The sequence below is a fragment of the Xyrauchen texanus genome, chromosome 1 (assembly GCF_025860055.1).
Source record: "Xyrauchen texanus isolate HMW12.3.18 chromosome 1, RBS_HiC_50CHRs, whole genome shotgun sequence".
In the NCBI taxonomy this organism is placed as follows: Eukaryota; Metazoa; Chordata; class Actinopteri; order Cypriniformes; family Catostomidae; genus Xyrauchen; species Xyrauchen texanus.
Window position 1 is genome coordinate 12,838,272 of NC_068276.1, and position 72,089 is coordinate 12,910,360.

General features: G+C 39.1%; 3 protein-coding genes and 1 pseudogene across 4 annotated transcripts; 2 read left to right on the top strand and 2 right to left on the bottom strand.

The window, feature by feature from the left end:
• Positions 1-3,424: 3,424 nt before the first annotated feature.
• On the bottom strand, positions 3,425-11,264 carry LOC127646827 (maspardin). Its single transcript, XM_052130738.1, has 9 exons — positions 11,122-11,264; positions 10,625-10,687; positions 9,421-9,582; positions 8,494-8,574; positions 8,254-8,399; positions 8,063-8,171; positions 6,964-7,071; positions 6,712-6,852; positions 3,425-5,462 (listed from the first exon to the last, which is right to left on the bottom strand). Exons 2-9 carry the CDS (start codon positions 10,685-10,687, stop codon positions 5,337-5,339), a joined length of 936 nt encoding a protein of 311 aa, XP_051986698.1. The 5' UTR covers positions 11,122-11,264; the 3' UTR covers positions 3,425-5,336.
• A 4,238-nt stretch (positions 11,265-15,502) lies between these two features.
• LOC127651531 (ATP-dependent Clp protease ATP-binding subunit clpX-like, mitochondrial) lies at positions 15,503-34,704 on the top strand. 2 transcript variants are annotated; one of them, XM_052137412.1, is made up of 14 exons: positions 15,503-15,832; positions 16,429-16,580; positions 16,713-16,830; positions 18,411-18,565; positions 19,416-19,578; positions 21,000-21,041; positions 23,249-23,425; positions 26,143-26,307; positions 26,430-26,518; positions 27,282-27,446; positions 28,309-28,611; positions 28,835-28,927; positions 29,043-29,149; positions 34,188-34,704. In XM_052137412.1, exons 1-14 carry the CDS (start codon positions 15,778-15,780, stop codon positions 34,276-34,278), a joined length of 1,875 nt encoding a protein of 624 aa, XP_051993372.1. In that variant the 5' UTR covers positions 15,503-15,777; the 3' UTR covers positions 34,279-34,704. The 2 variants fall into 2 exon arrangements, with proteins under 2 accessions (XP_051993372.1, XP_051993381.1); XM_052137421.1 differs by lacking the exon at positions 21,000-21,041.
• Positions 34,705-44,560: 9,856 nt separating this feature from the next.
• Positions 44,561-59,477, top strand: LOC127650401 (ubiquitin-associated protein 1-like). The gene is made up of 6 exons (XM_052135822.1): positions 44,561-44,661; positions 46,506-46,661; positions 51,149-51,745; positions 56,071-56,274; positions 58,375-58,476; positions 58,700-59,477. The coding sequence occupies exons 2-6, from the start codon at positions 46,530-46,532 to the stop codon at positions 58,832-58,834; spliced, it is 1,170 nt and encodes a 389-aa protein (XP_051991782.1). The 5' UTR covers positions 44,561-44,661; positions 46,506-46,529; the 3' UTR covers positions 58,835-59,477.
• Positions 59,478-66,096: 6,619 nt separating this feature from the next.
• On the bottom strand, positions 66,097-67,336 carry LOC127644955 (kelch repeat and BTB domain-containing protein 13-like; annotated as a pseudogene).
• Between the last annotated feature and the right edge of the window lie 4,753 nt (positions 67,337-72,089).

Below are 72,089 nucleotides of genomic sequence, written 5' to 3' on the forward strand. Positions count from 1 at the left end.
CGTTAACATTCTGAACGAGCGAATCATTAAAGCTTTGTTCAGATGTCTGAGATCTAGGATGGGGCGGAGGCCACCATCCTTTTTCGGGACGAGAAAGTAGCGGCTGTAAAAACCCGCCTCGCTCATAGAGGGAGGAACAGATTCTATAGCGCCCTTCTCTATCAGTTTGAGCACCTCGGTGCGTAGAACATGTGAAACATCTTTCCTCACTTTCGTCTCGACCACTGCTGAAAAGCGGGGTGGTCTGCGAGCGAATTGAAGCAAGTAACCGTGTTTTATTATGTTCAAAACCCATTTCGGCATGTCAGGGATTTTTTCCCAGGCTTTTGCTCGCACAGATATGGGCTGAATGCTGGCTGGGGGCGTGTCGCAGTGACGTATGGGCCCTGCCAGCGAATTACCTTGTGCTAACACTGAGCTTACAGCTCTCAGAGGCGCGGGAGCGCGCTGAGCAGCTTTGTTGAGTGCCGAGTGCAGGGGTGCGTGTGAGATTACAGGCATGCATGCTATCTCCGTAATGCTCGCAGCATGAGCTGGAGAAATGTTTGAAACTGTATAGACAGTGTTTACGGGTGGGGGTGCATACATTGTAAAAGGCACGCGCGCCACTTTCATAAAGCTTCCCGTTCTTAGCGGGGAGTTTCTTGGCTCGCGCGTCGCATCTGTGATGCTCGCGGCATGAGTCAGAGAACTGTTTGAAACTGTATGGGCAGCTTATGTGTGGGGGTGCATATACTGTAGTAGGCACGCGCCACTCTCATAAAGCCTCCGGCTCGCGGCGGGGGTTTCTGGCCATGCATACAGTGTTTGTGTGTAGGGGTGCATGCGACAGCAGGCACGCAGCTACCTTTATAGTATTTCCGCTTTTACTAGGGAAGTGTTTATAACTGTGGGAACAGTGCTTGTGTGTAGTGGTGCATACATGACAATAGGCACACGATCTACATTTATGGTGCGTCCAGCTGGAGCTGGGGAAGTATTCGGCACTGTTTGGACAGTATTGATATGTGGGAATGCGCACTTTAGTGTGGACATGTGACCCCTTAGTGACACAAGCAGAAAATGACTCTTTTTGTGATTTTTGTGTGTCGCCGTTAAAACGGCGTTTGATTGCAGGTGAGCGAGTTCTGTGACTGGCCCATTGACTGCTGTACAGACATTTCCAGCCACCTGTAAGGGGACTGGGTAATGTTTTACACGTTTTGGAGAGAGTGGTCTGGCTTTTGCGAGACACGCACTGTCTCTTTTTCTTCCTATGGCTAGGAAGACTTACGAGGCTCCGGGTTCAGCACGATCTTGGGCCGAGGTCCCCGTCGCTCAGGCGGCTGCTTTCGGTTAGCGGAATGCGAGCGGCGTCGAGCGTCTGTTTCAGGTCTGTTTTTTGGCTGAGAGACGGGAGGCGCCGCTCTGGCTCGCTGTTGCTGCTGAGGCGGTCTCTGGCGGCTCTGTGACGAGCTGGAGCGCTTGGGCAGGAAGTGACGCATAGCCTGCAAATCTTTCCGAGCTTCAGTGAAGCGTTCCGCAAACTCTCTTACCGCCAGTCCGAACAGGCCGCTTGGAGTGATAGGCGCGTCGAGGAATGGTGCCTTATCCGCGTCCTTCATCTCCGTTAGCGTCAGCCACAGATGGCGCTCAAGGACAGTCAGGTTAGCCATGGCCCGGCCGATGGATTGGGCGGTGGCCTTTGTGGCTCGCAGGGCTACATCAGTGGCGCTGCGCAGGTCCTGAAAGCCTCAGGTTCAGGTCCAGACTCGGTCCATGGTGCGGAGAAGTTTGGCCTGATAAACTTGCAGAACAGCCATGGAATGAAGCGCTGACGCAGCTTGGCGGCGGCGGCGTATGCTTGACCGGCGAGAGCTGAGGTAGATCGGCAGGGCTTCCAGGGATGAGAAGCTTTGGCTTTCCATCCAGCGGTGGAGGGTGGGCACAGATGGTTGGCCACAGCCTCCTCGAGGGGGGGTTCCCTCGTAGCCTCTTTCTCTCGCGCCGTCTACCGAGGAGAGCGAGGAAGAGAAAGAAGGCTTCAGGCGAGCAGAGTGCGGGGCTTTCCACGACTTTGTGAGTTCGTCGTGAACTTCGGGGAAGAAAGGGGAGGGTCTCTGTCGAGGGGCCTGCCGGCGCCCCTGTAGGAACCATTCGTCCAGTCAGCTGCGGGTGGGTTCTTCCGGAGAAGACCAGTCGAGCCCGAGGTCTTCCACGGCTTTAGAAAGGATGCGGACGATCTCCGAGTCCATGCTGGTGCCCGTGCTCGTGTCCGCTAATGTCGACGGCGCGGGGTCGAAGGCCGAGCCCGGCCAGTCGTCGGATGCAGCGTCAATGGAAAAGCTGTCATCTTTTTCACCGTCGTCCCCTGACGCGCCGAACGAGACGAGACCCACCGCTCTGTTGGAGGGGTGCTGGTCCGCCTGCGTGAAATGGACTGGCGGCGGGGAGTTCTTGGGTAGTGGTGAAGTGCTCTGGCGGCCTCTGTGAACGGCGCTTTTTTTAACAGAGGGGACGGCAGCACGGTGGTAGCAGGCTCGTTCGCGGTGAAGGCGGCGAAGCGAGCGCGCAGCTCGGTGAGGCCCAGGGAGTCACATTCGGGGCATCCGCCTCGAGTGAGAGCAGCTTCTGTGTGGTCGGGTCCCAGGCAGCGAGCGCAGATAATGTGACGGTCCCCGTCAGGAAGAAGGCCTCTGCACGAGGTGTAGGTGGAAGGCATTTGGAACAACGCCTGGAAATTGCTCTTTTACTAAAATACAAAAGCGTCGCAGAGGCAAACACTTGCAAAGTAGCTTAGCAAAAAAGGATATCAGGGTGATGCGCGCCGGATGGCGTAGCAGAAGGCTTTGAAGGCGGCTGAATGCGCTGGCGTCCTCGTAGCAGTCCTGCTGTAGGCTTGTCTACGGCGGGCGAAAAGACTCCAATAATCCAGAGGATCCAGCGAAGAGAAGGTCTTCGCTGAAGGAGATTAAATCTAAAGACCTCTCATGACAGGGCGTCTAATATATAGCCTTGGCCATGCACATCTTGGCGGGCTCTGAGCGCTCTCATTGGTTGCGCGTTCAGAGTCGCCCCGTCATTGGTTCGAGCAAGTTGCCGCAACACAGCCAATGACCGAGCTGCCTCGCTCATTGCTGTCTGCTGTGCAGCTGCAATGCGTTTTACATAAAGACTTCAATATTTCTCGAGAAACAGAGTTTTACCATAGCGTAAGCTACTTACGCAATAGGAGAGACCTCTCGAGAGGGAACCCAGTGTGCGAGCATACACTCACAGTACTCACAAACTCACACTCCCACCCACTTATGCTTTACGCTACCATGAAAATTGTACTTAGAATTAATACGATCATGAAAATTAGATAAGGTGTTGTGCACAGTCGTTTTATGAAGGTCTAATTGGGATCTCAAGGACAGATCTGGCAGGTGTATTCATTATTTGGAGTTTATTACAAACAATTCATAAATGTAATACATATAAGTCTGTACCAAAACCTAGTGAGATGCACAAGACAGAATTTTTCGGCATTAGAGGCACGCTCCTGATGCGAAGGCCATTCCAAACGGAGTTCATACTAGAACAATTTAATTGTCTACAACTTCCTTCTACTATAACTTTTTTCTTTCAAACAGAGAGTGTGTGACAGCAGCCCAATGCAGATCCGTCTTCAAGCAAAAAATGCTGTACAATGTAAAGGGAGAATCCAGTGAAAACCGTCTGGCCTTGATCACACACCCATCAGAAGATTGGAAGCTGTTGAACTGGAAAATATAAGGTCATACTGAAACTATATATATATATTTATCTCCCTGTATGCACTTTTTGGAGCTTCAACGGTCTGGTCACCATTCACTTGCATTGAATGGACCTACAGAGCTGAATTATTCTTCTTAAAATCTTAATATGTGTGCAGCATAAGAAAGTCATACACATCTGGGATTGCATGAGGGGATTAAATGATGAGAGAATTTTCATTTTTGGGTGAACTATCCCTTTAACAATCGAAATACAGCAATGAAAGGCTTATTAGCGCTGTTTGCAAGACAAACGTCACTCACTTCTACTATTGCTGAGCTCTTTTGACTCCCTAGTAACCGCATAGCAACATGCTAAAAACTACTCAGAATACCTTAGCAACCACATAGCAATGCCCTGGCAACTATCTACAATGGCCTAGAAAACTGGCTGCAAATTATCTTCAGAACCTCAAAAACCTCAATACAGAATCATTAATAAAAGATAAGTTAGAGGCAGTGTTATTATAGTTCTGGATTTTTTTTTATATCATTTCTATTTTATATATATATTTAGTGTAGTTTTCATTTTCTCAGTGTTTTGTAGTTTCAGTTTAGTTCTCAGTTCTTTAGTTTTTATTTTAGTTTGTGTTATGCTGCTGTGTTTACTGTACTTAATGTCTAACATCATTACATTTCTCAGGGCAGTCTTGTGTTACCTCTATCCAGTGATATTTTCATGTTTAATGTGGATTGTAAATGTTGCAAATGTTATAATATAGGGTAAAGTGACAAAGGCCATTTAAGCTTGATCCACATTGTACCCATATGCATTTCCTGAATTGATTATAAATCATAGCTAAACTAATCTTTGGGGAGTAAACAATTACAGGGGTAGATCACCCAAAAATGAAAAATCTCTTATCATTTACTCACCCTCATACCATCCCAGATGTGTATGACTTTCTTTCTACCGAAGTCAAACAAAGATTTTTAGGAGAATTACTTCAATATACTTAAAAAAAAAAATATGTATCTTTCAAAGATAACTATAAACTGTAGGTCTTTTATTTTTGGAGATTCAAGGTTTTAAACCCTGTTGACTTGGCATTGTATGGACCTATAGAGCTGAGATATTCTTCTAAACATCTTGTTTGAGCAGAAGAAAGTTATACACATCTGGAATGGCATAAGGGTGAGTAAATACTAAATGACACATTTGATCAAGATTGGTTTCTAAACCAGGCTTTCCAACGTCATTTGGAAACAACAGTTTCAGTTTTTATCAGTGCATGATAGTTACATTGACAACATTCAAACAAACAGACCAAAACAGAAAATACAATTGTAGAGTACAGAAGGCAGAAAAAAATCCAAGGAATAAAAAAAGTGACTTATATTAAGGCAACCAGTTTAAAATATGGCATTTTATGAAAACTCTAGCCATGTAATCAATTTCTCTTTATTTACAGCCATAATACTTATGAAAATATTGGTTCTTTTTAATTAGGTAAAAATAGGCTCTTTAAAGTCCATTCACTTTAAGGTCATAGAAAAACAGGATACCAAAAAGTGATCTCTCTGAATGCTCAATATAACTGATCCAGGCTGGGGGCCTCTCTACGATTCACCATCACTCTCGCTGTTGTTGCTCAGTTTTGTCATTTGGACTTCCAGCTCTTCTGCACTCACCATCTCAGGACTGATGGCGGTGTACCGCGTCCCATGGAACTGACGCAGATGTATCTACAGAGTAAAAAACAGAATAGAAGTGCAACTTAAGCACCTGAAATCACAATAGAAAATAAACCTCAAAAATATATTGGTATGATATATTGGCCAGCCTTTTTGAAATCACTGGCACTGGATGATAATCATATATGTTTGGCCGATTGATAGAAGTACTAGATTCAAAATGTTTTTAATTACATTTTTGGCTTTATTAGATAGTTAAGTGGAGAGACCAGAAACGTCAGTTGGGACTTGAACCATATAGTGAATAAATCAATGCTCATTTACTTATTAGAAATTGTATGCCCCTCTTCCCTTTAATTGTTTATATATACTCACCAGCCACTTTATTAGGTGCACATGTACACCTACATATTCATGTGATTATCTAATTAGCCAATCGTGTTGCAGCAGTGCAATGCATAAAATCATTCAGATAATTCTTTCAGTTAATGTTCACACCAACCATCAGAATTGGGGAAAAATGTGATCTCAGTGATTTGGACTGTGGCATGATTGCTGGTGCCAGATGGGCTGGTTTGATTATTTCTGTACCTGCTGATCTCCTGGGATTTTCACATAATATAGCTTGATGTAACCAGCTCACTGAAAGGTCCGACCTTGGCACACAATTCTCTGAACATAGCGCTTGTCATTTGTAAGTGTTTAATCCACAGCTAGTCGATAAAGTAGATCAAGTAAATATATATATATATATATATTTACTGTAACTAGATGGCCCAGACACCGAGACTACAAGATTGCAAATTGAATGAAATCCCAGATGCAGTTTATAGTGCAACTACTCCAATCCAAACAATAATAACCAGGGGGAAAAAAGGTAACTGTACAGTACATAATACAGGACTTTTAATTATAAACAAGTCCGAAATACACATGGAACTTCTATTTTGAAATGTCCGCGCTCCCAGTTGTGAACTCATTGACGGCTGATTCGCTGAGAAAGTGACTCGACTCAAACCACTAACCTGAGCTCCTGAGTTCAAACAAGCTCTTGTCGGGTGACTCATTATAAGTCATTATATATACACATTTCAGAATACACAACATGTCAAACCTTGAGGCGGATGGACTACAACAGCAGAAGACCACACTTTATTAGGACCATAGTGCTCCTAATAAAGAGCTCAGTGAGTGCATTTATATAAGCATTATTTCATCCTGATCTTTAAATATTGAATCAGCCATTGAAAAGCCCATTTCAAGCGAAGACCTCTTAAGCAGTTTGAAACAGTGAACTCACTTGTATGTACAGGTTAACTTCTGCGCTTCTGCAGAGATAGGGGAAGTTTCCACCTGTTTTGAGGTGAGCTCGTCTAGCGTTGGGATACAGCTTATACATTTCTTCTTTTGCTTCATATGACAGGGCACTCTGATCAAAAACCTAGGGCAGAAGAAAGTAAAACCAGCTAAAAGTGGTGAAAATTTAGTAATTTCTTACCATTTACAGAGCCAAATAAACATTTAAAAAAGCCTTCAAAGGCACTAAACCTACATCCATTACGGTGACGGCGACATCTTTTATCTTGTGAGGTTCCACGTAAGAGTTTTGGCAGTTCAGCGTGAGACGTGACGCCAGTTCACTCTGGTTTAGGCTTTCCAACTGAAACACAAATATTCAGACCTCACTTTGTTAGCAAATCAGCAAAGAGTGATACAAGTTTGCCCTTCACATCATTTTAGCTCAAGCACATGGACAAAACTTTTCTTGACTTGGAATCAAAGGAGCACTTTATTTCCCAACAACACTTTAAAATGAAAATTCGACCAAATCTAGACCAGTTCACATTGATGCACACTTTGTTTCCTCTATGCAGGGCAGCAAATGGGCCTATTTGTTCAGTAACCAACAGAAACCTCATTCGCATTGGGCTTTGATCCCGGGATTTTCCCAGAATAATTGCAGAGTAGCCTTCTCTGTGAAGCCAGAGCCGTAATGCCAAAAAATGTGTTCCCGGTACGGCTGAGCGATATGACGATATATATCATGGTGAAAATATAAAGTGTCAATCGAAAGAGATTTTGCTTTATTGTGTATATCGTGATATGTAAATATCTATCAGTGGGCAGGGATTCACGTGAGACTGAAAGAATTTAAGGAACATGAACAGGGTTTTTATGGCATTCAAATTTTTGGTCCCTAAAATAATTTTATTTATTATTAAAGTAATCAAATATAGATCATTTTCACACCAAAAGTGATCGTGTTACCTTAGATGACATTAATTGAACCACTGGTCATTTGGATGACCATCCACTTGCATTTTTAGGACCTGCTGAGCCAAGATAATTTTCTATTTTTTATCAAATGTGTTCTGGTGAAGAAAGAAAGTCATACACATCTGTGATGGCATGAGGGTGAATAAATGAGGAGACAATTTTCATTTTTGGGTGAACTATACCTTTAAGAGACTTCAGCACGTGTACCATGGCACAACGTGCTTGAAGCATGAGTGCTACATGCTAGGCCACAGCTATGACAAGATATCTGTGTCTGTGGCATTTGTCATACTTATTAGGCAGCCAGATGTGCTTTGCTAAATATATCATGACAGTAAAATGAAACCACAGTCAGTATAAGTGAAAGTACTCACTCTATCAACCATAAAGTCAATTGCATCTGCCATTTTTGGGTCCAATGGTCCTTTGGCGAAATTACCAAGAACAATCTTTTTGAGCATGAATGCAGGCATCAACCAGAAACTAGAAAAGAAAAAGTATATGTAAGAATATACGTACAAGGATGAAGACGTTAACACTGACACAATCTTCAGTGCAAGTCTACCTGTTTGCTGTCCATGTTTGGTTAAATATTGATGTGTCACTAAAGGAATTGCACAGGACCAGAGACTGCACTCTGGGAGATTTGTGTGTGACCTCGGCAAACTTTTGAGCCAGAAATCCTCCCAGAGAGGCACCAAACAAGTGCACCTACACAGAGACAAACAAAAACCAAGAGTAAAGAGTTGTGAAGGAGTCTTCTTTCCCATTGGCCATATAAAAAGATCTACTTGATATGCCGTACCTTGTCCAGTTGTAAGTGGTCTAAAAGCTTCCTAAATCCATCACAAAATTCCAGTAGATCCCAGTAGACAGGATACTGGAGCTGGACAAATAGCAATATCAAGTTATATATGATGGAACATAAACCAGAAAAAGGAATAACAAAATATATATTGCTGTTTAACACAGTAAAAATGTGTTTTGTGCTACCGAACTTCTATGTATTTTTTTTATTGTTAAGTAGTGTTATTAAGTTTAAAGGGATAGTTCACCCAAAAATGAAACTTACTTTCTTCAGCAGGCTCCATTCAATGCAAGTGAAACAGAAGTGATATGATGGGTGTGGGTAAGAATCAGACCAATTCTTTCACTTCCACATTCTTGTCCAAGGACAAAATAAAAATAAAAAAAAGGACCATTTCTAACCCACACTTATCATATCACTTCTGAAGACATGGATTACTTTAATGCTGCCTTTATGTCCTTATTGGAGCTTCAAAGTTCTAGTCATTGTTAGTTATTGTATGGACCTACAGAGATCTACAAAATCTTAATTTGTGTTCTGCTGAAGAAAGAAAGTCATACACATCTGGTATGCCATGAGGGTGAATAAATAAAGAGAAATTAAAAATGTTTGGGTAAAGTATTCTTAAAATAGCTGCCAGATCACAGCATGAATCATCACAATAAATTCAAGAAATACATACACACACTGTTGCATTAGTCCCATTTAATTTGCAGTGCTTTGATCCAATAGATCTTCGTCAAGTACTTATTCCAAAATAAATGGGAATATCGTAGCACTATCTTTTCAATAAGCACAAAATTAATATTAGAGTAGTACATTTTACAGTCTCGAACATTAACTTAGTACTTGTGCCGAGCCTTAAGGTACATAATTTTGACATTTTGAGATTGACGTGTGGTGTTGATGTGTGACAAAACATACCGAGATGACACGGTAGCCCCATCCAGAGAGAGCCAGCACCTGCTGAAAGAAAACCTCTGCGGTGCCACTCACAGGTGGGAGGAAGATGATGGGACACCTGATACTTTTAGGCCCAGCATCATACAGGGACCAGACTTTACTGTCGTCATCATCCACGATTATCTAAAGAGGACACATACGAGAATTATCACAAACATGATAGATCATATCGCTTGTTACAACAATAAATATCGTATAACTATTTTGTGAGAGTGAGAGATAGATAGATGTCAAGTCAGATGTTAATAAGACAGACAGACAGATGTCAGGTCAGATGTTAATAAGATAGATAGATGTCAGATAGATAGATGGATGGATGGATGGACGTCAGGTCAGATGTTAATAAGACAGACAGACTGATGGATGTCAAGTCAGATGTTAATAAGACAGACAGACAGATAGATGTCAGATTTTAATAAGACAGACAGACAGACAGAGAGATGTCAGATAGATAGATATCAGGTCAGATGTTAATAAGACAGACAGACAGACAGATGTCAGATAGATAGATGTCAGATTTTAATAAGACAGACAGACAGAGAGATGTCAGATAGATATATGTCAGATGCTAATGAGAGAGACAGACAGACAGATGTCAGAGATAGATGTCAGGTCAGATGTTAATAAGACAGACAGACATATGTATATCAGGTCAGATGTTAATAAGACAGACAGACAGACAGACGTATATCAGGTCAGATGTTAATAAGACAGACAGACAGACGTAAATCAGGTCAGATGTTAATAAGACAGACGTAAATCAGGTCAGATGTTAAAAAGACAGACAGACAGATAGATAGATGTCATGTCAGATGTTAATAAGAAAGACAGACAGACGGATAGATAGATGTCATGTCAGATGTTAATAAGAAAGACAGACAGACAGATGGATAGATAGATGTCATGTCAGATGTTAATAAGAAAGACGGACAGACAGATGGATAGATAGATAGATGTCATGTCAGATGTTAATAAGAAAGACAGCCAGATGGATAGATAGATGTCATGTCAGATGTTAATAAGAAAGACAGACAGACAGATGGATGGATAGATAGATGTCATGTCAGATGTTAATAAGAAAGACAGACAGACAGATGGATAGATAGATGTCAGATGTTAATAAGACAGACAAACAAACAGATAGTTACAGTACAGATGACCTTACTCTTTTCAGTGGTACAGTGCTTCTGAACCAGGTATAATCAGGAGATACTCTTATCTCCTCCATCTTTAAAATAAAAATATATTGTTAGGATGCACAACAGAATAAATGGAGTCAGTGCTTGCAATCTAGATTAAACGAGGTCTCACGTGAAATTACATTTCTGAATTGATTTTACACCATCCTTCATGCATTTCACCAAAGCAAAACGTGACTACAAAACAAAATTATCCTTTGAGTTATTACTATGCGAGAGAGAGAGAGAGAGAGAGAGAGAGAGAGAGAGCAGAGAGACACACAGTTCATTTCGGCGATTATGACACAATATCAAACTTTAATAACATTTGTGAAATAATTAAAAGTGTTTCGATAAAATAAACATAGCATCTGCCCAGGCAAAACTGAAAGTAACCGTTCACAAACCAGCACAGCGATGCAAATCGCGACGCCATTTCTGATCGACAGATGAATCTTAGCGCGTTTATAATTAAATAAATCACCTTTTAATGACTTTCATCCAAAGATTTGGGAAGACACTGTATCCTTCCTTTGGCCGAATCACATGACAACAGCTTCCGCAGCAAACAGACGACTCACTGCACAAGATCACAAGCGCACGAGCCTATCAAATACGCGCGTGCGCAGTTCTTCTTCTTCTTCTGTTGTTTTATGGCGGTTGGCAATCCAAATTAAATGGTGCATTCCCGCTACCTACTGGATTGGAGTGTGGAGCGCTAAATGATTGGAAAGTTGGAGAAAGGGGAGAGGAGCAAAAAAAAAAAAAAAAACCTATCTTATATTCTATTAATCCATATAATCTTGTATCTTGTAAGAAATTAAATAATTCTTGATAAATTCTTGATTGCTTTGGGCCATTTCCTAGCAAAACCTGAAGAGATACGTCATTTACTCCCAAAGATCTTAAAGCTTGAGTTCGATGTAATCTTGCTCTTTCATATGCATCACATTTTATAATTGCATGTTCTACAGATTCTTCTAGACCACATTTATCACATTTAACATTCTCATGTTTCCCTATTCTATACAAACACTTATTTAACGCACAATGTCCAATACGCATTCTAGAAATTAAAACGTCCTCTTTCCTGTTTCCAAATTTTCTTCTTTCTAGACCAACAATTTTTTGAATATGATGCGTCTTCCTTTAATTCCACTATCCCATTCTTTCTGCCATATCTTTCTTATTTAATTTGCTATAATTCCTTTAACTTCTGTTTTACTAAATGATTCAATTTGAAATGATTCAAAGCCTGTTTAGCCAGATGGTCTGCCTCCTCGTTTCTTTTAACACCCACATGTGATGGTACCCACAAAAAATGTACAATAAGCCCAGACTGTTTTATTCTAAATAGACTCTGCATCACTTCATATAACAAATCTTGACATGCCACTTGACAAGCTATTGATAGCTGAAAGTGAATCTGTGCATATAACTGACCTTGTAGGTTGTATTTCCTCAAGCCATTGAAGAGCTAGGAATATTGCTATTAATTCAGAAGTAAATACCGAAATATGGTTAGTGATCCTCTTTGAAATTTTAACTTTAAAATGAGGTATGTAAACTGCTGCTGCAGGAAATCCAGAATCTGGGTCCTTTGATCCATCTATATAAATTTGCTCTGCATTATAATATGTATGATCATTATATTGTTGTACTGTTACACTTTCCAACACATTTCTTTCCTTGTTATGCTTCTCTTCATAAAACTGTATGTCCACTAGAGGCATAGGGAAAAGCCACGGAGGTATTGCTGACATAGCCACAGAAGGGGAAATGTTGATATCACTAACTCCTATGCTTTGTGCCTCCATATTAGCTGTCCATCCAAAACTTGTTGATTTTTTGTATTCGTATTCCCAGCAATTATTCAAGACTTTCTTAACTGGATGACTATCTGAATGACCTTTTATATTAATCCAATATCTCGTCTTTAATTTGAGCCTTCTAATTTCTAGAGGCATTTCGTTCATCTCTACTTGTACTGCTGTTATTGGAGATGATCTTATTGCTCCACAACATATTCTCATTGCTTGTAATTGCAGTGCCTCAACTTTTAAAAGTAATGTTTTAGATGCAGAACTGTACACCATACAGCCATAATCAATGGCATCTCTTATTAGTGCACAATAAATACTTTTAAGAGACTGACGGCATGGCCCCCATTCAATTCCTGGCAAACACCTCATTACATTAATTGCTTTTTTACATTTGTCAATCATTTTCTGAATATGTACTTTAAAATGTAGTTTTGAGTCCATCCACACTCCCAAGAATCTAACTACTGCTGATTGCTCCAGTTGATGTCCATACAGATTAATATTAATAGTTGGGATAATCCTTCTTTTTGTAAAACAGATTACCTGAGTTTTTGGCACTGAAAAACGAAAACACCATTCAAAAGCCCAATTCTCTACCTTTCTTACAGCAGTTTGAATACACCTTTTCAAGTGCTCAACATTGCGTCCTCTCTTCCACAGTGCCCCATCAACTGCATATAAAGACCTCCCTATCCCTGAATCTATCTGAGAAAAAACGTCATTGATCATTATATTGAACAGAATTGGACTGCTAACACTTCCTTGTGGTGTTCCGTTCTCTACTTGATATACCTGAGAAAAATCTGACCCTACCCTCACTTGTATAGTTCTTTTAAACAGAAAATTCATAATCCAGTTATACATTCTACCTTTTATTCCCATTCTATCCAGTTAAATGTCCCTCTTTCAACATCATATCGTAAGCTTTTTCTAAGGCTACTTTATCCCAACTTCTAAGGTAAACTCTTAATCTAAAGTACATCCTGATGATCCTTTTTCCTCCAGAATTTGAGGGTTCTTACTCACGCTCAGATCCCTAAAGCTCCTCATTTCTATTGTTATATTTGAATTACTATGGATATTAGCAAATGTTTCTGCTAACACCTCTGCTTTTTCAATGTCTGATATAACTGATCTGTTGTTGTATACTAGGACAGGAATGTTACTGTTTCCTTGTTTTCCTCCCATCTTTCTTATCATATTCCATACTTCATTAATTTCAATATCTTCTCCAATCGGCACGTGCGCAGTTAACTGAACTGACTGAGATATGATTAATGGAGTATTTAATATCAAACATTCTGGTAAATTATTTATAAATTGACATTTAACAGAAGTTCATACACTTTAAGGCAAATTCACCAACTGAACTCTATAATACTGTAATATGAATTGACACCAGACCATTAGATACCTTTAAAGATGCACTCATCAATTTTTTCATCATCAGAAAGTCATGCTATTTAAGAAAGTAATTGTAATTTTTAAATGTATGTATAAAATCACAAGCACTCGCATTAGACGAAGACTCCAGTCATATCAGTAACCTTATAAAAGCTGTTTTATTCTACATGGAGGGGGTCCCTTCATGAGGGCGGGCGGCCTTGTTAGAATCTTACGACGAGCTGAATGAAACTCACTGAATCTCAATAACCGTGCTGTTATTGGACACTTTCACTCAATTAATTAAATTAATTAACTTTGAATAGCTGACTTTGAATAGTGAATTTCTACAATGGCATCAGTAATCAAAACTACTGCGCTGGAATGATGCTTCATCAATGCTGCTATGTGTCAATTTTAAGTGTGAATCCAAGTTGGCATCTGTAAAAAAAATAAAAAATAAAAAAAAAATACTGAGTGAGCCCTTAAATAAAAAATAAATAAATTGGCAATTAAAAATTATGAATCTTTGCAAGTTCCACGATGTAATTTAATTTCTTTTATTTACTCATTATATGCTCCAGTGTATTTGTGCTCCCAGTGTGTTTGTTCATTTGTTATGTTACTAGATAATTAGCTTTTTTATTGGTGGGTAAAAAAAGTATGCAAGTTAGAAAGTAAACATTTATCAAAAGATTCATAATAGGATTTGTGTGTGTGTGTGTGTGTGGGGGCAATCTGTTTAATAAGCTTATTAAACATACTAAACAATGTTTTTTTGAAAATGTAAAAATGCTCAAATGTTTGTGTGGGGGTAGTGTTAGGGTTAGGGGGTAGAAATTATTGGTAGATCTATATAAAATCCCCAAAATGCATGGAAGTAGGCTATATAGAGAGTTCCCACAATTATATTTAAACAAGTGTGTGTGTGTGTGTGTGTGTGTGTGTGTGTGTGTGTGTGTGTGTATGTGTGAGCGTGTATTTATCACTTTGTGGGGACCAAATGTCCCCATAAGGATAGTAAAACCCGAAATGTTTGACCTTGTGGGGACATTTTGTCGGTCCCCATGAGGAAAACAGCTTAGAAATCATACTAAATTATGTTTTTTGAAAATGTAAAAATGCAGAAAGTTTTCTGTGAGGGTTAGGTTTAGGGGTAGGGTTAGGTTTAGGGGATAGAATATAAAGTTTGTACAGGATAAAAACCATTATGTCTATGGAAAGTCCCCATAAAACATGGAAACACAACATGTGTGTGTGTGTGTGTGTGTGTGTGTGTGTGTGTACGCGCGCGTGCGTGTGTGCGTGTGTGCATCTTTTGTATTTTATTTAAGTGATTTCTCTCTCATTTAACATCATTTCTATATTTCTATCTTTCTTTTTGGTTGTTTACTCGGTAATTGTATTAATCTTTAACAAACAAGCACTGCTATGCAAGTTTATGATTTATTTGTATGATTATTGTGTGTGGTGTCATTTATAAAAGCAGTGTGTATTGGACAGGTGTTGTGGCATGTTTGTATTGTTGGACTTTCAGCTGGTTCACCGACAGAATGACTCAACTGATTCACTGGGATGCATTCGTTTCACTGTAACAAATGAGTCATTGTTAGATCCATTCATTGACTCGAGTGAATCGTTTAAAGCGATTCACTGACTCAAGTGTGTCACGGTCACCAGTTGTTTATTTGCATCTCAATATCTTGTACGGACATTATTGTGTGTAGAGATCAGATGTACATAGCGGCTCCCAAAATAACATATTGAATATATTGATGTGTGATGTCTGATAGATTTTTATTTGATTATCAGATTAAGTTTGTAGGTCATTTATTTATTATTGTCGAGCCTTGAATGGCTTTCAGTGGGTTAGCTAGCAGCTAGCGCTAACAGAGAGCCGATTAACCCGTCAAACAGCACATCAGCACGGAATCATGTCGTGTACATGTGCTTCAGCGGCGAGAAAACTTATAAATTCAGCCCATAAAGGTAAGAATGGGATCATGGAAGATGAATATTAATGTATTTTTGTTATTCAGGCTTGTTAGTTTGACTAGCACTGCTGTTACTAGCTAACAATGTATATACAAAAAACATATTGAAATATAATAATAACAAAACTTCAGACTGCCTTTCATACTAATGGTAGTTTAAAGTGCTTTACAAACAAGTACAAGTGAAGTGATTGATAAGTGTGGTCCAGAAACATTGGGCAGTTTACATGTACAACAATTGAAACTTTGTGTGTATGTAACCTATGTATCAAGTTGTCACACGATTTATTTAGGGAGTGTTATTAACAGTCATTATTAGTTATTTGACTGTTGGTTTTTACTGTTGGCTATTTTCAAAAACCTTTCAAGGCATCATTAATTAACTTGGTCATTGTCTGTCTGTTTAACTCCTCAATTTGCACGCTATTTCTTTATTGTCATTTATGTTGACATGTTGCTAAGGTCCAGTGAAGATGCTTTAGGCCTCATCATTTCATAACTATTAATTGAAACCATCATAACTATCTCATATGACTAATAAAACAAAAACAAAAAAATCATCTTTCAAAACCTTTAATGTTTGTGTGACAGGAATATCAGGTTCCAGAATCCAGTTACTGTCACTAAGCCACCGGGGAACTCATGAGGTTCGTCTGGCACACAGGGTCCCTGTGAGATCATTTTCAGAGACGTCTGTGTATTATGCTTCAAAAGATGGAATGAAGGATGGAGATGGTGGGAAGGTAAGATGATATGGAACTTTTTTTATTCCTTTGTGATGTGCACTTAAGAGATAACACTGCCAAAGCAAGCAATTCACCCTTTACAGGACATGGAAATGAAATAGCCTTTTTATGATTTGTTTGACTATTAAGAAATCTGTTGGTGAAGGAAGTGGAAAAAGAGCCAGCTCCAGTAACTCAGGCAAAGGAGGAAGTCAAATGCGATGCCCTAAATGTGGAGATCCTTGCACACATGTAGAAACATTTGTTTGTGAGTACTTCTTTTTCATGGATGTGACCTGGAATTACGCAAGGTGATCACAGATTTGGTAGTCTTTACTAAGAGTTATGGTTGCATTTGGCCTTGTGCATGTTTATTAAGTAGGTCAGAGTGTTCGCTGGACTAACTGTTCAATGCTAAAAATAAATCTCACGCAACAAGTTGCTGCTTTTTCATCTGATTGATTTCCCTCCATTGGTTACCGATCCAATACAGAATCCAGTACAACGTGTTTCTATATGTATTTGAGGCTCTCCATGGTCTAGCACATCTCTGATTTAATAAGTTTGCATCAACCTTCAAGGTTTCTCCGCTCTGGTGATCAGCTGAGCTGTGTCTGTCAGTCCCTCGATTTCATCTTAAAACTCAAGGTGATAGAGCTTTTGTGGTGGCAGCCCCTAGACTTTGGAATTAGCTTCCGTTGGCCATGAAATCATCTCCGTCTCTAGTGTCTTTCCAGGGGGCCTTAAAAACATATTTATTTTCCCTAGCTTTTAATGAATTGCATTATAAATTGTACTAGGTCAATTTATCCTGTCTTTGTTGGTTTTAAATGCTTGTTGTATTTTTAAGCTGTATTTATGTGATTTTTATTTTTTGTAACTCCATGTACAGCACTTAGGTACCCAGTGCGGTTTTTGAAAGTGCTCTGTAAATAAAATTCAGTTGAGTTGAGTTGGTGGTGCTTCATACTGGTTTAAAGAAATAGTTCACCCAAAATCGACCTCTTGCCATTCCAGATGTGTATGACTTTCATTTTTCTGCTGAACACAAATTAAGATTTTTAGAAGAATCTCAGCTCTCTTGGACCATACAATGCAAGTGAATAGTGACCAGAATTTGAAGCTCCAAAAAGCACACAAATGCAGCATAAAAGTAATCCAAATGACTCCAGTGGTTTAATCCATGTCCTCTGAAGCAATCCAATCTGTTTTGGGTTAGAACAGACAGATTGGATTACTTTTATGCTGCAATCATGTGCTTTTTGGAGCTTCAAAGTCTTGGCCACCATTCATTTGCATTGAATGGACCTACAGAGCTGAGATATTCTTCAAAAAATCTTAATTTTGTGTTCTGCAGAAGGAAGAAAGTCATACACATCTAGGAGGACATGAAGGTGAGTATAAGATAATTTTTAATTTTGGGTGAACTATTCCTTTAAAGTGAGTAGAATTATTCATTTGGATGCATTTTATAGGCATTAGTAATGTATAACTACTTTGTGGTAATTGTTATGGTTTAATTTAATAATAGATCCTTTTCACAGACTGTGGTGATGTATTTCCTGCTTAATTTAACAGGATGAACATAGCATAAACCATAACTTTTTTTATACTCTTTTCAATTTTTTTCTTTTCAAAAGTTAATAATAAATATAATACTAAGTGGACTTTTGCTTTTGCTGTAAGAGTAAATGGAAATGCAACAATAATATTTGCTGTGGTCTTCCATTTATCTCTATAAAAGTTTACCTTTCTTTAGTTTACTTCCACATTCCAAACCCAGCAATGTGAAAAGGATCCATAAAAGTAACTGTTGGCACTGTGTAAGGTATTATTTGTCTTTGGCAGCATCAACTCGCTTTGTGAAATGTGAAAAATGCCACCACTTTTTTGTGGTACTTTCGGAAACTGACACTAAGAAGAGTTTGAGTAAAGATCCAGAGTCTGCAGCGGAAGCTGTTAAGTTTGCTTTCCAGCAGAAACCCCCACCACCACCTAAGAAGGTAAAAAACAACATCATAAAACAATGAGATTTTAAAGGAACAGTTCTCCCACAAATTAAAATTCTCTCATCATTAACTCACCCTCATGCCATCCCAGATGTGTATGACTTTCATCAGAAATGACTTCAGCAGAACACAAATGAAGATTTTTAGAAGAATATCTCAGCTCTTTAGGTCCATACAATACAAGTAAATGATGACCAGAACTTTGAAAATCCAAAAAGCACATAAAAATAATAACGACTCCAGTGGTTTAACTAATCTATCCAATCGATCCAATCGGTTTTGGGTGAGAACAGTCCAAAGTGTAACTCAATTTCACTGTACATCTTGCCATTGCAGTCTCTAGTCTCTATCATGATTTTAAGCTCGATTACACTTCCTAGTGCTTGACGCATGCGCAGAGCGCTAGATTGCGCTTGGAATTGTAATCAAGCTTGAAATCACGATTACCAAAGAGACTGCTGATGTCAAGATTTTCAGTGAAAAAAAAGTTACATTTTGGTCTGTTCTCACCCAAAACCAACTGGATCAATTCAGAAGCCATGGATTTAACCACTGGATTCATTTGGATTAATTTTATGCTTCCTTAATGTGCTTTTTGGAGCTTCAAAGTTCTGGCCACCATTCACTTGCATTGTATGGACCAACAGAGCTGAAATATTCTTCTAAAAATCTTCATTCCATGTTCAGCAGAATACACATCTGGGATGGCATGAGAGTGAGTAAATGATGAGATAATTAAAAATTTTGGATGAATTATTCCTTTAAAGTTCTATAATACCCCAAAGCAAGGTAATCTAGTTGGCAGACCCTAGTCATGGATAAAATGTTTTTGTTTTCTCTGCAGATCTACGCTTATCTCGATAAGTATGTTGTGGGTCAGGATCATGCTAAAAAGGTGCTTTCGGTAGCGGTGTACAACCATTATAAACGTATCTACAACAACATGCCGGCAGGCTCCAGGCAACAGCAGGTGGAGGTGGAGAAACAGGCCTCGCTCACTCCTCGAGGTTTGTACTGGAGAATAGAAGCCACTGACTGACTGTGTGTGCTTGGACAGGAACAGGCGACCTTCGCGGTCAGGTCTTATGCAATAGCATTAGGATTCCATTTCATTATCCTCAGAAAGTCAGTTTCTACTCTATCAATTGAAAACACAAAATAGACGAGTGATTTTATTGGTGCTGCTTGATTCTACAAAACTTGCAGCCATGATGCTAGGTGATGTGGGTGATCGCTAGAATGTTGCTATGTTGTTGCTAAAGTGTTCTGCGTTTTTAGTGGATTGCTGTTTGATTGCAAGAATGTTCTGGGTGGTATCTAGGTGGCTGACCCAAGAAAAAGAGCCAGTTAAAAAGTAATAAGTCTGATCACTTAGCAAAGTAACAGCACACCGCATGATTTGAGGTATCATTCACGGATGTACACTAGAGCATGTGAGTGGAGCGGTGATAATTCCACCTGAGCGGAGAGAGACTTTTTGAAGATTCTGCTCGCTCGGTGCCGCTTGCTCAACCCAGAATGCGCTTTGTGATATGCTGGTTCATGACCGTTTGATGCATATAAAATCCAGATTAACTTTATACTGCTTTAAAAATATGAAGGATATTATGGTATCTATTAATAATTATTATATAATTAACCAGTACTTTTGCATACAATTCATATACAACTTTAGGGAATATTAATCAAGCAACAATACTGAAAAAGAGAAAAAGATTCAATGCTCATTTCTGGATAAATGAATACGCCCTGTACAATTTAACACAAAATTAGGATGATATATTGCTCATTTTAATTTACAGGCCCAAAGTCCTGTTCTGTGGAGACAACTGAAGGACAATTATGAATTTCTCTTTTACCTGTAATATTTTTCCTGATACAGTCCATGTTTTCATTATTGCCATAATGAACACTTAAACAAAAACAATCATGGTTACAGTAAGGCACTTAAAATGGCATTGAATGGGGCCAGTCTATAAATGTTAAACTACACGCTGTTTCAAAAGTATAGCCACAAGACAAACATGATTTGTGTTAGCACGCAGTCAAAATCCTGTCGATTGAGCTTAACTTGTATTGAACCCGAAATATTCCTTTAATGTTGTCTAGTTTACGCATTATAGTTTTGCCAAGTTTGATGTAAAGGGTTAATCCACTGTGATCATTTTCCACTGTACCAGGAAGTAATGTGCCGTTCATTTATTTCTGCAGCTACTACTATAGTCTCTGTTCCTAAATAAACATTTTATTATGAGATATAATTGTAGGTTCTCCTGTCATTTAATGGGATTTGGCATTTGTACAATTAAAAAGCCTGTCTTTTTTTTTTTTGCAGCAAAGTTTACTGAATTGATAATGGCTTGTTTTTAGCACAAGATTTCTTGTACCGTTAGTGATTTCGTCATAATTGTCCTCCTTTTTTCTGTAGAGCTAGAGCTAAGACGACGGGAGGATGAATACAGGTTTACAAGTAAGTGTATGTCAATACCCTATAATTATCTGTTTTATTGTTTGTGTCATTTAGACCATTTTATTTAACAAAACTAATCTGTTCTGTGTTCTTTCAATTTGCTTTGATTTAAGTTGTACAAATGCCAAATATATAAATCACCATCTCATATTTCCATACTTTGCTTGGTCTTTGTTTTCTTTCTTTTTTTGTTCTTTTTTCATTTGCTGCATGCAAAAATGGATTTACCAGAATGAATGTTGTCACGGTTTTCCAGATAAGCAGAGAGGGGTAGTGTCCCAGTAACCTGATTTTGACTGCTGGTTCATGCGTCAGACAGGAAATCCCTTTGGATTCTATGAACAGAGCATCTGTGCACACTAAGCAGTTTGACCCTAAGCAGTTACCAGTGCATGGTACTTTATTTATTACTGAAGAAGAGAGTAAACATTAATGTAGTTGTTGGCTAAATTAAGTATTGAGTTTTGTTTATGACTTATGACTGTGTAGATACGTATTTTGTGCTTTATTTATTACCACAGAAAACTATTTCAACTTGTCCCTCAAGTCTGTAAAGAAGTCAGTGGGGCAATGTATTTGTGTTCATTTGGATATATGTTAAAATACACACCATTTTAAAAGTATTACCACAAGATTAACTATTAAACATGTTTAGAGAATAGTGTATAGCATCACTTACTGACTTTCACTGAGCAAAGTTATATCCATCCATTCTTTCCATTCCTGTCACAACCATGTAAAGCCAGTAAACAGTGTGCATTTGGCATGAGACACATACACTGATCAGCCACAAAATTAAAACCACCTGCCTAATATTGTGTAGGTCCACCTTGTTCTGCCAAAACAGCACCAACCCGCATCTCAGAATAGCATTCTGAGATGCTATTCTTCTCAGCATAATTGTACAGAGCTGTTATCCGAGTTACCATAGACTCTGTCATTCTCTGTTGAACTCTCTCATCAACAAGGCATTTCCCTCCGCAGAACTGCCACTTACTGGAAGTTTTGTTTTTGGCACTATTCTGTGTAAATTCTTGAGACTATTGTGTATGAATCCCAAGAGATCAGCAGTTACAGAAATACTCAAACCAGCCCATCTGGCACCAATCAGTGCAAGGATGGCAGAAAGGGACCCTGTACGGGAAAAATGTTTGTAGGGCATAACCAGAAGTTCATCCACCTAGAACAGTAGTTCCTCCGCTACAAGGCTGTCGATAAAGATTAACTTGATACTTTGTACTGAACCCAGAACATCAGTCTATTTATATAAAACAAATATTTGTTCAGATGACTAAACATGACTACATGTGGTGAATATATATATATATATATATATATATATATATATATATATATATATATATAGGCTATAAAAAGCTTAATTTGGTTAAAAGTTAATATAGATCATTGTAAAAGGGACAAGTCTCTGTCATTTCAAAATAAGAGTCACAGTGTGTTTCTGGCTTTTTTATAGTTAAAAGTCCTGTGTTATGCATGAAATCTTCTGGTTATTATTAGGATTTTGGTTGGACAGTAAACTGCATCTGGGATTTTATTCATTTTGGACTCTTAAAGGGATAGTTCACCCAAAACTTAAAATCTCTCATCGTTTTCTCTCCCTCATACCATCCCAGATGTATATGACTTTCTTTCTTACCCAGAACAAAAATAAGGATTTTTAGAATATTTCAGTTCCAATGGGTTTCAAAATTTTGAAGCTCCTAAAAGCACATAAAAGCAGCAAGGTAATCCATAAGACTCCAGCGTTTCAATCCATCTGTTTGTCACCCACACCTATTATATAGCTTCTGAAGACATGGATTTAACCACTGGAGTCTCGTGGATTACTTTTATGCAGCCTTCATATGATTTTTGGAGCTCCACCATTCACTTGCATTGTGAGGACCTACAGAGCTGAGATATTCTTCAGAAAATCTTTGTGTTCAGCAGAAAAAAAAGTCATACACATATGGGATGGCATGAGGTTGAGGAAATGATGGGAGAATTTTCATTTTTGGGTGAACTATCCCTTTAAGGCCCAAGTATACTTTGTTTTTCTGCATTCTGGATCCGTATTTTTTTTAACATTCTAAATCAAATTTAAATTTTAAAATCAATTTTAAAAACTATCAGCCCTTTCCACCACCTTAAGTTATCTTTATTGTCAAAATCCACTGTAATATTTATGTTATTTCTCTTTATTCCAGAGCTGCTGCAGATTGCTGGGATCAGTCCACATGGAAACGCTCTGGGTGCCTCCATGCAGCAGCAGTTGAACCAGCAGGCTCCTCCAGAGAAGAGAGGAGGGGAAGTCCTGGACTCCACATACACCGATATCAAACTAGAAAAGAGCAACATTGTGCTGCTGGGCCCCACTGGTTCTGGTGAGACTAAAACTTTATGCTGTGTTCTTTTCATGCCGTGTATCAGGCAGTACTTGGGTGCATGATTTGAAAATTGGTGGTTTCACATATATATATATATATATATATATATTAGTACGTTTTAAGTGAACCAGAACCAGTTCAGTTCAAGTGAACCAGAAAGGGAACCAGCCGATAATGACCTCAGTGCTTTTGGTGTTCAACTGTTAGTCTAACTAACCTAGCTGCAAGTGGACTTAAAAGAAGACCCAGTTTATTTTTGGTCATCTTCACATTAATGTGGTCTCAGACCCCTTCTTGTTCACACCACAACTCTTTAAGAACTCCGACCCCATTGCAGCTAGGTCTGTCACGATTATGAAATTTGGCTAACCATAATTATTTTTTATTTAAGATTTATTATCAGCAATCGGCATACATATTGTCAATTTGCATATGCTTAATGGAGTGAGCAAGCGTCTCCTCCTGCGTGTCATTTACATTGTGTGTATGAGCCAAGAACATTTGCTATGGCGCAAATAAAATTAAAGTGAAACTATAAAAAAATATTCGCCTTGTGTTTTCGTGGGAGTTTGTCGTGAACCTCCGTAGACGGTACGCCCATCAGAGCCCTTTAAAGTGGTTCTTCTTAACATGCTGCTCTGCTCTGAATGCAGCCGGTCTGTTCCTTTTAGCTGCTCAAATAATACAAGAACGGAACATGAGACACAAAAACACATCATGGTAATCATGGTATATCTATATTCGCTTAAAATTCCCATATGTGGACAGTAAATTGTGACTGGAATATGAAGCATGTAATGCAGCTATGTATGGCAAGTAGGGCTGCAACTAATGATTTTGATCATCGATTATTCTAACGATTATTAGAATGATTATTCGACTATTCAACGATTATTGCAACGATTAATCATTAGCTCTAAACTGATTATTCAGCTTGTGCCCTGACTTAAAAGGTTGTATTAAACATGCTTACTAACAATAAAGAGGACAAAATCATCTTTTAAAAATACCTCTAAATGACATTCACTGAATTAAAGGGAAAAAATACATTTTTATTAAGTTTACTTCTGTAAAGAAATTCACTGCAAAAAAAAAAAACTATTGTTATCAAGTGTTTTGTCTTGTTTTCCCATTTAAAATGGTCTAAAAATTCTTAAAACAAGATAAATTTACTTGAGAAGCAACATAAGATAATTAGACTTTCTTTAAGAGAATGTATCTTAAATATTTTTCACTTGGTTATACTTCTGCGAGTGCAGTAATGACAAAACATACTTGTATTCAAGATCTATTCTCTAAAAGCAAGTCTGAATATCTCATATGCTGCTTCTCAGGTTAATGCATCTTTTTTTTTAAAGGATTTTTAAATATTAAAAAATATTTGCATTTTTAATATTATATTCAACATTCTCAGATAACAATTTGTTCTTCTGCAGTATAGCTGCTAAAAAAATGTACATTGTTTTAAATGAGTTTTAGATATTTATATTGGAAAACAAGCCAAAACAAATTAAAAACATATTTTATTGCACTGTATAATGGGGTGAAGACATCCCTATCTCTCCTTCCTGTTCACTTCAATCCATCTTTAACTCTCAAAAAAAATAAAAAATCTCTCTTGTATTAATAAAGCTGCATATTGCCAATTTTCTTAACGATAATAAATGCACGGTGACCTATATCTTCATTCAATAAATCACGAGCAATCCCGTTATAATCTAGCTGTATTAAGTGTGTGCGCTCGAGAGACAATCGTCCCCGCAACAGAGTGTGTATCAGTCGGGTGCAGTTTCATTCTCTCCCCCTTAGATCGGGACATTCGTGCAACTCATAGAGGTGCTGACCGCACAGAGAAATGCCAGTTTCGGAGTTTCTAGTAAATTACATGATCTGCTTCCGTTTTATTTGAACTTTAATAAAGCTTCAACACATTCAATATAACTGCATTTAAGATGTAACACCGGGGTGTTTCCTTTAAAGAGCTCCGGCTCCACTTATTCCACAACGAGAGTGCTTCTGTATTTACTTATTTGGTATTTTTGTATAATTCCCTTGTACTTTGCAATCTACATCACCTGAAGCTGTTTGGAAAGTTTAGAGTGCATCTGGACTGTGATCTGTGTAATTCTTCCTCTCCTCAGTCAGACGTGAGCTGAAGTGCTGCTCTCACGAGTCATCATTACTATTATACAATTTTGTTGACTATTTTTTGTTGTCGATAACATCGACTAACCGTTTCAGCTCTAATGGCAAGCCACGAGGTACTTGCGTCATAAATTGCAAAATGGACTGGTACCTCTTCACTTTCACATCGCGCAAATCAATCGAACCACACAAGGACCCACAAACGAACCGGTGGTCTGAGTACGGTTCACTTTTGGGTCCTTTATGGGGGTACAAGACCATTTGGGTTGTTCACATATACACGTTATACCGCCCTGAGAGCGCTTGAAGCGCTCAAACGAACTAGGTGTGAAAACGCCCTCATTAGAAGGTTTAATGTTTTGTAGACAAGTCATCTCATTTACTGTAGATGTGGGATCCCACTGGTGTTCCTTTACATCTTGTTGGTGTATTGCTTGCATCACTATGAATTAAATGTTCCCCCTAGCCCAAAAGATAACTGTGATTTATTGTCCCCCACGAATGGCCAGTCCCTCCCTTGACTATATCTACACTAGGAAGAAAGTTAACTTGAGTATGTTGTGTTATAGGAAAGACACTTCTGGCTCAAACGCTGGCCAAATGCCTGGATGTTCCCTTTGCTATCTGTGATTGCACTACCCTCACCCAAGCTGGCTATGTGGGAGAGGACATAGAGTCTGTCATCGCAAAGTTACTACAGGATGCTAACTATGTGATTGAGAAAGCCCAGCAAGGTAACGGCTATGGTAGATTTCCCATGCCACATGCATGAAATATCCAAGACTAGTTTGTCCACAATTTACTTTATTGTAAGCTGGATGGATTTGTATGTTGAAAATTAGGGGGTTTATTTCAGGCATCGTGTTCTTGGATGAAGTGGACAAGATTGGCAGTGTTCCTGGGATCCATCAGTTAAGGGATGTGGGAGGAGAAGGAGTGCAACAGGTCGGTCATTCAGAATGAACAAAATGATCTTTTTGAGATGACAGCTCTCAGATATATCACTGTTTTTCAGATGACCTTTGTCCTGAATCATTTAACACAACACTCCTTAAATGGCTGTTATTCTCACAATCATCTGAATGTGTCAGTTACTGAAAATCTGTAATCGCTGATAACAACTTATTATGTACTGTAGCTTTGTTCACATGGCACAATTCTAGTTTGCTTTTCAAATGTAATTTTAAGGACTGAGTCTGCATTTTGCAAGTGCTTACATTTGGTACATTTTTCTTGGCTGTTTGGTCAATATCAGTTCTACATCTTGTTGCCACAGTAATGACATAGGTGCCAGCACAATACCATGACATAGTTGGAAAACTAGAAATTTCTCCTTTGCACACGTCCATCATAGCATCTTGCTGTGGTGCTTAGTAGCTTGTGATTTAGCATGTGAGACAGTATAATACACTTATGAGGCATTACTGTATTATACACCCATATCTAGACAATGCGCATTGTGTATGACATTGAATATACATCAAAAGATGAAGAAAGTCTAATCTTACAGTTAAGACAAAAATCCATCCTGGAACAACATTTAGAATTCATGCATTTTTTTTTCCAGACTAGTTAAAATAATTGTTTCATATACATATATATATGCTTTACAATAGGTTATTCTGTACATAGCTTTTATGTATTTACATGCAAAGTTTAAAAAATGTGCATACTGTTGAGATCAAACTTTTTGTTTAAACTTTGATAGGGTTTGCTTAAACTCCTGGAGGGCACTATTGTCAATGTTCCTGAAAAGAACACAAGGAAGCTGAGAGGTGAAACTGTGCAAGTCGACACCACCAATATCCTGTTTGTAGCATCAGGAGCGTTTAATGGACTAGACCGTATCATCAGCAGGAGAAAGAATGAGAAGGTAACTTTCTCCTTCATTCCTTAAGATTTATGTATAGTTTGGAATAGCAGCTGCCCAGACAGAATACATGAGTGAGTGAGCTGCTAGGACATGAGGATAGACATTTTTAAAGCTTAAATATGTATTTACATATTTAAAGGGATAGTTCACCCAAAAATGAAAATTCTCACATAATTTACTTACCCTCATGCCATCCCAGATGTGTATGACTTTCTTTCTTCTGAACACTAACAAAGATTTTTAGAAGAATATTTCAGCTCTGTAGGTCCATACAATGCAAGTGAATGGTGGCCAAAAAGTATATGAAGGCAGCATAAAAGTAATCTATATGACTTCAGTGGTTTAATCAATGTCTTCTGAAGCGATCCAATTGGTTTTAGGTGAGAATCATCCAAAATGTAACCTTTTTTACTTTACATCTTGCCAAGGATTAAGCAGTCTCTAGGCATGATCATGATTTCAAGCTCGATTTACACTTACTAGTGTTTGATGCATGCGCAGAGCGCTAGATGGTGGTAGGAAGTATAATTGAGTGTTTTAATCCTGAATGGATCCGCTGGAGTCATGTGGATTACGATGCATTTATGTGCATTTTGGAGCTTCAAAGTTCTGATCACCATTCACTTGCATTGTATGGACCTACAGAGCTGAAATATTCTTCTAAAAATCTTTGTTCATGTTCTGCAGAAGTAAGAAAGTCAAACACATCTGGGATACCCTGAGTATGAGTAAATGATGAGAGAGTTAAAATTTTAGGGTGAGCTGTCCCTTTAACATTTATTAGTTTTAAGGTCCAAATTACATTATGACCACAGGCCTTTAAATCGATATTTGAAAGGTGACTTTAATATTTCTTGTTTAGTACCTTGGGTTTGGAACACCGTCTAACATGGGGAAAGGTCGAAGGGCGGCAGCAGCGGCCGATCTGGCCAACATGACGGACGGAGAGATGGACGCGGTGGTCGAGATTGAGGAGAAGGACCGACTCCTGAAACACGTAGAGGCCAGAGACCTCATTGAGTTCGGCATGATTCCAGAGTTTGTGGGGAGACTTCCTGTCGTGGTTCCACTGCACAGCCTGGACGAAGTGACACTGGTGCGAATCCTCACGGAGCCACGAAATGCTGTTGTGCCTCAGTACCAGACTCTCTTTAGCATGGACAAGGTTGGTAGTAAATGTACAAACACAGATTTACCTTGCTCCTATTGGCTTCTATTGCTCTTAAATTAAGCTAATTGTAATATAAACCCAAAAACACCTTCATTGTTTTTATTTACTAATATGAGCAAATGTTTTCGTGCTTCTAATTCAGAGAAGATAAAAGTAAATGTGCCGCAAATAAGAACTAAAGTGTTCCTGGATGTGCTTTGTGTCTTTCATGCATCAGTGTGATCTCAACGTGACGCCTGATGCCCTGAGAGCCATAGCCAGGTTGGCTCTGGAACGTAAAACTGGTGCCCGTGGGCTTAGATCTATAATGGTAAGGGAAAGCTTTTTGGACTGTTTCAATGTTTTTTACATTTTTAGTTGTTCACAAGCATGTTTGGATAAGGACATGTCCTCCTGTAATATAATATGCTGCCACTATTTCTCAGGAAAAACTGCTGCTAGACCCAATGTTTGAGGTGCCCCATTCAGATATTGTGGCCGTGGAGGTGAACCAGGAAGTGGTTAAGGGACAAGCAACACCTCAATACATAAGGTGAGAGCACATTTTGGCCCATTCCTCCAGACAGAACTGGTGTAACTGAGTCAGGTGTGTAGGCCTCCTTGCTTCCACATGCTTTTTCAGTTCTGCCCACAAATTTTCTATCGGATTGAGACCAGCTGTTTTTGATGGCCACTCCAATACCTTGACATTGTTGTCCTTTAGCCACTTTGCCACAACTCTGGAGGTATGCTTCGGGTCATTGTCCATTAGGAAGACTCATTTGCGACCAAGCTTTAACTTCCTGGCTGATGTCTTAAGATGTTGCTTCAATATATCCACATCATTTAAATGTCCTTCCTGGAGTGCACCAGTCTCTACTGCAGCAAAGCACCCCACAACATGATACGGTCACCCCCATGCTTCACAGTTGGAATGGTGTTCTTTGGCTTGCAAGCCACACCCTTTTTCCTCCAAACATAACGATGGTCATTATGGCCATTTTGTTTCATCAGACCAGAGGACATTACTCCAAAAAAGCTTTTTGTCCCCATGTGCACTTGTAAACTGTAGTCTGGCTTTTTTATGGCGGTTTTGGAGCAATGGCTTCTTCCTAGCTGAGCAGCCTTTCAGGTTATGTTGATATAGGGCTTGTTTTACTGTGGATATAGATACTTGTCTACCTGTTACCTCCAGCATCTTCATAAGGTCCTTTGCTGTTGTTCTGGGATTGATTTGCAGAATGCATCTCCTTCCTGTGCGGTATGATGGCTGTGTGGTCCCATGGTGTGTATACTTGAATACTATTGTTTTTACAGTTGAACGTGGTACCTTCAGGCATTTGGAAATTGCTCCCTAGGATGAACCAGACTTGTGGAGGTCCACAATGTTTTTTCTGAGGTCTTGGCTGATTACTTTTGATTTTCCCATGATGTTAAGCAAAGAGGCACTGAGTTTGACGGTAGTCCTTAAAATACATCCACAGGTACACCTATCAGAATCTAATTGTCAAAAAGGCTTGACATTATTTTGTGGAATTTTCCAAGTTGCTTAAAGGCACAGTTAACTTGGTGTATGTAAATTCTGACCCACTGGATCTAAGAATAGCATTCTAAGATGATATTCTTCTCACCACAATTGTACAGAGCTGTTATCTGAGTTACCATAGACTTTGTCAGTTCGAACCAGTTATATGAATTTCTTTGTTACAAAAGCTGTCTAATGACTGTGATCCCAACTGACAGAAAAATTCCGCTCATACTGATTAGTCAGTTCAACCACCACGATTTTTGCCGTATTCTTTAGATATCACTCAATTTGAATAATGTAAATTTGTTTGTATGGATCTATTCTTATGCATTAAAGGCATTTTTCTGTATTTATTTGCAATGAAAGCTGTCTAATGACTGTGATCTAGACTGGTAGAAATTTGCTCCTACTGGTTAGTTCAATCAGCCGATGTTGCATTTAATAACCGCGATCTTTGCAATATTGCATCCATTTTCACTCTCCAAGAATAAAATTCATTCGTTAATGACCGTGATCTCAGCTTGCCAAAATGTCTGTTAGTTCTGAGAGCCTAATTTCCCGCAAATGATGGTTCTTAGCTCATAAGAGTGTTCTCTAGAATTTAATTTCTAATAAATCAAGTGGCCACTTTGTGGTCATACACACAAATCCATGTGTTTAATTAATTTAGGACTAATTATTTGATCATTAATTTTTCTTTTTTTCTTACATTTTAAATTGTATAATTATGTATTGTTATACATTAGTTCATACAAATTGGCCCACAGGCATATTTATACAAGTAGACCTAAAAAATTATGTTTATTTAAATATAAATAAAAAAATTAAAACTAAATTATCACAAAGCAAGTTTTAGAATCTTAAAAATAAACTAATTAACTGTATTAAATTAAATGAAGTGTGAGTTCACAATTGTCCTGCAGGTGTCAGCATAAGTCTATGTCCTTATGGTGCTCTTAAGCACTCTGATAACTGCTACTACTTACTGTAAGTTCCGATGCATTAGGGAAATGGATCATAATTTTAGGATTCGTATGATCTTTTCTACGTTCTACTTGGGCTTTTAATGCTTTTGGGAAAGGAGGTCCTGGTTAGTCAATGCAGCCAGCCGCTGTTGCATTAAACATCCCTGATGTTTGCAATCTCATTCCATTATCAGTCCCAATTTGAATGATTTTAATGTATGCTTCTGGATCTATTCTTATACATTAAAGACTTTACTGTTTTTATTTGCTTTTAATGCTGCCTAATCACCACTATGGTTAATGTAAATGCTAATGTAATGTTTTATGTTTGCGTATTAATGATAACAACATTAATAATAAAGATAATAATCATAAAATTATTATTATTAAATACTTTTTCTAGTCTTTCATGTGTCTTGTATGTTATGAAATATAACATGGTTATTGCTAAATTATTTAATCATTATGATTTTAATATGAATAAATAGGGCTAATTTGAGGCTCCTACTAATTACATTAACATTTTAAATGTATTTATTTAACATGCCTTTATTCAAAGACACTTACAAAATGAGGAAAGAGACAACATAAGCGATTCATCTTAAGGAGACAGTAACAAAGTTATGCAATACAAAGATTCAGTTGTATTAGAAAAGAAGTCAAGACAGAGATTAGATGCAAACTATTTTTATTTAAGAATATCAGGTTAAGCGCTTTGATCTAGCTTCTCATGACAAATCTCTGGATTTATGGATTCTTAAAACTATTGCATTATGAATCGTTATTTATTGCTTTTATTGTTAGAATTACAGACTTTTAAAAATGCGTTTATTAATTAAATGCATTTTTATATGATGAATGTGTTGTTGTATCTATATGAATTATTTATTTTACATATTAATTTAAACGTAAATTGCTGTGAAACTTAAACTAAACCAAAAAAATACAAGTGTTATGAATCCATGCTTGGAACGCCTAAAAGGTTCTACATGAGTCATTCTACTGAACAGGATTCAGAATTCAAAATTATTGGACATGAATATGTTATCCATTTAAATCCCAGGCATTGATTGAAATAATAAAATATATACAAAACTATAATTTATAGGGTACTATCTGTTTTCCAATCTCTAAATGAACTTATGAAAAAAATATAATATAAAAAAACTAATTGTTTTTTTTATATATATATTTTGATTTCTTTTAAAGAGAAAGGAAAATATTTACGTTCTATTAAGGGTTACATTTTTAAATAATTCAATTTTAAAAGGCTCTCCCACATTTTCATGTCTACTGAAATACTGAAAGTTTTAATAGTGATTTTAGCCTGCATTTTTGAACGGGAACAGGAAGTGAGACTATAATGGCCATATGCATTTGTTCCAATCACTTCAAAAGTAAATGTGCCCCAACGTCAGTTCATGTCAGTTTATGGTCAATACTGAACACATATTCTCTGCCATTAAATGCACATTTTTGGGTTTTAATCTGAAATATGATGTTTTCTGAAGGTACAATTGTTCAAAGTTTATGATTATTTCTCAATAATTACAAGGTTAAATTAGCTAAACATAAATGTCAACATATAAACAGTCTGAAACTTATGATAACATGGTAACATGATTATTTTAGTAGTGATAAAATGTAATGTTAAACCAATAATTTTAAAGAAATAATCAAGGCTGTGAACAGATGCGCAAACACCAATAATAATATTTTACATAAAAACCCCAAAACGTTTCTTTAATTGCAGTGACTCTTCATTAGGGACAATTCTTGAAGTTTCACACTGATTTTCAGACTTTGGAGTATTTACTTCATTGTGGTATCTAATTACTCAACATATGGCCATGATGGATAGGTATGCAGTCTCTCTTCCTGCTTTTATTTTTCTTTGACTTTTATTAGTTAACAAAGAGCCCAGAATGTCAGTCAGCTAAGATTTAATATTAATATTATTGTTTTTTTAAGTTATTATTTTAAAATATTCCTCATCTGTATGGAAAACAAGCTGTACAATCAAGCATCATAAAACATTTGCATTTGTAATATTTTCAACATAAAATATTGTATGAGTTAATAGAAGTCCAACAAATTAAAGGAATATGCTATAACCTTGTGAACACAATATTATGGTCACTCAAAGTTATTAGACTTTAAAGAGATTGAATTTGAGTTTCAAATATTTAAAAAATGATTGCGCATTCCATTAAGAATTCAAATTGTACTTCATACTGTAAGGAAGTTCATGTAAAGATCATGAAGTAAATAAGCCAGTGTTATTTTATTAAATGAAGATTATTTGTACCTGTTCATCATCAAAAACACAGATCCTTATGTTCCATTTGGGTTTGGTGCAAAATTGTGATATTTATGTAGAAACATTCTGTGATGTAACCGCACCAGATGTGAGGTAATGGTGCTTCAATAAATAATTAAATAAAAGCAGTAATTTTATCCCAACATATAAATGATAACTTTTGCTTGTATTGGCAATATGCAGCTTTATTAATAATAGAGATTGAGTGAACAGGAAGGAGAGATAGGGATGTCTTCACCCCATTATACATTGCAACAAAATATGTTTTTAATTTGTTTTGGCTTGTTTCCAATATAAATATCTATACCTCCTTTAAAACAACGTGTACATTTTTTAGCAGCTATACTGCAGAAGAAAATCTTTTTTGAGAATGCTGAATATAATATTAAAACATGTCACGCAGCCCGTTAGAAGTTTAACCCTTAAATGACAGTGTAGAGTCTTTCAAACAGTATTCAGTCGGTTTTAATTATTAATAAAATAATGTGTTGCATATAGCGAAGCCAAAATACAACATCCATACTTTGTGCGCAGAGTCGCACAAGGTTAAAGTTGAATTAATCAGTCCTATTTATTAGTTCATTCAGTAACTTAATTGCTAGTTGATAGTTTCTCATGTGCATGATGATAATCTATAAATACACTTGCACCTCTTAGTTGTATTCTCTCTGGCTAACCAGCACACACCACTTTGCTTTTAAAGTGAATGTACTGACTAACTTGTTTAATGTCATTTTCAATCAATTTCCTTGACTGTTTTCCTTTTCCCTTCATTCAGAGCTGTGGCTAAAGATCCCTCTGAAGAGGAGTATGACTCTGGAATCGAAGAGGAAAACTGGACAAGACAGGTGGATGCAGCCAAGAACTAAAAACAACAAACGCCATGTAAAGTCATGTTGTTACTTCAGCAAAATAAGTAACCGATTATTTGCCATCTTAGTTCTCCTAAGGGTCCATTTCTGACTGTATGTATGATTTGTTAGTTACTTTGGGAACCTTTTATTCCTTAAAAACAAACCCAAACATCTTGACCCTTAAATTACAGAATTATGGCTTAAATGTTTGAAATCAGCCAAATGCCTCCTATAGAGATGGTTAATCTTCATGAAATGTCAAAGCATTTTATTTTATTTTTATTAACTTTATAATATGATTTTTATTAACTGTTTGGTTGCCCTAGAAATCAAACAGAGATAGAAAGTGAGGGGGCTCATAATATAATCAGTGTATGTTTGATTTCAGATTCCTTTTAACACTTTGCCCTGCTTGGAATAAAATTGCACATTTGTATCACACTGGTTGTGTTATACTCAATACAGATATTGCTACATAGAGAGGTCTGTTTCTTTTTTCATTCTCCCTCTTGACTGCACGTACACAAGTCCTCCCAATACTTCCTTAGTTGTTGTTTTTAGCCACATTTACAAGAGTTTGTACAAATACTCTTCAGAACCCTCAAGATGCAGTATTTTTATGTATATTAAGGTCACTAAATGAGTTCTTCAAATTTGGCAAATACATTTTTTTTAAAAAATGCGTTTGATTGAAGTTAAAAAAAAATGTATGTCCAGTTTGATATTTATCCACAGTGTCAAGGGTTGAGAACTTCATTTGATAAAAATCCTTCTAGACACATGGGCTTTAGGGTGTAAGGGTTATTTGTATCAGCCAATCACAAAAATTAAACCAGTGACTTTGATTTCTTTGAGAAAGTTGTACATCAGTGACATGAAGAGCTCTCTTTGTATGGTGAACCAAGATTTGAACTAATTAATGTCATACTCATTTCTGTTCATGGTTGGTATCCCTCCTTGGAAATAAGTATAATGTACATTTCCTCCAATTTTGTTAAAGACAATATTTTGCCTTGTTTGTTATAGGGGATATATATATATATATATATATATATATATATATATATATATATATATATATATATATATATATATATATATATATAGAGAGAGAGAGAGAATAAAAAATTATGTATTTGTATTTGACCTTAAAGTGACAGGGTAAATATACAAAAAAAATTGTATCTCAGAAGAAAATGTATCACATGAAGTAAACACGATGATTAGCAATGGAGGCATTCTGCTGTATTTCAATGAAAATCAAAATGAGAAAATGGCTAGCTTTTTAGTAACTTGTGGCTACTGTTCTCATTATCATTTAGATAAAAACAAATGAACTACGAAGAAATATAACAGGAAAATATAATAAGACGAAATGGATAAGTAATGAAATATGAACTACATGCACTGAAATAAGAGAATAATTAATTTAATGTGCCACAAAATGTGTACTAAACTTGACAAGTGACATAACCGATGATTAAATATATCAGTTGTTAAATATTTCATGAATTAAAAGCACACTGTTTTAAGAAATTAATTGTGCTTTTGAAACATGTTTAAAATCATGACCATGCACATGAGATGAAGACTCAAGTGATATCAGATTCAGTAACTTTAAAAAAGCTGTTTTATTCAACATGGAGATGACCCCCTTCATGGAGGCTGCCATTTTAGAATCACATGACCATAGGAATACTAATTACTTAATCTCAGTAGTCAATCTGTTATTGGACACTTTGGATTTAATTAATCATGACTGAATGTGAATAGTGAATTTCTACAATGGCATTTTAACATAGAACCGTGATTTTGAAATGCTGCATCGACGCCACTAGGTCAGCGCCCTTCTACCAAGGGGAGCCTACAAGATGAGCAAAGCGATGCATTTTTTTTTTTTATGGAGGAGATGCTTCAGTGTGCTGAATAAACTGCTTTTGTGAGGAAAGAGCACATGAAGATTAACCTGTCCGTTAATATTCAACATGTTTTACATACGCACACAAAAAAATAATCATTTTGGAGTGAACTGTCTGATATTTCCTTCGATTAAATTGTTGTTTTATAAGAGATGACGCGGACGATTTTGCGACAGTTTACGGGTCTCCACAAGTATTTGTATGGTATCAGCAAACAGTGACAACTGGCATAACTCGCTAGTTGACCGGTACGCTCTGTCCAACCATAAAACCGCATTAATTATGCACACATTCAGTTGTATTTTGTTAATTGATTGCAACAATACATCATCGATCTGATAATTCCATCATATTTTTACATGTATTTTTAGATTGATTTCCCGCTCCGTCAGTAGGAACTAAACATCACCTTTAGCTTTGAAGGGGGTTATATTTTGAAGACGCACTGGACGTAAATGCCGCTTTACAACGTCCGGTTGCAGGCAGAACTCTTGAGAGCTGTGACAAGCACAACACAACATTTCGCATTAGATGATGGATAACTCCCAGCATTACAGTTATATGGGCGCTCTGCCACCTCCATTCAATAACCTGGCGGGTTTAGGCAGTGCAACTGTTTATCCAGGACGAGCTGGACCTGCTGAATACACATGGAGCATTTACAAACACCCACCACCCACGGCACAGCCTCAGTGTCCTTCTTTCCCACCCAGGAGCCCTGGCGGATCTTATCCACCCTTCGGCCTTAGCAGACCTCCTCCAGGAACCTTTGGTCCAGTCCAGCCTTATTGCATCTTGCACCTTATTACATCTTGGACCTGCAATGTTCAAGCCAAATCTACGCCCTTGGCTGGACCAAAGGTTTCCAGTAGGAGGTCTGCTGAGGTCATTGTAAATAATTCAAACGTCCACACGAGTCTGTGATTTCTATGAACACTTTGTATTGTTAAACAACCTGCATGTAACATATAGGAAAACGCTCAATGTAACTGTACACAGTTGTTTTTACTTCACTTAGGGGAACGCCCCCTGTAGGGACGTAGCAGAATGCCCTTAAAGGTATAAAGCCACATTTACATGTGCACATTGTATGACATCTCCCCTTTTAAGTTTTGTTTCTTTCTCTGAGAATACACAAGATAACGAAGATATCCTGACTGTTCCTATAACTGAACATTTGAACGGTACTGCATTTAATTAAACAATAAGGCACTGGTAACCGTAGGCTCTTCAGTGTCCATAAACTTTCCAGCCCACAAAATCAATAAACAATTCCCTTTAGTCCTCTTTTCCCCCACCCCACAGTCCATGGCTCAAATATATATATATATATATATATATATATATATATATATATATATTTTTTTTTACAAAATAGCCACACCTTCACAGATTCAACCTTTCAACTGGTTTACTCAGTCTACCAGACCGGGTATGGAACAGTCCAGTCTGTGTGTCTGGCGGTTTGACACTTGGGGTTGGTGATGCAGCGTCAGTGATGACTGCAGGGTCAGGCTGCTGTGTGGCAGCTCCTTGCTGTAGTCCATCTGGAGCTAGAGGGTGTGTGTCTCCAGCCACCGGAGGAACATGCTGTAAGTGACGGCGGTTGCGTCTCAAAGTCACTCCCTGAGGTGTTTCAACAACAAAGGAGCGTGGTGTGGTGCTGTCTCCAGTGACAACGGCAGGTGAACTCCAGGCCTTCTGATGGTCCAGCTTCATGAGGACAGGATCACCTGGCTTTAAACAAGGCAAGGACCTAGCTCCATGGCGCTGATTAAAATAGAATGCTTGTTTCCCTTTTTCCCCTGCATCCTTGATCCTGACCATTTCCAGATCAGGCCATCGGGGCTGAAGATTTGCCTCCATTGTTGGAAGGGTTGTCTTTATCTTCCGGCCCATAAGTAGCTCTGCCGGGCTCACGCCAGTGGTGGTGCAAGGCGTTGACCGAAAGCACATGAGAGCTAGCAGAGGGTCTTTCTGCTTCAAGATTCTTTTAGCAGTCTGAACCCCTCTCTCTGCATGTCCGTTCCCTTGAGGGTTGTGTGGACTTGAAGTGATGTGTATAAAGTCGAAATCTCTCGCAAAGTCTTTAAATTCCTGGCATGAAAATTGAGGCCCATTGTCAGACACGACCTCATCTGGACAGCCAAATCTTGCAAACACTGTCTTCAACTTCAAGATTACCTGCGAGGTAATGGTTGTCGGCAGGTGGAGTATTTCCAAGAATCGGGAAAAATAGTCTGACATGACAAGGTAAGTGTGTTTGTTATGATCGCACAGGTCCATAGCAAGTCTCTTCCAAGGCCGGTCAGGAAGGGGGGTAGATATGAGAGGTTCTTTCCGTTGGCTGGGTTTTATCTCATGGCATACTTGACAGGACTGGACTTTTTGTTGGATTGCTGATGAGATGCCGGGCCACCATACGGATGCATGGGCTCGCTCTCTACACTTTGTCAAACCCTGGTGTCCGTCGGTGTATTCGGTTCAGGATGTCTGTTCTCAGCACATCTGGAATTACCATACGGCTGCCTCTGATGACGATTCCATTGCATTCAGATAATTCAGCTTTCATGGGAAAATACTCTCTGATTGCTGCTGGGACCTGGCCTATGTACTCTGGCCACCCTGACTTTATGTACTGCAACACCAATTGTAGGTTACAGTCGGCAGCTGTAGCTGTCTTTATGGCCTCAAGCCTGCGTGGGGTTGCAGGCAGGGCGTCTACAACGGCTGCTATATAGCATGCTACGTCTGAGTGAGTGTCAGTCTCTGTTTCCAGGCACTGTAGTGGACTCCGTGAGAGTGTGTCGGCCACTGTTAAGGTCTTCCCTGGTGCATATTCTGCCCTCGGTTTAAATCTCATAAGTCTCATGAGTAGTCTTTGGCACCGTATTGGCACGTTGTCCAGGTCTTTCTGATTCATTAGTGGCACCAGAGGTTTGTGGTCGGTGACCAATTTGAAGCTCTCAAGGCCACACAGGTATTTTCCAAATTTCTCACAGGGCCAGACGCTCGCCAAACACTCCTTCTCAATCTGTGCATATCTGGTTTCGGCATCAGACAGGCGACGTGAGCAGTATGCCACAGGTTTCCATTCCCCTTCATGTAGCTGCAGCAGTACTCCGCCTATGCCATAACTGCTGGCGTCAGCTGAGACAGCAGTAGGTCAGTTCACATCATAAAACTTCAGGACTGGAGAAGTGGACAGGATGTCTTTAATCCGCTGGAATGCCTCCTGCTGATAGTGGTCCCACGTCCATACTGATTGGATTTTAACAGGTCATAAAGTGGCTGTCACACTGTAGACAAATTTGGAATGTATTTCCCTAAGTAATTGAACATGCCCAAAATACGCTTTAGGTCTTGCACGTTCTGTGGTGGAGGGAGCTCGCGAATTGCCTTGACTTTGTCAGGATCAGGTCTCACACCTGATTTGTCAATGACATGACCCAAGAAGTGAAGCTGGTCCTGCCTAAACTTACATTTTTCTTTGTTTAGCTTCAGGCCGGCTGACTCGATCCTTTCCAGCACCTTGCTGAGACGTTGATCGTGCTGCTCTGGAGTATCTCCATACACAAGGACATCGTCCATGAAGATATCCACGCCTACCAGGCCGTTGAGGGTCTTGGTCATTTTACGTTGGATGATTTCCGGAGCACTCGTGATTCCGAATGGGAGTCTTTTAAATGCATATCTCCCAAATGGTGTTATGAAGGTGGTTAACCTAGTGCTTTCTGGGTGTAGAGGTATCTGCCAAAACCCGGAGGCAGCATCCAATGAGGTGAACATGGTTGCGCCACTAAGTTTAGCGGTAATTTCCTCAGCAGTAGGAAGGACGTACCTCTCTCTCCTTACAGCCTCGTTTAACCTCTTCAAATCGACACAGATGCGCACCTTCCCATTTTTTCTTGGAACTGGCACCATTGGCGCACACCAGTCAGTGGGCTCAGTCACAGGCTCAATCACCTCATTTTCCTCCATGCGTTTTAATTCCTCTTTTACTTTTTGCAGTAGGGGCAACGGGATGCGACGAGCAGTGTGCACTGTGTATGGCTCAGCATTATCTCTTAACCGGATTTTAACAGGTTCGGTTTTGAGTGTTCCGTGCTCACCGAATGCTGTGTGGACTTCCTCGACACGTTTCACAAGCCCCAACGTCATTGCTGTGGCTCTGCCTAGCAGATTGTTCGCGTTTCGCCCACTGATGACATATACTGGAAAAGAGTATGGCTTTCCTTTATAATCTGTGTTGGCTTGGAACTTTCCTAAACAGTCCAACTGACCTGGGCTGTACAGTGTGATATTAGATGACTCCAATTTCTTGTCGGGAACCATTTTGTTGAATGCCTCTTCTCCCATAATGTTCACATCTGCACCCGTGTCAATCTTGAATTTGACCGGTGTTGTTCCAATTGTAAACTGTATTGTCCATTGTTCATCACTTCTGTTTTCATTTGTGACTGCACCCAGGAAGTATGGTGTCTGTGAAACAGTCTCTGCCACTTCTCTGACTGATTTACTGTAACATTTCTTTTCCCAGTGACCCACCTTCTTACACATATTGCATGTCGAGTTCCTGGCTGGGCACCTTTCTGGATCACTGTGTTTCAATTTTCCGCATTTTCCATATTTTGAGTCTCCTTGATCACTTTCTCTCTTTTTAGGTTTCCACTTGGGTTTTCCTCTGCCTAATCCTCTCCCGCGGATTTCCTGTACCGCTGCATGTGACTCCCCCTGTAGGTGAACTTGGAGTGCAACCTCCTCGGACTGGCGAACAGTTGTAATGGTTTGGGCAAGTGTAAGATCAGCCATTAGCTGCAATTTACGAGACAGTTCCTTGTCTAAAATGCCCACAACAATGCGATCGCGGATGTGTTCGTCTCTATTAACACCGAAGTCACAATGTTCTGATAACTCATACAGGGCTCTGATAAACATTTCATCTTACTCACCGGGCCACTGTGATCTCTGGTGAAAACAAGCGCGCTCGTGAATCACGTTGCGTTTAGGATAGAAGTATGCGTCGTATTTTCCCAACACAACATCAATCTTCGTCTCATCCCCCTCCGTTTCAAAGGTGAAAGACTTGAAAATGTTTTCAGCCTCAGCCCCCATGGCATAAATCAGCGAACTGACCTGAACTTTCGCCGTCCTCTTTACTTAGTTTAGTGGCCAGCCGAAATCGCAGGAATCGTTTCTTCCAGTCAGCCCATTCATTTGGACGATCAAAAGCGAAACTTTCCGGAGGATTAAACTTGGCCATCTTTCAGAAAAGCAATGTGTCCGTCAAACACTTCTGACACCATGTAAATAATTCAAACGTCCACACGAGTCTGTGATTTCTATGAACACTTTGTATTGTTAAACAACCTGCATGTAACGTATAGGAAAACGCTCAACGTAACTCTACACAGTTGTTTTTACTTCACTTAGGAGAACGCCCCCTGTGGGGACGTAGCAGAATGCCCTTAAAGGTATAAAGCCACATTTACATGTGCACATTGTATGACAGTCATAGGGTGGATAAGGTCCGCCGGGGTTCCTGGGTGGGAAAGAAGGCCACTGAGGCTGTGCCGTGGGTGGTGGATGTTGGTACATTTAGGTTTAATCATATATTAAATAACTTGAAGTAATAATTTAATTAAAATATGATTTATTAATAGTAATCATTTGTCACGTTAATAATTCAAAAGTACATAATAGAATGTATAATATAACATACAAAAATAAACACATTTTTCCCGTTGGTGGCACAGTGTGCAACAGACCAAACCAATAAATATTTAATTTACTAATATATATATATATATATATATATATATATATAATATTACTTTTTCTAATTGTTTATTTACCAAAAGTGTAAAAGGGTCTTCACTGACCTGAGATATGTAATAGTGTCACAATATATATTTCCACTTCTATAAAATACTGTATATTTTTTGGTATTTTCATATCTATTTTATTTTGTTTATTACAAGACAAATGAGTGCCATATTTCTTAATAAAGCTACAATGTATTGTAGATTGTTTGTGCAATGGGTGGTGATTTAACAGTAACCCATATGCACTTACATAGACACATTAAACGTTATTTGTTACTCAAAGTGGCGCTGTTGTTGCGGTGATTGACTTGATTTACATTTGGCATTGCTATTTGATGAGAAACAATGTGGAAGTAATATGGCCATTGTTATTTGGGTGTACTAATGAAATTCTTTAAGTTGTGCTTCTATTTAGACTCAAAAAGCGCCTGTGAAAATACACATGTGTTGATTATGTGTTAAGTGCAGCTCAATATGTGTTTGACAGCCTGTGTAATCTCATAACATTTCAAAGTGGAAATAATAAATAATAATTTGTTGCATCATCTCTTTGATATATGAAAAATAAAACACCAAAATGTAACGGAATCTATTATTTTATATCCTATTCGAATTGTTTTTAAAAATACTTTGAAAATGTTAGAGTCCATTTGTGATAGATATAAGTGCCGGGTCACTAAAGACCAGAGGTGTGTTACAATATTTGGCAAAAGCCCATGCATTTAAGGATTAAAGTAAGTATGTGATAAAATGCCGTTGTGGACTCTCAGACCCCAAACAATGGAAAAGAATATCATTTTTAGTATGGGACAAGCACAACATAATCAGGTCCTGTTCTACATATAGAAATGTTGTATAGACCCCACAAGTTGGCATCAGAACAGATATTTGTATCAGCTGAATTTCCTCCAGATCACCTCTTCAGCTTTCAAGATTGCTACACAGAGGTAGAGTGATCCCTTCCTGCACATATCCAGATAAGGTCTGTCTGCAAACCTAAAAATAACCTAATCAACTAACAATAACCCTGAGTAAATGTAGCACAACTCAAAGAATTTGTTCTGATGCCATTTCCCCTGTCAGGAGTGAACGGGATCAGGACCAGGTTCCTGCTGAACACCCTGACAGTACATCAGTTCCTCGTGGCTGGGTTCTCCCCGACCAACCAGCTGATGACCTCTGAGCCCTGGAAAAGAACACTATTGACCCGATAAACTGTTACTTCATTTGGGGTTGGGAAAATATGTGACCAGTCTAAATGTTGTTAGTATTTGGAAGTAATTAAAATGTGTGTAAAGATTATATAAAGGATTTTATAATATAAATATATACACATTACAAATATATATTTTTGCGTTTTTTTAATTTTGACATTATTTTCATGACAGTTAAGCACATTTTCCCCAACAGTTTTTATTATTATAAGGTGTACAAATGTAATTTATTTTATACCCATTATTTTCATGATTTTGATTTACCATCTCTTTAAGCCAGTACATCTAATACTACCATGATGAATAGATGCATCATCAATACAACTATAATGAATTATAATAGTATATCATTTTGTTTCACATTACAGTAATTAGAATGAGTTTCTTTGTGATAATAAGAATAATTAGAGGTTTTAATTGTCATTATTACACGTCTATTAACCAAATCAATAAACACATGGACATAAATTTATTTGCGTTGAAACTATATAATCATGTGAGAAGAAATAAATCACTGAAAAGCATAAATCCACCTCGGAGTTGGTATATTTAGTAATGAATGACCATCTGAATCCTCAGTGTTCAGCCTATTACTAGACTACTTGCCAAATATATAAATAAATGCACATGAAACATTGATTTGAATTGAAATAATTTGAATATCTTACTTTTAGAGATCAAACAGGGATCCTAGAAGCAGGAAATATGGCTCGCAATATCCGAATGAGCGGTCTAATATGTGGATGTGCGGTTGTTATTTAGAAATATCAGATGGTGCCATTGACCAATCAGAATCGAGAATTCCAGAGAGCTATGTAATAAAATGTAATGCACATAATTGAGGGTGGGAATATGTACATGCCAAATAATGTAATGGCACTTAAACAGGCTGACCATCCTACAGAAAAAAATGATAAAAAATATGTGTATAATAATTTATTTTTATTTATTTTTTGGATTTGGGGTGAAATATGACCCGGAAATGTTCTTGCCAAGTTTCCTGGGATTCAACCTTCTTTTTTTTTTTTCATTATTTGTACGCTGGTCAGTCTATTTGTTGTCCATCAAAGCATATGTCACATGTGTGAAATAGCCAAGAGAACCTTACATCACACTGTAAGACAGACCATCTGGTTGTGTTGTTTACAAATTAAAAACAGATCAAAATAATTACAGATAGACTGTCTGTGTATATTTCATATGACAAAATCATTTCTTGAGATGAGAAAGGGTGTTTTCATGATCAGTTTGTAAATGTGGGTGCATCAGGATGACTGTAGGTGTGACCAGCTCAGGTAAACAGCCAATGTCATTGTGTTATGTCAGTGGATTAGTGGAGCAGGGGTAGTCAGCACATGTCTGTGTGAGGTCTAGTAACTACAGAGTGACAATAACACTTTACACATAACATCACTGAGACAAGTCACATTCAGGAGACAGGTGGGTAAACATTTATTACTCTAGAAATTCACTTGTCAGTTTTGATGTAGTTTTAAAGGAATATTCCTGGTTCAGTACAAGTTAAGAACAGTCATTTGTGCTGTAATGTTGATCAGTCATTTTAGGGTTTGTTTACATTTGGCAATGAAGTTGTACATTTGACTATAACTTTACACAGAAAAGGTTAGTAAGTGATTTAATCACACTAAAATCATGTTTACACACATATTGTTTATGTCTTGTGGCTATACGTTTGAAAAAGTGAGTATTTTTAATGTTCAAAAATTGGCCCCATTAACTTACATTGTAATTGCCTCACTGTTTGATTGAGCTTGAATTGTTTTGAATATTGAATACATCTTTAACTTGAGTTTGTCTGAAATGTGCAAATTAAATTAATTAAAAAACATAGTTATTTAATAAAGTCAAAAGAGATGGTTTGTTTAAAAAGAGTATTTTATATAAACTTTTTGTAAACAAATAAAATTTATTTTTATGCTTTATTACATTTCTATCTATTTTAGACTTTGTATAAATATCAAACATCCCTAGTTTATGGTTCTTGAGTACAAAATCAAATAAAAATAAAATCGTTGATTTATACTAAAGCTAAAATAAAAAATACATACATTCTAAAAGGATTACAGTGAAAATACTTATGAAAAGATTTAAGGATTGCAAGTTTTGAAATTCTTTTAATTTTTTTTACTATTTGATCAATGGAAGTATCTTTATAGTGTAGATGTAATGAAGTACATATTTCAGTTGGTTTGTGAAAATGATATCTTTTGGAATGAATGTTGCAAATGCTGAATTACCAGTCCATATGTTTTATGTTTGTACAAAAGGCCTCACAGCATCAGTACTGTACTGTAGATAACTCCATTGCTCCCTAGACGTTCAGCTTTTTGTTTAGACAGGATACTGTGACTTCTTGAACTTTCCATTGTTTTGTCCTTCACAAGAAGGAAAACATCTTTAGAGCTTACCAAGCATCTGGCTGTTAAGTCCCAGCTCTGATCAAAAATCTAAAACCATCTGCTGAAAAAGGTGTGGAGTAGTATGTTACGATAAGGGGCGTGTCCAGGATTTTTTGCCAGGGGTGGCATCCAGTGAGTTCCTCTGATGGGTGGATGTTGAGGACGTTGTTGTGGACCATGCGCAACACAGACGGGTTAAACCGCTGCGCACCGTCTCCAGGACGAAAGCAGGGTCCAAGTTGGGGTGGCAAGTGGAAAGGCAAAGCTAATTTTTCCCACACATCTGGCCCCACCCCTGGTTATGATTAAATAAGAGCAGCTGTCCCAGTGCAGGCCGTCTGTTGCAATAGATGGGCTACTTTAGGATATGGGCCTGCTGTTGCAGGAATTCCAAACAGAAATAAACCTTTTTTTGCTGACATTCATACATGCATAAGAGCGTGTGTCGTCATGTGTTGACGTGAGATGATCAGGTGGTTAAGTCTCTGTAATCTTTAATCCCTAATCCTCTCTGTACTCTGCACTCTTTAACAAGTAAACAAATATAGTGAGGATGTTCCAGTCTTGGGTATTTTCTAAGCAAGAACAATTGCAAAATGTGCAATCCCATTTTTTTATTATTATTATAATTTGTTTTACTTAGATTTAGTATAGGTCTGTATGGTAAATTAAGAAAAATAGCCACTTATGTAGGAACAGTAAACTCGATGTCAAAATGTGGCCCAGTTTGCCTGATTTCACCCTAATTGTGACGTCCACTGAGATGCATTTTGGGATTTTGAAGTTTAAAGTTCAAGTGGAATTATGAAACCTGATGCATTGTTTGATGTCAGACATGTTTTCATTTGTTGTGTGTGTTTCCAGATAAGGGGCAAAAAAAAAAAAAAAATGTCCTGTCTGGATGAGGTACCCTTCAAAAACTTTCTTGGCATTCTTGAGGAGGCAAAGGAAGAAGTGGAGCTTCTTACAGCCCCAGAAATCAACCTACCTGACTACCTGAAGATCCTGCAGGAAACTGAGGTCTGACTCTTATCCCTCAAATCTGTACTGATGTTTCTTATGTGTCTTTTTGAGAAATGTTTTGTTTTAAAAGTGTGCTTGTCCTATTTTTCTTTCAAATAAATGTCACTTCCAATTGGATGTGATGTGAAAGGCACACCGTGCCCGATTCTCAGCACTGAAAACCCCTAATATGTTGACTCTACTCAATTGATTGATTAAACTCATTCCCTCAATTGAGTAATGCCGCTCCAAAACATTTGTTATTAAGTTCACTTAACTTGGCGATAAAGAATTAACTTAACTACTTAAAGGAAAAGTTCACCCAAAAATAAAAATTCTCTCATCATTTACTCACCCTCATGCCATCCCAGATGTATATGACTTACTTTCTTCTGCAGAACACAAAGATTTTTAAAAGAATATTTTAGCTCTGTAGGTCCATACAATGCAAGTGAATGGTGGCCAGAACTTCGAATCTCCAAAAAACACAAAGGCAGCATTAAAGTAATCCATACTCCAGTGGTTTAATCCATCTCTTCAGAAGCGATCCAATCAGTTTTAGGTGAGAACAGACAAAAATATAACTCCCCTTTCACTGCACATCTTGCCATTGCAGTCTCTAGGAATGATCATGATTTCAAGCTCGATTGCACTTCCTAGTGCTTGACACATGCACAGAGCTCTAGAGGGTGCTATAGGAAATGTAATCGAGATTGAAAACATGAGCGCCAAGGGGACTGTTGTCAAGATTTATAGTGAAAAGGAGTCATATTTTGATCTGTTCTCACCCAAAACCAACTGGATCATGTCAGAAGACATTGGAGTTTGATGGATTATGTTTATGCTGACTTAATCTGCTTTTTGGAGTTTAAAAGGCCTGGCCACAATTCACTTGCATTGAATGGACCAACAGAGCTGAGATATGCTGAGGCCGAGTAAATGACGATAGAATTTTCATATTTGGAAATAACACTGAACTAACACTTTATGTTAAGGCAACTAGATGCAAGTAGCTCATATTTGCTATTTAAATGTTGCTATTTCAACTTAATAATTTACAAATGCACAAATAATGAAGATTATAACCAATTCTAGGTCAATGCTTAAGAGACCTGGCTGGAGTCACTCAGCAAGCCCTGGATTCAAACTCGCGGCTCCAGGGGTTGTAGTCAGCGTCTTTACTCGCTGAGCTACCCAGGCCCGGAGGTCTATGACTTTTAGGAAAAATAAGTTCAAGGAACTAATGTCATTTTAAAACATGTAATTTTTAAGTGATGTTTAATTAGGACAACTTTAGTGTGCAATATTTGAGACACAAATAGTTATTGGATTTTCTTCTGCAAATATGTTCTCTATCTGTAGCTAGAGAATAAAAGGGATGTGAAGTCAAAGGTACAGCATGGGTGACTTTCGGGGGCATAAACATTGGCAACATGGTGGCTCTTGTGTGGAATTCAGCACATTGGGTTTGACTAGGTGGAAAAACCAACATAGTCTCATCATGACCAGTTGTATTAATTCATACCAGATGGAGAAATTGTAAGATATCGTATGACTTGACTCGAAAAGCAGACCAACCAATCAACAAACAGAATTTCAATACTGAATTTGCAATACAGGCACTTTATTTTATGAAAGGAAGCATCTGTGAATGGGTACACATTCCATATTTACGCAATTCAAATGACTGATGAAAGTGCACTTCCCTCATCTCATTCCAAACCCTGGGTTTAGAGCGGCTGTGGCTCAGGTGGTAGAGCGGGTTGGCCAATAATTGCAGGGTTGGCGGTTTGATTCCTAGCCCACATGACTCCACATGCCGAAGTGCATTTGGGCAAGACACTGAACCCCAAGTTGCTCCCAATGGCAGGCTAGCGCCTCGCATGAGCAAATTGAACTCAATGCTTTCATTGGTGTGTGAGTGTGTGTGTTAATGGGTGAATGAGTCACAGTGTAAAGCGCTTCGAAAACTGTTAATGTTAAAAAAGCGCTATGTAAGTGCAGACCGTTTACCCTGATGTTTTCTTTCTTCTGTGGTACACACAAGTTATTTTTCTATTAAAATCATGGTTAGGTTTAGGGTTTGGGTCAGGGGTTAGACGTTATGGCTAGGATTTAGGTTTTGATTATTGGTTAAACTTGGGAAATGATGTAATAACATTGTTAGTTTAGGAGTATAAGTTGCCGGTTTTTGTACGACCCAATTTATGATTTCTTATGATTCAATCAGTACTAGTACCATATTACTATTACTATAGCTTGTCAAGGACGTGGAGGGGGAAAATGGTTAGAACTAACACACCAATTTCAGAAGTTGCTCTTTGGATGTGGATCAATTTGATCTTGGAATATATTGATGAGACATTTTTGGATTCATTGAAATCTCTGACTTTTGACAGCAGACTTTAGAGTTTTGTCAAATCTGAAAAACAGATTGAGATATTATGGAACTCTAGAGGAGACACAAGTTAGAGTACCAAGGAAGCATATTTCTACATTTTACAAAGAGTACTTCGAGTTCATTGCTGACATAAAATGTTTGTTTGAAGCTGTTCTCAAGATCTTAAAAACGGTTCCCAACAGAGCATCTGTGACTTCCTTACACTGCATTAGGCTCAATGTAATTTGCCAAGAGCATCCACTGATTGCACAAGCCATTGGCCTTAATGCAGGCTGTCACTAACAAGGTCATGGGAAAATAAAAAGACATTTGTAACATGCTTCTTGGTGCAAGTGTATCCCTGCCACCTCAAACCTTTTCCCATCTGCAATTACTCTATCAGAGTTGTATAATTTCACTGACACATAATCTATATAGTTCTGTTTATTTAACCCAGATGTGTGCAATCAACATGAACGCCAATTTACACCATTTCAAAAATGTAGAATAATCCCTGAATATGTAAACTAAAATTATAAAGGGATTTTTCTGTTAAAAAGGTTCACTGCTGTTGTAGTCTTCTACAATATTATTGATGTAATTGGTACTTTTTTGGATAAAAAGCCTAAAATTCCTAAAGGTTTCTGTTTTACTGGCCAAGGTATTTGCAAAGAAAATATATTACCGTCTGATGCTATTACTATCTAATCAGAAATAAGCTAATGTGAACCTTTTATGGGTATGTTCTGAATTTAAGTTTGTGCAGATGCTTAGTCATTTGTCCCACATCTGTCCAAGAACAACATTGTGTACCTGACTGGAACGCTGCATACATAATTTCAATGGTAATGACTTAAATGGGATGAAAATTGTTGTGTAATATTTGGCTGGCGTATCTGCCTGTCAAATCTGTTTTGCGATACTCAACAATTCATAATGTTGATACTGGCAGATAAGACAAACGTTACTAATATTCAGTGGATTTCCATAGCATTAGCTCAATACAGGCTAAGTAAGTTGACATGGAAGTTACTTCATATCTCAAAGTCATATCTGGGGCTAGTCCAATATCAGTGCAAATTATTTAATTCAACTTAATTTTTAACCTTGCCTTTATGGGGCAAATAAAAAAAAATCTGCCATTTTTTTTATGCTGCTGCTTTTTATCACTATTGGTACTGTCTTTAAAATGTGTGAGCCACTGTCATTTGATTTTAACAGTTTTACAAAAACTACCGCAGTGTCAGCAATGGCCCATTTTCAACAACTAAGAGAATGTTTTTCATGGGAAATGTGTTTCAACATTGTGTTTATTAGTGGTGCTTGCTAAGGCAAACATAACTTTTACTATTGCTTATTTTTTGGGTTAGGGGTTAAGGGTTAGGTTTACCCCTTACTGTGCATCTCGTCCCGTACATTTGTGCTATGGACAATGACTCCTCAAATCATTCAGGTTGTTGAGGCGAGGTAAGCCATTAAACTTTTTTTTTTTTCGCCTGCCAGATGACAAAACAGGCCAAAATTCACATAACCTTAATTTTATGGAAGGACAAAGCCATATATAGGGAATGGAATATGGTCTTGGGGTGGGCTCTTTTGCCTTGTGCCAGTAAGCAAATACCTAGCAACCACCAGGAACTCCATAGCAATCTCATATCAATGTGCTAACAAGCACTCAAAATATCTTAACATCATGGCAGTCAGTTTTACAAGGGCAAGTACCACTCAAAAATCAAATCTAATCTAGGTAAGTTTAGGATGATACCTAGACAAAAAAAAAACAAAAAACATTTTGTGTCAGAATAGTGATTGGTTGGTTGCCATGTTCCCACCACCCTTAAACCTTATGTCAATATTGGTGTAGATTTGGGCCCTATAAGAGTGCTAGTGCTGAGCACAGCACTATGCTTAATACGTGCAAAGTCAAATGGCATGGCCATGAAGTTTGGTATTTTCGTATAAGCATGGTGTAGCTTGTAGAGCTGTACTTTGAGTGCTCATGAAAATAGAGCCCTTTGTTTGTGAACCACAAGTTAAGAAAAACTTTTAAATAAATGCAATCAGTTGATGATAATTTGTCAAACTGAAGTTTAACGTCATCTCTTTTGTGTTTTGATGTTTACAGTATGTGTTCAGCCTTGAGAACTGGGTTCTCACAGGTCTCCAGGGTGGCTATCCGACCCTTCTCAATCCCTGCTCCTCCTGTGAGCTGACGGCCACCTGTCCTCCCTACTGGATGATGTTTAACAGCCCTCAGGAGAGCAGGTTAGCCAGCCGCTGGAGCAGTGACTTCTGGGAACCCAACCCTCGTCCCCGCAGCCGCAGCTTGAATGCGGCTAACTACCATGCCATGAATGACCGGGTGAAATTCACCATTTCAGACTCAGAAGATGATGAATTTACAGAAGAAGATGGGCGCACCTTTGCTGAGAGTTACCAACAGCCCAAACGGGATGATTTGGGTCTACAAGGACAAGTGTTAAAAGACTTGAACAATTGCAGATCATCAAATTTACTGAACTTGCCTTCACCGTGCAGACGTTCTAAACAGTGTGTGGGGAACCTCTGGCAGTCTTCGCTCTGCAAGGCCACTTCACCCAAAATTAACTTCCAGAGGAGCCAGAGTTCTGCTGGCCGTACTCGGGAGTCCTCTGCAACCTCAACCAATGACTTGCAGTCTGAATGCATTACTACACTTAGACACAACAAACCCAACCCAAAGGTAAGAAAACCTCACATTCCAACAACTTGTCACCTGGTTATTAACTCTAATTTAAAGTGATTAGTGTTCTTGCTAATGTTTGGAACAAAGGCCCAGTCCAAAATGCAACATCATCACAAGGGAAATCGACCTTTTGGATCAATTCATATTTGATTATGTTTCGCTGTAGTGCATAAAGACAAGTGCACATTACATGACCATTAGCAACATGCACACACTGCTATCTGTGAGTTCTAGTTGCAGACCTGACACAAACTCAAAAGATGAAAGGCGACAAGCTCAAATCGTGTAGTGTGCGCTATGTTTTAAGAGAGCAACCTCTGAGACAAAGATTTTGGTCCCATGGGAACCAGAAAGTCAACGTGTACACATAAACAATGGTAAGTGCGATTCTTAGGATGCATTTTTGCTCTAAAATAAAATGTTCACTCCATTGACGGTTTAGGTTGGGGGCAGGGTTAGTAAAATATGCATTCCTGATGACTGTATTACATCATTTACAACTACTCGCTTCTGGTGCCACCCTGTGGACATTGCACCTGGAAACTAGAGCTTACATGAGCTCAATGTGCTTAACAACACTTCCAGCTTTGGCCACTGGGGCAGTGACTTGGTAAGCACAGACCAATTTCAGATTTCTGCAGCAGAACTTTCGACCAACTGTCACCCAATTGACAGTGAGATCAGTCTGCCCAAATGCAATCATCTTTCCACACTTTGGGGATGTAAGGCTGCATAGACTATCGGGTCAACTGTTAGGCTGCAGAACATGACTAAAATGTGCATTGAGGCAGCAATGTGGGCACTCATGAGAACTTCTGAATGATTAAATGACAAATGGGATACACTATGGTCCCGTTGACTTCAAAAGAGCACGCAAGTGATGTCCACATGAAGTGCACAATTTGGGATAGGACCTTGGCCACTGAATTAGACCACACCCATCCATCCTATATCACAGCCTCTCTCCATAACCCCGCCCTCCAATGACATGTCAGCAAAACCTGAGAGTAGAGCAGTCACAGAGACAAGTGTGATTTCTCAGAACACCTATTTTAGTGATAACTGTCATGTAGTAGGGACATTTTATTTGTTGCATTTAAAAAATATATATCTTTGTTCAGCTTACGTGCCCATTACAGTTCCGTATAGGCGTCGGAAACGCCATCAGCCGTCCTTGCAGCATATCTTCGTTTGTGTGTGCAAAGGAGAAATTCCTGGCACTGTTTTGACACCATTACAAATTTGATTAGCTCTTCGTTTGTTCTCAGCTTGTAAAAATACCACCATATATGTATATATAAATCCTACTAGCGCATTTATCCCAGCAGCCAGCATTGTTTTGGATGTTTGGCAAGTTCTGTCACAAAATATACGCCATAAGTTGTCCAATCAGGTTGTGACCTTATCCTTATGCCTTTTGTTTTGTATTGTTAGGTTCGGTGTTAAAAATTCCTGTGTGAATGCTAAGAGAACCAGGACTAAATGTATCATTTTCTTTTTTTGGTCTGGACCAAGAGAACCAAGAGATCTGAACTACAAGTGTGAACACTCCCTAACTGACCAGAAAGGTATTTTAGGATGTTTTCACACCCGGCTAGATTGGAGTGTTTGTTTTGGAACTTGCCGCATTTTCTCCCTTGGTTCAGTTCGTTTAGCCATATGAACACGGCAATCGCACTCGGATCCACCCCAAAACAATCGCTCTGAGACTGCCTGAACGAGTTGGTCTAGGACCGTGTAAAGCAGTTCAATGAAAAGGAGGAGGCGAGAACCGGCTTGACAATATAAATAATAGTTTAATGAAGAAATAAACCAAACAACACAAACATACACATAGGACGGACGGATGCCAGTAAACGTTCTCTCTCTGTCGCACCACCATCCGCAGTCAGCCTTTATCCCTCTTGGAGGCATGATTAGCCTGATAAGGGACCGGGTGTGGACCACGATCCGGCCCCGCCCTCCGCCCTTTGCCCTGTCACAGACCGATTGCAAACAAACTCTGGAGCGGTTCGCTTGTGGTGAGAATGCAAACGGACCAGTGAACCAACTTGCATCACAATGCATGATGGGAACTGCACTGCCCAATAGTAACTGAGTTAAGACAAAAGCAGCAGTGTTTGATTGGCTAATGGCTAGCAAATTGAATTGAGGTTTAAGATGGAGCCAAGATGAGGTAAAATGCCTCATTGAAATTTGGTCAGAAGAACATATATCAGAACAACTTAAATACTCGAAAAACACATACAAATATGGAGGTTTATAAGGTATTTAGAGAGTGTCTCCAGGATATGGGCTTTAATCGCTCCATGGAACAGTGCCGTGCGAAAGCCAAAAAACAATGTCAACGGTACATAAATGTGCGAGATTCACATAGCAGGTGTTCGGGAGATGAAAAAGACAAGTTTCTCTGGTTTGATGAGCTGGACAAAATTCTTGGGACTAAACCAGTTGTTGACCCCGTGGATTTTGTGGAGTTGTATGCTGAGCCCAATTAAAAATATGACCACCATAACCAATAATACCATCATCAACTGATGTTACCTCCATCACTTGCCAATTCAGTTTCTGAATTCCCTGTTATTGACAAGACTAACCACACAAATTTATTGTAAAAGTGAACGTGTACTTTGTTAATATCCATGCTCGACAAACATTTTTATACTACTTGAATTGAGGGCAATATAAGACATACGACAAGACATGTCCTTCAACTTTACCTGCCATTTTGAACACTTCAACACTTTAAATTAATGAGAGACGATCACTATAATGTTAATACAAATATAACATTTAGTTTGATTTTCTTCTTTTTTATATAATAATTGTGAAAACCGTATCACTAAATATCCCTAAAATGGTCTTCAGACCACAAATCTTTTATGTATTTATCCAATTAAAAAAATTAAATGTTTCTCAAGAAACATTGCTGTAATGCTTTAAGGAAGAGGTTAATTAAAAAAATAGGTTTTTTTAATTAACAAAAGGTTGAGATGACACAAAAGGTTTCTCAGCTGTGATATAAATAATCCCTTGATAGAAATTCTGTGGGTGAGCACGTCATGGCACCTCACAATCAAAGCACACCTTCTTTTCTGAAAATATCTTATAATTGCTCTTCTTCGAAACAAGTGCATGGCAATATTGTTGTTCCAACGAAGCCTTGATTTCCACTCAGACAGATAAATTAATATAACGGTGATTCATCCATCTTGATGGATAACCGACCGGCCGCTGTAAGCGGACCAATGACCAGCGAGGGGGCAGTTTACTCACATGTGATTTGCGTGAACACATTTTGGTCCATTTGGAAATGTTGCCATGTGAAAGCGATCCGAACCAAGGAGAAAAATGCAACATTGTAACAAATTAGTCCCCGTTTTGGAACAAAGCAAATGGTCAACAAGTCTGAAAACACCCTCAATCACTTAAGCAAGAGGCATCAAAGACCTGGTATTCAAGCAGCATTTAGCCAGTTTTCACTATTTTCCATTGGATTAGTTAAAAATCCTTTGTGTATTTGTCACACTGTTGCTGAAAGGTATTTTGTTGTCCCTTCTTAAAGAATGTCTGAGCTTCTTAATTCATTCACATATTACACATGAATGACTTGTCCAAAGTACTTATTTTTTTGGGTTCACATTTCCGTAGTGCCTCAGAAGATGAACTAGCTAATAATAGAGATTGTTAAGTCTTTTCCTGGAAACTTCCCAAGCAGCTACAAATTCGTCTGGATTAGCGGAAGTGGAAGTGCGCAGTCTTTCTCAGCAAAGCTACAATTCAAGGTTGCGCCTGTGTTAACAGTCTAATCCAACACGTTATTAATGACTATGACATCATCTCCAGCAAGGCCACACAGTCATGGCACACTGAACAAGCCTGTGAGGTTGTAGTCTTTAGGTATGACTACATGCTTCTTTAACATGAACGGTAAACTAATTAAAACTGAATATTAGCTACAAGCTACATACAAATTTCCTGGGCGTTGCTTTTTTGTTTTATTCCATGTATGATTGTTTCTTATTTAGTTTATGTTCCTGTAGCGCAACTGGTTGAGCGTAGCATTAGGAACACCAAGGTTGTGGGTTCAATTCCCAGAGAATATACATATTGATCAAATGTATACATTGATCTGCTTTGGATTATAGAGTTTCCCAAGTACATAACTGTTGGCTAAATGTTTTCTAAATGACATATTAAGTCTGAATTAAACTCTCCACCAACGATTGTGTTTTTCATTCTAGATTTTCTCAGTAGTGTGTTTCCTGCCCTCGTCTCTCAAGGGTATTCTGACCATGAGGAACTGTTGTTGTTTTTTCCAGGCCCAGGGTTCATGCTCCCCCCTAGCCCTGGCCTCATCACGGCCACTCAATTCCCACGCTGCTACCCTGGACTCTTCGTTCGAGCTGCTTTCTGCTCTTAGCCCGGAAGAGAGGGAGCTGCTGACGGCCGTGACCGAGAGGGGATACCCTCTCCGTACCGCCATCATCGCCCTGCAGAAGACGGGCCAGCAGTGCCCAGAGCAGGTCAGTGAGGAGGGGATCTTTTACAGGGTTTCACTGAGCTGCCAATGTGAAACAGAAGTCAGGATTCACATGGAGGTCACAGTTGTACTGCTTAGATTATATTAACTGTCCTTGGTGTTTGGCAAAAGCTGAGTTGCTGGTAGAGTTAGTCAGTCACTTTGTTTGTGAATAGGCATTAAATGCAACCCAACATGGATGATTCCTGCTTTTGTTCTGGCATCTATAATCTACCAGTAAAGTATACCAACACTTACACGGATTGTCTGAAAATAGAGCTTCACCCATTTCACAGATTGAGCTGACCTATTATTGGAAGTTATGCATAGAAATAGAATTGTTTCTAATTCAGAGACAAATGGAAAGAGATTCACAAACAGAAAGTTGGTTCACGAATAAATTGAATGAGACCCACAAAGAGTTTCACAAAAGTGAAATGAATTCACAAATAAATAAAATGAGATTTGCAAATAAAACAATTATTTACAAATATTTTTTTTAACTCACAAACACAACTCCGTCCAGAATTCATCTGTGAATCGTGCACATTTATTTGTGGATCACTTGCTGTGCATTTGTGGATGGCTTAATTCTGACACATTTCTTGTGCGAGAGCTGCGGGCAATCCACAAATGGTGGACTCCACCCATCGTCTACTCAAGCCAAGATTGAAGGTCTAATTGTATAATTGTCTAAAGCTTGACATCATTTTCTGGAATTTTCCAAGCTGCTTAAAGGCACAGTTAAGTGTATGTAAACTTCTAATATTAAATCTGTGGAGTGGTTAGATCTTTTGATGACTTCAAACTAAGTGTATATAAACTTCTGACTTCAACTGTTTTTGTAAGTCTCATTCTTTCCATTTGTCTCTGAATTAGAAATAATTCTATATCATACATTTGTGGCATAATGTTGAATACCAAAATTATTTTCTTTTCCCCTTTCTTTAAAAAAAAATCAAAAATCGAGTTTACAGTGAGGCACTTACAATTGAAGTGAATGGGGACAATGGAAGTGAATATGGCCACTTTATGGAGGGTTTAAACAGAAATGTGAAGCTTGTCATTTATAAACTCACTTGAACTGATTCTTCCATTAAAAAAACAACTTGTGTATTATTTGAGCTGTAAAGTTGTTTAATCGTCATTTTTACCTTGATTTGAGTATTTTAGGGATTGTTGACATTACATCGTCAGGGTAATGAACTTGTAAAACTGGCTATAACACAGAATGGATGACAACGTGTGGATGAATTTTCATTTTTGGGTGAACTATCCCATTAAACAAAAACTCCATGAAAGTTTTCGTCCATCCAAATAATTAAAGAAGTTCTGGTCAAATTTTGTCAGAACACCTGCACTTTGGTTTTCATTTATTTAAAAAAAAAATGTTTTGTCAGGTACTCAATACTGATATAGACATATTTATGTAATGCCAGAAATCATTGCCAGATATTCCACACTCTAGTGACTCTCCATATGTCCTCTTTAATAACAAAACATCTGGGTCCATCCTCTTTCATGTGATTCTGGCTAGTTCTCAGCATTAGCAGTTGAAGCCATAATAATTAAATAATTAATTTGTGTTTTCCAATGTGGGGAAATTAGGTTGTAAACTTCTGGAATTTGGGAAGTTAAGGATAATTTTACTCAAAGGGTTGAATTTAAATGGAGCTATGAGAAAAGGCAACCAGCAAATCAAAGAGTGAGGGCTGGACAATGGCAGTGAAGCTGCATAAAGTCAGAAAACTTTGTCTTTGAAAATGCTCTACTTTTGACTGAGGTGATTTTGGCATAATGGAAATTGCCTTATGACAGCTCAGACTCTTTGAGCGTAATTATGATACATGTATAATGTCCCGCACTGTTGTGTCAACAGTGGCCTGATAACCAGATCAGTTTGTTGAATTACTTAGTGGTAGGGCATAAACCAAAGTTTACCCATAATAACTTGATTTGGGCTTGTTTTCATAAAGTGTCAAAGAGTCTCAAAGGGCTAATCCTCGATTACGTTCTTCGTCGTTAAAGTGATCCAACTTGCTTTGCACTCAAAATCGAAACTAATCCTGAAAAATTAAAGGTCTGTTGTCTTGTTTTCTTGCAGATCTTGAGTTATCTGGTGGCATGTGATAGGTTATGTGAACTTGGCTATGATGAAGCTCAGGTTGAGGAAGCGTTGGAAATGTTTCAGAACTGTGAGACCAAGGTATGTATCAAGCGATCATGACCCTTAGTTTTATAAATATTAGACTTCCTGTGTTTCCTCAGTAAGGAACATGGGCCACTGCAGCCAAGATTTGTGCAGAGCCACTGGCTGCAATCTCAAGATATCTCGTAATCAAATCGAATTTGCGCTTATTATTCATTATTTACACATTACACATTTCAAATTAATTCCCACATCTTTTGTTTTTGTTTGTTTGTTTCAGGCCGAGGAGTTTCTTCACCTACTTGCTCAGTTTAATGAAATGGGCTTCCAACAGAACACCATTAAAGAGGTCCTGTTGGTGCATGAGAACCACAGAGAGCGAGCGCTGGAAGAGCTCATGACCCGCGTGGCCTGACCAAATCAGCATTATGATGACATGGACAAGCTGCTATCATGGTTTATGCTATTCCCAGCATACATATAGTAGTTGTTTATTTATCAGAGACTAAAGTATGTAGATTCGTTCTAGACTTCTAGAATTGTGTTGAGTGAGATTCTTGGCCTTGGGGAGATTTGATCATGTACACAAGAGAATGACTATGTTCCAGTAAAACATAAATGTACACATGTTTTAGTTGTCTTTTCTATAACAACAAAAAGTTGCTTTTGCTAATGTTGATAGAAATGGAAATCATGAGATGTTAATTGTTTTGGGGAAATCCATACAACTATTACACTCTTTTTATATTAATGGTATTAGAATTGTTTAGTATATAAATACATGCAATATTGTAGAACTACTGTAGGTAATTAAAACCGTTTTATATACTATGAAATAATGAGTTAAAAAAATGAATATGGACAAATAGCCTTTTGATATCTTGTTAGTGTTTTCAGTTTTCTGTGTGGTGCCTCCACTTACAACATGCTGAATATCCAAAGTGAGCATGTATGATATTCATGTTTTTGTCTGTATTTATATCTTCTTATATAATGTATATAATATAACATTTGTAATATGTGTCAGGAAACACTGAGGCAATAAAATTGTTTACATACAAGGGATTCAGTTAGTGTAAGTAATTTGCATCTATAAATAGGCATATGTCCTCACGTCTTTCATATACAAGATAGCATCTGCAAATAATGCTTCCAGTCAAACGAGGCTTCTCACATCTCGCAACCCCTCAATTTTCAAGAAGGGTATAGCTACAGGCATTGCTCCAAAAAAGATATATTGAAGATATAGGGAGCCCTATATCTAACCCTATACCTATCCCTTTCCCTAACCTTAACCATGAGTGGAAGTGATGCCCCCTTTTGGAGCTGGCGCCCCTTTTGGAGTAACCCTGCCCTCTTTTGGAGTAACCCTGCCCTCTTTTGGAGATACCGCACCAAACATAATGTAAAATGCATAACTTAATGAAGACTCATACGCTGATAGAAACTCTACTTACAATGTGTGCTTAAAAGAAGGATTGTCCTTTTTTTTTCTACAATGCATTTCACTTGATGCTGCCAATTAAGAATGATATGCCGATAAATAACTCTTGTTTGTTTGTTCCTCATCTCTAGATTATTCATTTAGATCAACATCAATGCCGATAAAAAACATGGATAAATGAGCATTGTTGAAAGTAACTTTGTAGAAATGAATGGAGCAGCATTGATTAGACTGTCTGACTGACGTCCTTTTATATAAGTGTTGTTGTGGCTCAAGAAACTCAACTGTGATTGGCTGGATGATCACTCAATCAGCCCAAAGTAACAAAAGGCAAAGAATACTGTATACAAATCCACCATTTGGACTCGTTACGGGTTTATCTTGGAAAAGTGCGGGGGACAAAAATCCCCTTTTTAAGAATGCGGGGAACATGTGCCCCACATATCCCGCGGCTGCTATGCCCCTGCCGATACCGATGTTTTGCTACTCTTTTCTACTCTCTGTGCCTTAGACCAATACACAAGGTTCGATGCTGATGGTTCTATTGATGCCCAGAAAATCCTGAAAATCTTCTCTGAGGGAAAGCGCGTGTAAAATCGGAAGTCGTCATCCGAGAGACAAAGTCTATTTATTTGAATGCGGGAGACAGACAAAGCTCGCACTTCAGCCTCCAGCTCTCTAATTCTCTCTGCTGCAGCATCCAAAAGACCTGGACACGGAGGTGTTGAGTAGTCATGGTCTGTGGGTGGGACGGGTCCGTAATAGACTACAGGCTGTTCATCACTGATCTCTGATTCACTGCAATGTTGGCGCTTTAACGTTACCTTATCTAGCACATCGGATCGTTTTGGGCGAACACTCCCCCAGTTGTTCCATTAGAACCTGGACGGTATAACTCCACGTTTCAAGCGTTTACGATTGGCTGTTGACGAGTAGTCAGACTCTGTGAAGTGTTTCCCGCACACGTACGTACTCCCTTTTAAAACTGCAAAACTTTTGCCTTCATCCCGCCGAATAGCATGAATCCACATTTTCTTCGCTTTTTCATCGGTAGGAAAAGAATGGAAACTGAGATCCGGCTGTTTAGTTGAACTATTAGAACATTTAGGAACGCAACAACAATTCCTCGCTGTGCTCGCCGCCATTGCTACAGACTAAACCAGAAGTCGGTTTACGCTACTATCCACCATTGGAAGTGACGACACGAGCACTGTGATAAAGGCCTATTCAGACTTTATTTTAAAATGCAGCCTTTTAAGGTTTAGTAATCGCACAAGGCCATACTGATATTTCAATCTTAATTCAATCAATCATGCAGCATTAATGGATAATATAGCGATGTCTCAGAAGTCAAAATCTGCTGGTTGTAACATGTTTTGAATGGTTTCCCACATCATGTAGCCTATCAGTAAGTGTCTACATTGACATATTTAACCAAAACCTTTTTATTAACATTATTTTTTTGGTTATGCAGCATCCATACCAACAGGTATAAAGTCCAAGGACTACTGTCATACTGGTCAGTTATATATAAATAAAAAGTACTTGGAATTTTAGTCAAATACTTATCTGAAAAATTAAATCCAGGCAATGTCCTAGTTCTACATCTTGCTTGATATGCATGAGGTCAGCACATGCTATCATTTCTCAATTTCCCTTGGTATTTGCTAAATACATTTGTTATTGCTACTTTCCTATAAAATGTTACCTTCAATGTTAAACAATTGCCAGACATCATGAGTGATTAGCGCTGACTTGCCAAAATCTATATGTCCTGTTGTTAGACTGCCAACACAATTCATGTTTTCTTTTTGGTAACTTCATTAGTGATCACTGTCATCTGGTTCCCAATATAATGAGTGAACCCTCTACGATAGTTACTAAAGCTTTTAGGAATGTCTGGATATAATTTGAAGGTTTGAGCACAATAGTCAAATAGTCTCCACACCAATTTATGAGGTCATACACGATTGTATGAATAAAGTAACATGGGTGATAATCATGTTTCTTTTTTGCCTTAGCCAACCTTAAAACTTTCTCTCAAAATCTTAAATGTTCTGTACTGTTTCCTTGCTGGCCTCATCTGACCCCAAACTCCTCTGGTATGAGTACGCCAGTACGTTTGATATAAAATGGAAATGTATCCATATTTTGCTGCTGTAGACTTTTTTCAGCCATGGCAACATACCCTTCAATGACCATCAATCTTGTGTAAGACATTTGTAAAGATTAATGGGCCTGTTACTTTACCATTAATTACGTAATGCATTTGCCTCTAACTCGTCTATGATCAGTGCCATTAGTTTTGTTCTGGCAGTGTGAGAACAGTTAATTCAAATCCAGTTGCTTGATGAAAAATGTACATAGATACTCATGTAATGAACTCTCATTAGATCACCTTAAACAAGGCACTGACTTTATTGTAATAAGTGTCATATTATTAACAAATTAGTAGTAGTAGCTTTATAAATATGCGGATCATGGATGATCATCTGTGGCAACTCCTAACGGGAGCAGCTGAAAGAAGAAGCGTAGTAGTACCTTTAAACAAGATATCAATTATATGTGTTGTGAAGGCATACACATAAAAACATACACTGAAGGATATGCATCCAGAGAGATATTACAAGTAACTGTATGGATGCAGAATGTGAGTGGTGTGGTTTTATTTAAAGGGATAGTTCACCCCAAAATGAAAAACCTCTCATTATTACCCTCATGATATCCCAGGTGTGTATGACTGTCTTTCTTCACCAGAACAAATTTGAAGAAAAATAGAAAAATATCTTAGCTCAGTAGTTCCTTAAAATGCAATTGGGTGGAGATTTCTCTTTTGAAGCTCCAAAAAGAACAGACAGTCAGAATAAACGTCATCGATATGACCCCAGCTGTTAAATGAATGTCTTCTAAAGTGATATGATCACTTTTGATGCGAAAAAGAGCAATATTTAAGTACTTTTTAACTATAAATCATTGCTTCCGTTAGGCTTCAAGTCCAAGCAGTCTCTCGTGTTACATATTCATGTCGCCATGATACAGACGTAATCTCACGGTCTCCACTCGGTTGAGACATCCAGGATAAGCACAAGAACGCACCATTTTGAGTAAAGAAAGAGACAAACAAGCTGTACAGCGTTCCTCCTCACTTGTAAACAGCGCTGCTCTTCTGTCTGTGTCACACATGCGTCAATTCTCGCATGTTTTAAACGCCAATCTGATTACGTCACACATGTATACCGCTGCAGAACGGATGTACGATTTATAGTAAAAAAGTACTTAAATATTTGTCTTTTTCGCACCAAAAGCGATCGTATCATTTTAGAAGACGTTAATTTAACAGCTGGTGTCGTATGGAGGACGTTTGTGCTGACTGTCTGTGATTTTTGGAGCTTCAAAATAGAAATCTCCATTCACTTGCATTTTAATGACCTACTGAGCTGAGTTTATTTTTCTATTTTTCTTCAAACGTGTTCTGGTGAAGAAAGAAAGTAATACACACCTGTGATATCATGAGGGTAAGCATATAATGAGAGAATTTTCATTTTTGGGTGAACTATCCCTTTAATTGGATGTCCAATAGAAGTCTAATGGTTCAAAAATGAAATTATATGAAATATATCCTTTAACTGTAAAACACTTTCTTGTCTCCTCTTTGGCTAGCTTATAAGCTAAATTACAACATGATCACACAAGAAATCGACATGTTACTCCCGAAAGTTCATGTACCCTGAAATCGACCCCATTAAGCTGAATAAGCGTTATCAGATACTGTGCCGTCATATATCAGTTTCTGTGATGATATGTGCATTCCTACTAGGACATATTTAACATTCAAAAACGACAAACCGTGGTTTACAGCAAAACTTAGGCCAAAGAAGATGCTTACAGAAGTGGGGATAAAATCTTGCACAATCAGGCCAAAAACACATTGACAAAAGAGATTAGAGTGGCTAAGAGAAGCTACTCTGAGAAGCTCAAAAACAAGTTTTCAGCTAATGACCCTGCATCAGTATGGAGAGGCTTGAAGGACATTACAACTACAAGACACCACCCTCCAACTCTGTATGGAATCAACAACTGGCTGATAACCTGAACGTGTTTTACTGTAGATTTGAAAAGCTTCAGTTTGGCTTTCAACACCATCACCCCAGCTATTTTCTGGACTAAATTAATCCAACTCTCTCTTCCCATCTCTATCTGTCAGTGGATCACCAGCTTTTTGATGGACAGGCAGAGGCTAGTGAGACAGGGGAAATTCACTTCCAGCACTGTGCGATCAGCACTTGCGCCCCCCAGGGATGTGTGCTCTCCCCACTACTCTTCTCCCTGTACACCAAGGACTGCATCTCCAAGGACCCCTCTTGTCTGGCCCCTGAAGTTTGCAGATGACACTACTGTCATCAGCCTCATCCAAGATGCCGATGAGTCTGCATACCAAAGGGAGGTTGAACAGCTGGCTGTCTGGAGCTGAACACTCTCGAAACAGTGGAGATATTTTTAACAGCACCGAACAGCTCTGTGGCAGAAGTGGAGCTATTCAAGTTCATGGGTTCTACCATCTCACAGCACCTGAAGTGGGAGACCCACATTGACTCCATTGTGAGAAAGGCCCAGCCCACTACCTTTTTGAACTGTTGCCTTCTGGCCATTGCTACAGAGCACAGAGAGCCAGAACAGTCAGGCACAGGAACAGCCTGTTATATCAGGCCATCCATCTCATGAACAGTTCAAATGGCCCCACTGAGCAATAATTATGTGCAATAACAAGCTTAGTCAATTATATTTGTTTAACATATCCTACCTCTTATGCACATTACATTCCCTTGCACTTTATACAACAGACTATATTTGTATATGCGTATATTTTTATGTCTTATTGTGAATTTTTATATAAACGTAATATTCTATTCACAATTTTTTTTTCTTTATTCTATTTTGTATTATTTGTCTTGTTGTTGTATTGTTTGTGCACTGAAAGCTTCTGTCACCAAGTAAAATTCCTTGTATGTGTAAGCATACTTGGCAATAAAGCTAATTCTTATTCTGATTCTCCCACAACTCTCTGTAGCACTACTGGTAATGTGTTGCACAAGCTACCTCCAAGACACGGGTTCTGGTCCTGTGTGAACCAGGAAGAATTCATGTTCACATATACAGTGGTAAGCATGATCTGGAAGTTGCATTTGCTCTAAAATGAAATGTTTACTCTGCTGAGAGTTAGGTTTAGGTAGGGTGACCATGCTGTCATTGTTCAAATGAGGACACTATGGAACTTTACTGTATTTAATGAATATCTTTAGTAAAAAAATGGCCATAAAAACACTACTACACTTTACCCTTTTCAGCCCTCATGTTGTGCCCAGAAGTACTACCCTGAAGAGCCTTATTTGTACAAACTGGGTCTGATGTAAAAGGTGTTCTATTTAACTATTTATTGACTTGGGTAACGCTCTTTTAAAAGTGAACTTTCATTATTGCACTATTGGTTTTAATGGCTGAACGAGCGTGAGTGCACTCTCTCTTTCAGAATCAGAATCAGAATGAGCTTTATTGCCAAGTATGGTTACACACAAAAGGAATTTGTTATGGTGAGAGAAGCTTTCCAGTGCTAGAGAAAGCAATGTATATACATACATACATACAACATATACATTTAAACATATATACATATAGTAACATAAATAAGATAACAGATAAAAAAGAGAAATATACAATAGTGCAATAATGTTGTTATAATATTTTATATACAGATATACAGTTATGTGCAGGTGGTGTTGTGTATTGAAGAAAAGGTAGGATATGTTAAAGAATATAAATGATATATGTATTGATCAAAGGAAAGTATTTGGGGGCAGTTTTAACTGTTCATGAGGTGGATGTGTCTGGCTGAAATCAACTGGTTGTAAGCTTTTGATTCTTGAAAGATTGTTGCAACATAGTACTGAGCCAAGAGATTTGATGAGAATAAATTTCTGATAAAAGTTTGGGGCATGCTTAGTTAATACCACCAATCATAGAGTAACTCGTTTACAAACAGACATTGACGTCACTTTTTCTTAAAAAAAGAAAAGAAAAAAAAAACTGCTGGCATCTTACCTCCAATAGGAACATCTAAACAAAATTGTGTCTAAACTAAAATAAGCACTGAAATATTGCAGATTAGTTTTAATTCTAGGAATGAACATGTTGATATGTAGTTTTCCATAATAAAAAAAAAGCCAATCACCAATCAATCATAGTACAGGAGAGTTTGAATGAAGGTTGAAGGAAATCTCTGGTCCATTATCTTTCTTCTCCAAAATATCACTGCTTTTCTTTGGCAGTCTCAGGAGAAAGGTCCACATGGACCCGATTCTCGGAAACCCTGTCATCTCTTGTTTCGTCCTCCATTTGTGGTCCTCTATGGCATATTTCAATGTCACTGTGCGGTTCACCGTGAAAACAAAGTCACCTCGCTCTACTGTTTTCATACTGCCCAGACATGGCCATCCACTGATCTGAGGTCAGATTTTAACAGTCCATCATGCACCTCAAAAAGTCATCAGATGGACCATTCCTCATTACATACAAATTGTCTCTGTGGGCCACCATACAATGGCCGTAACTTTGATGTCTAACAAGTGTCGTGGTTAACGTCCACTCATCCTTATCTACAATGTACTCATAAATCTCTGATGCATCCTTAGGTCTCCAGAGACAAATTAATATTCTACTCATGGTCATGGCACAAGCAATGTGGCCGCGGGTCTCGGAAGATGAGCGGCAAAGCTCCAAGTGTCTGAGGAGACTTTGTACTTCTCCACAGAGGACATTATGGTTTTATTATGCTCTCCACCAATGATATAGAGGTTTCCTTCATGACCAACCAGGGTGCAGTTGTAGCGAAATGTTCTTGGATACGTCGAAGCAGAAACCAGTGTCCACAACTTTGTTGGTAATGTCATAGACTCCTCCAACAATATAGAGCTTGTTGTCTAGAAACGTAACACCTGCCATGGTAGTGCTGGCATTGAGAGGCAAGTGGGTGAGAACCTTCCAGTCTTTCTCATCCTCATCAAAGTAACACACTGTCCTCATGAAGTCCTGCAGCAGCTTGATGGTTAGAGAGTGCGTACCAACAGTGACGTACGTACTAGGAATTAGAGACTCTACATATTCTACCAAATCCTCAGGCAAACACTTCACATCTTCTTTGAGGTCTTGATGCATGCTCTGGAAGAGCTTCAGTAAACCAAAAGTAGCTGCTGTGTGATACAAGAGTAGGCAATTGACTGAATTGATGATGCTTATGAGATGCTTGTTTAGAATCTCGATCTGAAGGAAGGCAGTGCACTCAGCGGCTTCAACAATTTCGTCATCGCTCAGGATGGCTTTCTCTCCATGTATCACACGGAGGGCGACCAGGAAACCACAGGCACTCAGTGCTTGAAGGCAAATCTCATCCTGTTGGCATTCCTTCATCCCAGACTGGAAAAGTTATTCACAATGTTGCTCCAGGAGGCCTTTGTCCACTGTGAAAACAGTGTCAACAAGTCTCACTTTCACTATTGTTGTCAATAAACTTGGCGATTGGCTAAATGCTCTCCCTGTGTCAATCTCTGAGCCAGCACAGCTGCTCATCTCAATCAAGTTGCGTCCAGTCATTTTCATGTGAACACCAGAGAAATAACCACTTCCGCATAATCAAACATTACTTAGAGATTCACAGTGCCAATGGCTATCCATGATGTTGCCTAAAGTGACAGAGTTGTCCCAACATCAACTTTACTCTTTGAGGCAGATGCACTTGACTGAGTGACCACTGTTTGAATTACTACTACAACAATAGAACAGGCTACACATAGAAGTGAAAAGTGTTGCAGCATTATCCCGTAGCGGTAACAAAGACCTACAGTATCACAGATTGAGAGAAGAGCGATGGCAGAAACCATCACCATAAAGGGCAGCAGTCATCCTGGTTATTTATTACCTTTTTTTCTTTGCAGGCATTGAAAGCAGCCTAAAAATGTTATCTTCTCCCTTTGGTGAACAGGTGAACTGCCCATAGCTATAACAATGGTATGCCTGTGAGGGTCAAGCTTTGTTGTGGGTGAACATTCCGGTATTTCCAAGGGGAACGTATGACCAGAATTAAAATCAGAAGACTTGATACTTCCTTATCTTTATAAATGCACCATTGTCAATTTGACCAAGTAGACTTGTTGGAAACCTGGGTAGGATGCCTATTTCAAAAGATGGTAGACAAATGTTATTATAGTACATACTTTCAGCTGTTTCCTTCTTAATCCTTATTATAATCCTTGTTGGAGTCATGATAGTTCTTTAACTGAGCTTAAATAGATTGTGTGGACCCAAGCCCAAAGGATATTTGTAAGTAATCAATCACCAAGTAAATATTTCCATTTGTCAATTCATGGCCATTAACACTTCACCATATTATGAGATACTATTCAATGTATTGGCCTTGAAGGTTCAGTTCAATAAAAAAATTGAAATTCTATCATTGTTTACTCACTCTAATGGAGTTCATATAGCCATTCACTTTCATTGTATGGAAATAAAGATGCATGCAATTTGTTGGGGCTACTTTTATGGTGCTTTTTGACCTTTTTTGAAGCTCAAAAGTATAAATACATTTTCACTTTCATTTTATGGAAAATAGCAGCACGGATTTATAGCAAAACATCTTCTTTTGCATTCCATGCAGAAAGAAAATAATATGTGTATGGAATGACTTGTGAGTGAGTAAATGATGACAGAATAAAGAAGCTAATGGAGCTGCTGCTAACCATTAAATAAAAAAGTATGGATCCTCAACTATATGGACACCATTGGGTCCTGCGGACATATCGAAAATGAACTCTTAAAACAAAATGTTCACACTTTCACTAGTTTAATATGTCCAAGAAAATGTTGTATTGGCTATATATGTATGTACATCACAGGAGAATTATGTCATTAAAAATTCTATCATTAAATAAAAAATTAAATTATGTTCTGTATTTGGTAGCATGTGGTGGACCTGACAATAATGAAAATGGCTCTTTGTTGACAACAGTATACATTTTTGGAATAAAATGGCTGATGTCTTTGATGTCATATAATTTTTTGTATATTAAATACAATTAAGTAATATTCTCAATTTTTTTTTTACATGATTTGACAATTACATCTTGGCAAGAAATTATGAATAACATTCAGTTTCCAAGTGATATTTACATTTGACAGCATATTGGTCAATGACAAATAAGGTTTAAAACACAACGTCAAAAACATTTCAAAAGAACATTTCTAAAGAAAAAAAGAGATTTCATAACTTTCAAAAATGTCAAGAGCTGTAACTAAGTAAAAGGTATTACAGTGCTTTCCTTGCTCCTTGAAAACATGTGAGTGTACTCAACTTAATCATTCATTTAAAATGAGTTCTCTTACGAGAGGTTCTCTCGTATTGCGTAAGCTAGCTTACGCTACGGGAAAGATTCATCTTTTCTGAGATATTGAAGCCAAAAAATTATCCTTAATTTTTGTATCCATTATCAGCGCAGTCGCGGCGGCTGCAGACCTTGGCCGGGCTAGCTAGCGAGCTCATAGGTTGCTCTGCGGCAACTGCTGCAGCCTATAGACGAGCTTGGGCGAACTCGCATCCAATGAGGAAGCGTCCGGCGCTCACTGCATCAAAGCCCGCCAAAAGGGCGTGACTAGAGTGCATATAAGCGTAGTTAGTAGGCTGGAACCCTGATTTTCATCTCTTCAGCGAAGCTCTCCGCATCGCTGACCTGGAAGCAGCGTCGCCGTTTGAGGGGCATCTAGCAAGCGTGGACAGCGCTAGAAGAAGCCGGCCGTCTCAGCCACCTTCAGCCATCCTGCGAGCTACGCCATCCGACGGCGTATCCTTTTATTAAGCAAGCTAGTTCTCACGAACTATTCACAAAAAGTACTGGCGTCTTTTTCAAGATGCCTCGCTCCACTTGCGCCTCATGTCGCGCCCTTCTCAGCACAGGAGACCGCCACATCATCTGCGCTCTCTGCCTGGGACTGGGGCACGCAGAGCTCGCCCTCACTGAGGGCGGATGCGATTTCTGCGAGGAGCTACCGACGTCGACCCTGCGGGCTCGACTTCGAGCGATCAAAGCAGAAACCGCCAGCGCCGCCTACCCTCAGCAGCGCAGGAAGAAGCGCCCGCTCACAAAGGCTGCCGGAAACTGTGGTTGAAGCGACTGCCTCGCCGGAGCCTCTCCCTCGAGCATCGCTTTCACCCTCCCGCCCCCGGGGCCGCGCAGTTGCCGCCGGCGGCCGCACTGCTGCCATCTCCGGATGGCGGCGGAGGATAAGGGCTGCTGTTCCATCATGGCTTCGGACAGCGAGGTGGACAGGCTCCCAAGCCTCCTCCTCAGCCCAGGAATCCAGCAGGACCAGCGCCCGGTCGAAGGGGAGTTAACGCGCCTCCTCACACAGGCCGTCGACCGCCTCGGGCTCAGTGGTCACCGCCCCTGAGCAGGCACCCAACAGACTCGGCGGCTGCTTTCTTCAAAGCCATCGCCGCTCTACACCCGCGGCCGGGCGCTCCCTTCCTGCCGGAATTACATACGGAGCTTGCAAAGTCGTGGAGCGCTCCGTTTTCAGCCAGGACCCGTTCACGCGTCTCCACCTCTCTCGCGTCGGTGGGCGGCGCCACTGAGAGAGCTACTCCTCCATCCCCGGTCGAGGACTTCGGTAGCAGCACACCTTTGTCCGCCCTCCGCGAGATGGCGTTCCAAGCCTGTGCTCCGTCTAAGGCCTGCAGGCGACTTCCGCCTATGTTGGCGGCGCCTATTCCGCCACCGGCCAAGCCGCATCTGCTCTGCACTCAATGGCCGTTTTACAGATCCTACAAGCAGACCTTCTTCGGAGTGGGATGAGAAAGGCAGGCACCCAGAGGCTGTTACTGATCTACTGGCCGACAGACCTGCGCCCTCGCGCTACCAAAGCTGCAGCCCAAGCTCTAGGGAAGTGCATGGCCTCGCTGACTGTGACCGAGAGACACTTATGGCTAACACTAGCCGACATGGGAGAAGCAGAGGCTCCACGTTCCTCAACGCACCGCTCTCTCCAACCGGTCTCTTCGGCTCCGCGGTGAGTGGCATTGTTGACCGCTTCTCAGAAGTCCAGAAAGCCACCCAAGCCATGAACCTCTTCCTGCGGCGTCGCTAAGCTCCTCTGCAGGCGCTCACGTGATCAGCCTCCTGCACGAGCCTCTTCACAGCGCCCAGTTCAACAATCTCCAGACTTCTCAGCGTCGACAGGGCGGCGCCCTCGATCGCGCTCAGACAGCCGCCGCAGACCGCCTCCCCAGCGGGCCTCGATCTAAGGTAGCGCTGAAACCCGAGCAGCGAAGTCTTCCTAACTGTGTTGAACAAGCGGCGGCTCAGTCCGCCGCGGCGGACCACTGTCAAAGCTTTACCCCTGTCAGTCCCCTTCTCTCAGGCTACTACAGTGGTGAATTTAGCAGCCAACAAGCGGTGACACTGCCGGCTTGCCTGCACTCAAGCGCCGTTTTCACGGCGACCCAAATAAATCTTGTATAGAGCAAACATGTCTTATGTGTAGAAAAAGTGCCCACAACCCAGTGTTAGCCCCTACACACAAGCATAACACATCCGATGCCCCTATCAGAGCACGCTCTCATAAAGCGATTACTGAACAGCTCGGCGTCAGAGTCAATGAAAGCGCCCACAAATGCGTCTTGTGCGCCCATTCTCTGCCAGCTCTGTCACACGACCAGCCCTATGTGTAGAAAATGTGCCCACAATCCAGTGTTCACTTCTGCACACAAGCACTGCATGTCTCGTGTCCCCACCAGAGCACGCTCACATAAAGCGTTCACGAACAGCTCGGCGCTAGAGTCAATAAATCGCCCACAAATGCGTCGCGCGCCCATTCTCTGCCCGCTCTGTTACACGGCCAGCAACCATTCCTCTGTGTGTAAGTCCCGTGCCCATGACTATGCTTGCGCATCGCGTAACAGATGTGACTCTTTCCCCATTCATTCCAATCGGAAGTCACTCACAAAACAGCCTGTTCATGCTGTCTGCGAGCAATCATGCATGAACACACTAAACGCAGCTCACACATTTTGTTCAAGCTCTGTGTGCGACAATCAGAGCGAATTGGCCATTCACCCTCTAGCGTTACGCTTCAAAGCGTGGGAAGCTATTCCAGGGATATCCAAGTGGGTGTTAAGCACAAT

Coding starts and splice junctions, on each gene's coding strand:
- LOC127650401 (XM_052135822.1), top strand. CDS start 46,530: ATGTCCTGTCTGGATGAGGTACCCTTCAAAAACTTTCTTGGCATTCTT. Junction 51,746..56,070: donor ACAACAAACCCAACCCAAAG/GTAAGAAAACCT, acceptor TGTTTTTTCCAG/GCCCAGGGTTCATGCTCCCC. Junction 58,477..58,699: donor TTCAGAACTGTGAGACCAAG/GTATGTATCAAG, acceptor TGTTTGTTTCAG/GCCGAGGAGTTTCTTCACCT.
- LOC127646827 (XM_052130738.1), bottom strand. CDS start 10,687: ATGGAGGAGATAAGAGTATCTCCTGATTATACCTGGTTCAGAAGCACT. Junction 8,172..8,253: donor CAAACATGGACAGCAAACAG/GTAGACTTGCAC, acceptor TTTCTTTTCTAG/TTTCTGGTTGATGCCTGCAT. Junction 6,853..6,963: donor TCGCCGTCACCGTAATGGAT/GTAGGTTTAGTG, acceptor CTTCTGCCCTAG/GTTTTTGATCAGAGTGCCCT.
- LOC127651531 (XM_052137412.1), top strand. CDS start 15,778: ATGTCGTGTACATGTGCTTCAGCGGCGAGAAAACTTATAAATTCAGCC. Junction 18,566..19,415: donor CCCCACCACCACCTAAGAAG/GTAAAAAACAAC, acceptor TTTTCTCTGCAG/ATCTACGCTTATCTCGATAA. Junction 29,150..34,187: donor GCAACACCTCAATACATAAG/GTGAGAGCACAT, acceptor CCCTTCATTCAG/AGCTGTGGCTAAAGATCCCT.